The sequence below is a fragment of the Echiichthys vipera genome (genome assembly GCF_963691815.1).
Source record: "Echiichthys vipera genome assembly, chromosome: 3".
NCBI lineage: Eukaryota > Metazoa > Chordata > Actinopteri > Perciformes > Trachinidae > Echiichthys > Echiichthys vipera.
In genome coordinates this window covers 3076511-3138601 of record NC_139828.1, presented here as the reverse complement: position 1 = coordinate 3138601, position 62091 = coordinate 3076511, and the positions used below count along the sequence as shown (strand labels likewise).

Below are 62091 nucleotides of genomic sequence, written 5' to 3'. Positions count from 1 at the left end.
CAGACCAGAGAAGGACTGAGGTCACCAGGATCTGTTTCTGAGATTAGTGCTCATTTGCACGAGGATACACACACACACACACACACACACTCACACACTCACACACACACACACACACACGCGCGCACACACACACCCACACACACCTGTGAGGAGCTCCCAGCTGCTTCGTTTATTGATCAGTGATCAGTGAAAAATGATTGGCTGTTGGAAAGTAAACACAGAAGCACTCAGACGGTCATGAGGGAACCACACGTGTCATTAAATTTACAGGCAGCGTGGTGTCTGTTAGTGCACGCACACACACACACACACACACACACACACACACACACACACACACACACACACACACAGATGAGCGCGTCTCTAGGTGACACTGAGCTGTGGTGGTCGGTGGGAGATAGCTGCAGTGATTCACAGCGCTCAGTGAGGACCAGCTGTTGTGCATATGAAGATGTTCACGCAGCTCTCAGTGAGGGCGTATAGTGACCCCCGGTGGTCTCAGCGTGTCAGGACAACACTCACACATCTGGGGCACATTTGACTGTTGATGTTTGTTCACTTTTATCGCATGTGTTGATGGAAAAATACTCGTTAAATCCCCCAAAAGTATCAGTAGAGACGTTTGTGTCTGGTTTGGGCTACTTAATTAATTCAATTTAATTAAATTGTTATATACAGTGCTAAATCACTGATGCTCATTTTAATATTACATGGCCAAAACATGCATGAGGGCCCAGTGTTGCTCGTCCAGGAGGAAAACACATGAGATTCAAGAATCTTTATTTATCCCGAGGGAAATGATTGAGCAACAGTTTCAATACCAAGATGTGAAAGGATCAGAGTAACAATAAGCATAAAAACATAAATCACATCAAAATAAATCAGACAGTAACTAAATGTGACAGAGTGCAACAGACATTGTGGTTAAACGCAGGTTTATACAATATACAACAATACGCAGCGTGCAGTTTAGCAGCAGATTAAATAAAATAAGTACAAACTAACGACGAAAAGAGAGCTGAGAAAGACAAAGCTCTGGATCTACCGGTCAGTCTTTGTTCCTACCCTCACCTGTGGTCATGAAACCTGGATCAGGACCCAAAGAACCAGGTCGCGGGTCCAAGCATGTGAAGTGTGTTTCCTCAGGAGGGGGGCTGGAGTCTCCCTTAGAGAGAGGGGGAGAAGTTCAGCATCCGTGAGGAACTCGGAGTAGAGCCGCTGCTCCTTTGCGTTGAAAGGAGCCAGTTGAGGTGGTTCAGGATCATCTGGTAAGGATGAACCCTGGGCGCCTCCCTAGGGAGGTGTTCCAGGCACGTCCAGCTGGGAGGAGGCCTCTGGGAAGACCCAGGACCAGGTGGAGAGATTAGATCTCCACACTGGCCTGGGAACGCCTCGGGATCCCCCAGTTAGAGCTGGTTAATGTGGCCCGGGAAAGGGAAGTTTGGGGTCCCCTGCTAAAGCTGCTGCCCCCGCGACCCGACCCCGGATAAGAGGCTGAAGATGAGATGAAAAACTAAATAAGTGATAACAGTGTTAAAATGTAGAGTAAAAGTTATTTTAGGGACTTTTACTGGAGTCAAACTTTGTTAAACCTTTAGTATATTTTTTAAATATATCTGAAACTACTGTAAAACACTGAGAAACCTTTTATCAGATTTTTAATTTAGGGTAAAACCATATTTGCAGTTGACTATGTTTACAATAACGTCTTAATGTTGTGGTCGGAACCAATGTTCGGCCGCCGTTCCCCGCAGGGGCGCTATAGATGTTGCACGGCAGCGATGGAAAGATGGCGGCGGCCCTGCTACAGATGTCATGTTGTTACCGGGGGATGTTAGCGGTCAGGGCCACCGGCATCAGGACGCTGATCCCCGGGCTGGTCCCGGTGCAGTTCCGGGCCTTCTCGGTGCGGAAGGAGCCGGACCTGGAGGAGAACCCGTTCTTCAACAAGTACCAGGACAAGATCCAGAAGCTGCGCAGGTCAGCGGGCTAACGCGGCTAATGTAGCGGCTAATGTAGCGCCCTCTGCGGCACCGGAACCCCCGCTAGAAAAGGGTCATTTTAAGAGGAATTTGCATTTTGGACACGTTTTAATACAATTTAAACCTTTGGAAATGATTTGATAGGAATCCTGATGAGCTATTGGTGAATTCGGCTCATATTTAAACCAAAATGCAGTTAATTATGAATCTATATTTAGCATTTAGCTCAGTTTAGCTGTTATTTTCTCATATTCTCTCACATAAGTCATGGTTACTTTGCAAATGGGGCTTTTTCATTATGACTAAAACTTTAAATTATTTTCATTCTTTAATCATGTTCTGCTGTAAAATGTCATGAAAATTGTGAAATATGAATTTTATTAATTATTTTTTTCTGACAAATATCAGAAATGTCCGAATTTAGAATCACATTCAACTTTATATATTTAAGTGTGTTCACAGATTACACACCAGGCATTTGACCTGGTGATTTTATGTTTAACAGACACAAATATGCATAAAAAGACAGAAAGAATACACCGAATTTAGCAAACACAACTAAATAAAAAGAAAAAATATATATATATTAAAATATAGATATAGAAGAAGAAGAAGAATTATTACTTTATTAATCCTGGAAGGGGAAATTACATTTTTTCACTCTGTTATTATTCAGGTTACACACACACACACACATGCACAAACAGGACCTATACACATGCAAGCAATGGAGAGATGTCAGAGCGAGGGGGCTGCCAATGGATCAGCGCCCCGAGCAGTTGGGGGTTCAATGCCTTGCTCAACAACACCTCTGCAGTGCCCAGGAGATGAACTGGCACCTCTCCAAAAATATTATAGATATATATTAAGAATAAAACAGAACTGGTTCCAAACCAGAGATTTTCAGTGAAAATCTTCACATTTGAGAACACGGTGACAGAAAATGTTTAGGTGTTTTTTTAAAACTTTAAACTTCACTGATTCGATGTTGGCGTGTTTCCAGCTCCAAACCGCAGGAGTACGACACTCGAGTGGAGAAGCGTCATGAAGCCAAGAAGGAGGTGCTGGGACACTCGAGGCAGGCGGAGTTCATCCAGCTCATGGAGCAGGAGGTGGAGTATCAGTAAAGAGCACAAATCCTCTGGAATATGAACACTTTCATGTTGTTTTCTGACACGTTTATCATCCAAAATCCTCTTTTAACAAACACAAACCTGTAAATGGTGACGGTGTGTGCGTTGAAATGTCCTCAACAGCTGGACAAACCCACGTGTTTATGATCTGATCTATGATCCGCACGCTGCACAAAGATTAGAAAACATGTTTTATCTTTTCACGTTTTCTCCGCAGTTGGAGAAAAGAGACAAGATGGCTGCCGGCGAAGCAGCGTCAGGAGGTTTCACAAAGAACAAGGTGAGCAGTTTTTTATTGAGTACAGCATCGCAGATTTAAAACACTATATTACAAATATACTTTGTGGATTTTAAGGTGCAAGATGAAGAGAGAAAGGTGCATTTTTAATTAATTAAAATGATGATGATGATGATGAAGATGATGAGTGTTCCCGTAACGGTGTGTCGTGTTGTACTTCAGACTCTGGGCTCCATCCTGAACCTGGAGATGATCGGGGACAAGTCCGGCGAGGAGATCTCAGAGGTCAGTCCGTCTTTGTTGTTCCACTTTAACCATCGCCGAGTCAAACTGCAGCTGAACCCGCGTCCGACCGTCTGACCTCCTGTCCTTTGTCTCTCAGCTCTGGATGAATTATTACTCCACCAAGGACACGATCAGCGCCGTCATCCCCGTGAGTTTCACCCCAGAGCCTCCGAACATTTCACATTTACTGCTGTCGTTTACACCCTTTTAGCTATTTAGTCATTGTTTATGTCCATGTTTGGATTGAGTGAACCAAACGATGTTGAACACCTCATGAAGAGCAGTTGTGTCTCGTGCTCCTGTTTGTTTCTGTCTCTACGGTTAAAGCACTTCTTCCCTCTCTGGCATTCTGACACTTTTCTTCTGTATTTTAAAAATGCTCCTGATAAACGTACGGCACTAACATGTAACAGACATCCACCGGGTGTTGAAACTCAAAAGTTTTTCTATTCTCATACATTCCTGATAAAAGTCTGACCTTCGCAGAGCTTCCTGCCCGTCATCCGTCGCCATTTCACTTGCGCTGCTCTTGCTGCGTTCAAGTGCCATGAAAAGTCAGAAGTTTCGGACCTAGTCTGAGGTCCGATACTTCGGACTTCCCATGGCACTTAAACGCAGCATTTCTCCCTCACCACATGTGTCGGTGGGAGTACTGTACTGTAAATTTCATTGTACTGCTACAATGACAATAAAGACAATTCAATTCAAGGAGGGAGCGTCAGAGGTCAGGCAGGGGGAAGAGGGAGGGACTTTTAAGGGAAGCGCTGTGAGACATGTTATCCCTCCAAATATTATTTTCTTGAGGTCATGAAAGCTGGGTCAGGACCCCTTAGAGTCTGGAGTCTCCCTTAGAGAGAGGGGGAGAAGTTCAGCATCCGTGAGGAACTCGGAGTAGAGCCGCTGCTCCTTTGCGTTGAATGGAGCCAGTTGAGGTGGTTCAGGATCATCTGGTAAGGATGAACCCTGGGCGCCTCCCTAGGGAGGTGTTCCAGGCACGTCCAGCTGGGAGGAGGCCTCGGGGAAGACCCAGGACCAGGAGGAGAGATTAGATCTCCACACTGGCCTGGGAACGCCTCAGGACCCCCCAGTTAGAGCTGGTTAATGTGGCCCGGGAAAGGGAAGTTTGGGGTCCACTGCTGGAGCTGCTGCCCCCGAGACCCGACCCCGGATAAGAGGCTGAAGATGAGTGTGTGAGCGAGTGTTTGATTATCTGAACCGTGAGGCGTTGAAACCTTTGTTTATAGTTTAAATGAATCACACTCGTTCCCTCCCTGATGGATCCACACTTAGATTTATGTTGTTTCACTCGTGTTTTACCGCTTTAACTCCACGACACACACACAACGAAGCTTGTCAATAGAACGTTTTTGAGAGTTTGATAATATACCAATCCAATAACCTGCCTCCTTCGTATTGCAGACGCAGGTATATGATGTGATTTTGAGCCGATCGAAGTCGTGTCCGATGGTAAGATCACAGCCGCTCACACTGAAATACAATACATACGCTAAGGAAGAGCTGCAGAAACGCAACGTTCTCTCGTTATTATCAGAAACAGCGTTTATTCTGTTATTCTTTAACATCAGCCTCTCTGTGTTCCCTGCTCCTCAGTTCCTCTACGCTCTGCCGCAGAGGGAGGGTTACGAGTTCTTCGTGGCCCAGTGGTCCGGACACGAGCTCCACTTCAGCTCCCTCATCAACGTCCAGGTAAATCACGCCACCCGCCGCCTTCATGCGCGGCTGGGAATGTCCGGCGCTGCCCGGGGGCTTCTAACAGCGCTGCTTTTAATCTGCTAACTTCATCTGCGTTGACGACACTTTCAGCATAATGTGGTGTGTTAATCCGTCGTCCTTTCCCTGTCCGTGTCCAGACGCTGGGCGAGAACGCTCCCAGTCAGCTGATCCTCTACCACTACCCGGACCTGAAGGAGGAGAAGGGCGTGGTCCTCATGACGGCCGAGCTGGACCCCAAGTTCATAGTGAGTCCTTTCACCTGCTGGGTTTACCTGTTTGGCCGTGTAGTGTGACAACAACACGGAGCGATGCGTTCAAAGACTCAAATGTTGGCTCCGTGTTAAACCGTCCGTCCCTCCTCTCCCCAGACGGTCCACCAGGCGCAGTGTTTGGCCAATCAGGTGCAGCTGTTCTACGGCACGCAGAGGCAGGAGACGTTCCGATTGGTGGAGACCTTCAACCACCACCCCGCAGACTTCAAACACATGCTGGTGATCGCCGAGCTGGAGCAGAGCGGCCTGGGGTCGGCGGCTGCCTCAGGGGGGTCGTAGGGAAACCAGAGACGGACTGAAGTCACCAGGAACTGTTGTTGAGATTTGTGCTCATTTGCACGAGGATACACACACACGCACACACACACACGCACACGCACACACACACACACACACACACGCACACGCACACGCACACACACTCTTCACACTGTACATGAAGTTTGCAGCGGCTGGGATTTAAGAAGAAATCGTTGAAAGGATCATCAGTAGATTCTGGGACTTGATCGTCTGCTACACATCTGTTCATTGTGCATTCATTTGCAACCACAGAAGAAGAATGATGTGGTATTAATCAGTCTAATGATGAACAGATCTCACTGTATCCTACCCTCCATATCAGACCTGAACACTGATATGATGTTTAATAAATCACCTGCAAAACCCCTGAAATCTTTGGATGTGTGAAATATTCCACATGATTCACGACCCGACACGAGAAGATGTCAGGTATTACACTGTTGTGTAGTTGTCGGAAGGTATACGCAGATTTGTCAACACTTAAAATGGTCTTTCACTTCTATAGTATCTTTCTAGTCTTCTGACTACTCAAGGCGCTTTCACAGTGTTTGTCACATTCACCCGTTCACACAGACATTCACACTGATGGCAGTGGACATCTACAGACCATCTAATCTGACCATTCACACCACATTTACACACCCATGCGCAGCACGGGGAGCAATTCAGTGTTCAGCGTCTTGCCCAAGGACACTTCGACATGTGGACCAGGGGGTGGTGGGGATCGAACCGCCAACCTCTCGTATGTAGGACGACCCACTCTATAACTGAGCCACACTTGCCCCAAAAAGATAATTTCATTTTTAATGGGTCTTATTTTTATAGTTTGGACTGTCGTTCCTTTCTGTACTAACTGAATGAATCACTAAGTGCATACAGAAGCCCCCCCACAGTCCAAAGACGTGCAGGTGTTCGGTTCATTGATGACTCTAAATCACCCGTAGGTGTGAATGGTTGTCTGTCTCTGTTCGTCTCTATGTGTCCTGTGATAGACTGGCGTCCTGTCCAGGGTGGACCCCGCCTCACGCCCGATGTCAGCTGGGATCGGCTCCAGCCCCCCGAGACCCCGACAGGGACAAGCGGTTAAAGATGAATGAATGGTTGGTTGATTTAAATCTTCTCTCCTGCGTTTATGGCATAAAAACAGGTCAAAATAAGGATTTTTCCATTTTAATTTTATTCCATTTATGAAAACAGATATTTTTGTTTTTAAATTTGGCAGCAGAATTTTGTTTTGTTCATGTTTAGTGTTTGTTGTTGTTGGAGCCTGAACTACCATCATCCCATGACACGCTTTACTCAGAGCGTGGGGCTGTGCTGCGCCCCTGTGGCTGAAATGAGTATCACAACAACAAACACTTAAAAAATGACCTTTTTTCATCCATTTTCACAGATTGTAAAAAAAAACAACAACATACTTTAATCACCTGTTCTTAATTCATAAAGAAAGGAGAGAAACAGTTTAGATCAGACTGAGAAAATGGATCACCAAGGACTAAATTCATCATTTTTGCAACATTAAACTTCTTCTGTAGCGATGTGGCTTCACTGTCACCCACAGTGACCTTGATGCTCCCACTGGGGCAGGGGGTGGGCAACTCCGGTCCTGGAGAGCCACTGTCCTGCATGTTTTAGGTTTCTCCCTACCCTCACACACCTGAGTCTAACACACCTGAGTCTAACACACCTGAGTCTAACACACCTGAGTCTAACACACCTGAGTCTAACACACCTGAGTCTAACACACCTGAGTCTAACACACCTGAGTCTAACAATAATCAAACTGTGACGAGCTTCAGCTGCTTGATAACGAGTAGAGCATTAGACTCAGGTGTGTTAGAGCAGAGAGGAACCTAAAACATGCAGGACAGCGGCCCTCCAGGACCAGAATTGCCCAGCCCTGCACAGGGGGGGGAAACGGTATATCTTTAAACACACAATACACAATAGCAGAAGTGTAAACTGTAGCTGTGCCATGGCGAAGGTGTCAGCTCTCCTCTGAAGTTGATCTGGTAAATTAACTTATATATAAAGCGCCTTTCTAGTCTTCTGACGACTCAAGGCGCTTTCACAGTGTTTTTCACATTCACACTGATGGCAGTGGACATCTACAGACCATCTAATCTAACCATTCACATAACCATGAGCAGCACGGGGAGCAATTCAGGGTTCAGTGTCTTTCCCAAGAACACTTCAACATGTTAACCGGGTAAGCTGGGGTTCGAACCACCGACCTATCGAATGGAGGACAACCCACCCCTCCAATGAGCCACAGCCACCCCTCTCTGGTGCAGGAGGACATCGCCCTCCAGGTACGTATACATTCAACCACACTTGTCCATAAGACGCCATCTCAGTTCCTTTTGCAGCAACGTTCAAACTTCAGAGTTTAGTTTTCACTTCTGTGCGTTTACGTTTCTAACTGCGTTCTGCAGCAGGAGGACGAGCAGGGCGTCATCGACCCGGCGGCAGTGGATGAAACAGTTCTTCTGTGTCAAGAAGAGGGAACCAACAGCCTTCACTCATGAACACGACCCACAGGCTCCACTCACAGGTAAGAGTGCGTTCAAACACACATGAATCACACACACGATCAGATCCAGGTGAGTGTGGAGAACAGAAGCTGCATCAATACAAATAAATAACGTGATAAGTAAATAATATGTTATTACATACACCAGAAATATTCAAAATAAATGCACAATTATTGATAAAATGTGACAAAAATCTTTTTTTAATTTGCTTCTTTACCTTTGTATCAATCCCATTTATTACTTTCCTGTTTAATTTTCCTATTTATGTTTTTATTTTAGAATAATATAGTTTTAAAAATAACATATATACATTTATACTTTAATTAAATTAAGCAAATAAATACGGGAATTAATACTCAGGTAAATAAAAATGAAAGCAGAAATTTCAATTTGTCGTGTTGTCACTTAATTTATGCCTTTAATTTATTTTAAAAGTAGTTTTTGTGCGTGTGATCGCACAGTGATGCAGTTACCAAGTCATTTTTCGTCTGAGTCTGAGTGCGAGAGCAGAGTGAACGCTGTGACGACCCGTCAGGAACAAACCGCCGAGCGTTCATTTTTCACCTTTATTGTGTTTTAACATGAAAAACAGAAACACGGTTCAAATCCCCAAAACTCACTCGTTAAAGGGACGAGATTCAGTCAGAGACACAAACACAGGGACGAAGGTTCCTCTTCACAACAGCCGGGAAAACATTTACACACACACACACACACACACACACACACACACACACACACACACACACACACACACACACACACACACACACACACACACACACACACACACACACACACACACACACACACACACACACACACACACACACACACACACACACACACACACACACACACACACACACACACACACACACACACACACACACACACACACACAGAGTACAGAAGTTGAAGAGGAATGATTGTAACACTTTTTCTTTTACAACAAGACAAAGTTGTTTCCTTCAAATCAAATTCATTTCATGATTTGTGAGAAAAACCGAACGTACGAGAGAAAAAGTGAATGTTCTCATGTGTCCAGGTCGTCGTTATCCCCAAAGCAGTTTCAGTCAAAAGCAACTGGACTTGGACCTGGAGCAGGACCAGGCTGGGACTGGTCCAACTAACTGGTGTGAGATCCAGGTATTTAACCTCTCACCATGCCGATGATGTCACGGGAACCCTTTGTGCTCCAAGTGCCAACGACCGTCCTTAGAGTGACAGTTGTTGGTGGGAAGTGGGTCTGGACTTGGTTAGTGCTCTATTGAGTCTAAACGACAGTCGTTGGAGTCAGAGAAGGACGTTGTGAACAGTTGTTCTTTGAGGTTGGATTGTTGAATGAAGGGATGAAAGGGCAGCATTGTAAACTGGAGAGAAGTGGAGTCTCAGACCTCCTTCTCTGTTTAGCCGAGGCATTGTGAGAGGTTAAATACCATGATCTCACACCAGTTAGTATGACCAGTCCCAGCCTGGTCCTGGTCCTGGTCCTGGTCCAGTCCCAGCCTGGTCCTGGTCCTGGTCCTGGTCCTGGTCCTGGTCCTGGTCAGATGCGTACATGAACTGATGAAGCCTCTTGGATGAGAGGTGAAACGTCTTCCTGACAAAGAACCAAGTCCAGTTGCTTTTGACTGAAGTTGCTTTGAGTCGTACCTACCAGAGTATTTTTGCAACCTCGGTTTAAATCGTCAACACTGTTTTTTGTGTAATCACTTTTCATTATCACAGAAAACAAACAATTATGTTTTTATGTGGAAACAAAACACGAGAAGACGCGTGTTCGTCCCCTCTGGCTCCCTGTACCCTTCACTGTGGACCACCGTGGCACAAACACCGTACAGAGAAACAAAAACACACACGTGGCAAAAAACAACAAAACAACAAAAACCACAGCATTGAACTTTAGCTGGAGCAAACAGCAACGTGCTACTTTTCTAGTTTTATCAAAAATCTTACAAAAAAGTTCAAACAATCTGAATTAAAAGAAACATTTCACCCTCCAACGGTTCCTAATCCTGACTGTGACACACAGCGGCATGGCTGGGCCCGTCTCAGACGCCATAAAGACACAATAGATACAAAACGATCACATTTCAGGTTCGTTATTGAAAGTTATTTACAAGAATGAGTCCTTTTCAATATTCACAGTGCGTTAAAACAACAATCAAACCTACAAAACACTGGATCAAAGCCTGTGAAGTGCTTTTTAATCATCTACAAATGACAAAACTAAACACAAACACCTTTAAGAAGATCCAAAATCAGACTCATGATGATCATAAACAGTGGTGAATGATTCTGTTTTTCCTCAGAAATCACTCATTTATAACATAAGACACGAGAAATATGGAGTTTTTAATTCTGCTTTGCCCTCAAATCTTTTTACGCCCGTCGCGTAAACTTCCACCCAGGTACCAGAGGGTGCCGCGTAACTTTCAATAATCTTCATCTTCAGCCTCTTATCCGGGGTCGGGTCTCGGGGGCAGCAGCTTTAGCAGGGGACCCCAAACTTCCCTTTCCCGGGCCACATTAACCAGCTCTAACTGGGGGATCCTGAGGCGTTCCCAGGCCAGCGTGGAGATCTAATCTCTCCACCTGGTCCTGGGTCTTCCCCGAGGCCTCCTCCCAGCTGGACGTGCCTGGAACACCTCCCTAGGGAGGCGCCCAGGGTTCATCCTTACTAGATGATCCTGAACCACCTCAACTGGCTCCTTTCAACACAAAGGAGCAGCGGCTCTACTCCGAGTTCCTCACGGATGCTGAACTTCTCCCCCTCTCTCTAAGGGAGACTCCAGACCCCCTCCTGAGGAAACACATTTCAGACGCTTGGACCCGCGACCTCGTTCTTTGGGTCCTGACCCAGCTTTCATGACCACAGGTGAGGGTAGGAACCAAGATTGACCGGTAGATCCAGAGCTACGCCACATAGCGTCACATTAGCTGATCCAGGGAGCGACTGTGATGACCCCAGAGTCGTGTCCCGGTCGTGTCGCTCTGGTCCGGTGTACGGGTTTAAACCGGTTTGAAAGCGTTCTGAACATGTTCTGGCAAATTCAAAAGCAGCTGACATCAGCAACATGTGCCGACGGCGTCACAGCGCTAACTCCTATTAGCATTGCTTTAGTTATAAGCAATGTTACAACATGATTAACATTACATTATGTTTGTTCATAAACAGACTAACAAAGCCACTTGTGTGTAGGGATGGGAATCGGAACAGACAAGAATCCTTTTCCTTCGCGTTTATCAATTCCTTTTGTCGATGGCGACATGTTTTTCTGACACTTCATCGCAAAAGGGTGGCGTCCAACTCATCAAGCATCAAGGGGGAGTCATGGCAGAGCGGGAGAAACAGTCCAAAGCGTGCCGTTACATCAGCACAGAGGAGAAGCGCTGCTCCTCACAGGCGGGATCGTTGTCACTCTTTCAAAGTTAAAAAAAAAAAGAAATGGCAGAAAGCTTCCTGTTAGAAGGTGTTGTGCTCGGTGCTTGTGCTTCCACATGTCAGAACCCTTTCACTGGACCTTCTCTCTGCAGCAGCTGCTGGTGGTGTGTGTGGGTCTGAACGTGGTCCCGGTCGTAGCTCGTGCTCCGCTGCTGTGATTCCCTGAGTGGCTCCTCTGCAGTCGTGGCTCAGTACATGGCCTCGGTGTCTCGGATGCTTCCAAAGGACAAACTGAAAGTGCTTCCTAGTCTCTTAGTGACCCCGCCTCCTTCCCTTTTCTTCTTCCTGTTCCAGTTCAACAAGGAGGCGGAGCTCTGGCCCTTGGCTCCGCCCAGCAGACGCTGCCGAGTGTTTTCTTTGTCGCTGCTGTGGGACAGCATGATGGCCCTCCTCTCCACCTGCCAACACACACACACACACACACACACACACACACACACACAGGTGATGACTTGTCCTCGCACAGGTGAGCGCACACACACTGACATCCCAAACACACACACACACACACACACACGTACTCACCTGTGTGTCGTGTGAGTGTAACGTGACCACACTGAGCTCCACTCCTCTGTCGCTGCAGCTCTTCAGCATGTGGACCACCTCGCCGTGTTTGGCCCATTTACAGTTCTGTCCGTCCACGGCCACGATGTAGTCTCCTTCTCTTAGTCCGGCCTCCTGTGACACACAAACATATCCACACTGGTAATCATGATATAGTGAGGGTTATTGCAAAAGGATAAGAAATGAGAAATTCCCTTTGAATTGCACATTCTGCAGCCACTCATCTACTAAACTGCTGCATGTTAAAGTCCCTGTGGAACGGAAGTTGGAGCGTCATTAGCGCTGTTAGCGTCTGCGCTGTGACGGATCGCCCAGTGGAAAAAAAGCGTTATACAGTTACAAGAGGGATCGTACCTTAAATACACATCAGTGACTGAAACTGTTATGATGCAGTTCATAAGGGAGATTCAACCTAAAGGTTAAATATGTAGAATCTTTATTAAAAGCTAAATAAATAAAAATAATAATAATCATACACCCAAGAGTTTTGTATAGAATGAAAGTATTGTTTTTCCATAAAAATAAAAAAAGTAAAAATTTAGTCTGAATTACTATTTATTTTAAAACATTTTGACAGGTCTAACAATGACTTTCTGTCACGTCCTGTTTCCATGGTAGCAGCCAATAGCGTTGGGCGTTGCTGGTAGCCAGGTTTGTCTGTTGTTGCTACAGAAACAAGGAGTTGAGTTGAGAGCGAGCTGACGGATCACACAGCACTCACAGAAAGACTTCCAGTTGAACACTGGCTAACGTTAAATACTGTTGTTAAAAGAATTGATTAGTCCGAATTAGTGGTTCCACTGTTTGATTCATCACTGACACAGCACGCTTTACACACTCGGCAACGAACCTGGCAACCCGACTGCTGGGGTTATATTTTTTGTTGTGACTACGATCTTGAGACACTAGAGGGCGGTGTTCTGCTCGTTCTCCATATTCAACCTTTGAGGCTCATTGTTTCCAGATTTTACAGAGAAAAAGTAGATTTTAATCAGTTTAAACAGACTTTCAGATGGATTTTAAACACGCACAAACCAGAGATTACAGACTTTCCTGTTATCTGTTGCATCGTTATCTGCAGTTTACAGGAAACACAGCACAGCTCAGATATTTATCCAGCAACAGAAGAAGAAAACGCTGAGAAAACTCCAAAATGCTGCAAATTCTGGATCAAAAAAAAAGAATTAAGTGTGTGGATGTTCTTAAAAAATCTGTTCTTAATGAATCCGACCATCTCAGAGTTTTACAGGATGTGGAAAACATGAGCAGTCGTGCTCTAACTGATGCACAGGAGGGTCAGTGGGGTTGGTCTTACCGCTGCACAGCCCCCGGGCACCACTCCAGCGACCAGGACGGGGGAGTCTCCTCTCAGCGTGAGACCCAGTCCGCACTCTCCCCTCTGCAGGCAGATCACACGAACCGGACCCCAGCGGGCCCGCGCACAAAACACCGACAGAGGCCCCTGAAACACAGGGAGGAGTCACCTTCAACTCAGGTACCAGAAGGTGCTGCAGTATTTTTTAATTGGCTATCTTAAGATCAGACTGTTGTTGTAATGAATACGTCTTACCAGCCTTTGGAAGATATCAGTTACTTGGACCGTAGCGAAGTTTGTGGGAGTGATTTCTGGTTTCTGATGAGTTTGAGCTGTGGACAGAACAAACCCACCACTCACGTCACTTCCTGTTATTTAACCGTAGAATCACATTATTGATCCGACTGATACTCACACTGGATCTCTGGAGCCTCTGCGGTTTCATCAAAGTCGTCCTCCCTGTCCAGCTCAGAGTACTTGTCCAGCGAGCGTTTGTGTGTGAGCGACAGCACGTCCTGCAGGATGTCCATCTTCCTCAGGATCTTACACAGACCGTGGACACGCATGGCCTCCTCGTGTCTGATTACTGCGCGCCGCAGGTGAGCTTTACCTGCACGCGTGAAAGCAGACGTTCTCTTTAAACGTGTGAACACCGCCCGCACAAAGTTGACCTTCAGAGAAATGTAATGGAGCTCAACAGTGAGGTTGTGAAAATCCCATCCATCAGAATTACCACGAGCTAGGAGATGAATGAGTGAAACAATGGCGTATGCTCCTGTGAGAGACACACGTCTGTTTGATATCAAGCTTGTTTTAAGAAAAACTTATTTCATTTGCAATCGGATTGAAGTACCGTATTTTCCACACTATAAGGCGCACCGCATTATAAGGCGCATAGAACAGACGCTACAGTGGAGGCTGGGGTTACGTTCTGCATCCATCAGATGGAGCTGCGCTAAAGGGAACGTCAACAAAACAGTCAGGGGAGGTCGTCTTGTTGCTTCCTCCACTTCGGCACCATTGATTGGTTCATGTTAAACTCTCTGGCTGCTGCTCTATTCCCGTGTTCTACTGCGTGACTAATGGCCTTGAGTGTAAACTCTGCGTCGTAAGCGTGTCTCTTAACAGGAGCCATTTTGGGCTCTTTACACAAACACACACATGGAAATGAAACGGCACGCTTCACACAGTCGTATATCTCAACATGCACCGCGCGTTACTTATTCTACGCGGAAAAAAGAGTCGGCGGCTGCTCACCATATTTGCGAGACCTGTTGTGACTCAATATTGGTCCGTATATAAGGAGCACCGGATTATAAGGTGCACTGTCGGCTTTAGAGACATTTGAAGGTTTTTAGGTGCGCCTTATAGTGCGGAAAATACGGTACTTCACTGTCCGTCTGTGTCTTTCTCTCACACACTTGTCCCTGCAGTACATGTGGACTAAACATGAACATGTTCCATGAGCTCACCAAGCTTTCTCCTTTTTTCGGGGTCTTGTAAAACCTGGCTGAGCGGTGGCCCTGCAGGAACGTTGACATAGAACTGGAGAAAAGCCTTCTCTGCTTCATCGTCACCCCCGTCCTCCTCAGCCGACACTACAGAACAAGATTATGATCAGTTTATTAAGGTTATTAAGTTTTTGATCATTTCTGACATACTATACTATGACTTTTTTCCCCAACGTTATTCAGAAAAACTAGTCCATGCATTTGTTACTTCTAGGCTGGACCATTGCAACTCCTTATTATCAGGCTGCTCCAATAAGTCTGTTTAGAGTCTCCAGTTGGTCCAAAATGCTGCAGCTCGTGTACTAACTAAAACAAATCAAAGAGAACATATTTCTCCTGTTTTAGCTTCTTTGCACTGGCTACCTGTAATAGAATTTTAAATCCTTCTCCCTACCTACAAAGCTCTTATTGGTCAGGCTCCATCGTATCTTAAAGAGCTCATTGTACCGTATCACCCGACTAGATCTCTGCGCTCTAAGAATGCAGGGCTACTCGTCGTTCCTAGAGTCTCCAAAAGTAGAATGGGAGGCAGAGCCTTCAGCTACCAACCTCCTCTCCTGTGGAGCCAACTCCCAAGTGTTATTCTGGAGGCAGACACTGTCCCCATATTTAAGAGTAAACTTAAAACTTTTCTCTTTGATAAAGCTTATAATTAGGCCTTACGGGCCCTTAGCAATGTTGTTATTGGCATTCAAGTTCTTTTAGAGCCTGCATGTACGAGGCCTAAGCGGATTTTGTTCTGATAATCCTGCTGCTGTAGGCCGAGTCTGCCGGGGAGAATCCTGTCCCTGATCCTCTGAGCTTCTCTCCTCTCTGTTTGTATCATTCATGTCTCATCATCATGTTACTAATTCACTTCTTCCCCAGAGTTGTTTGTGCTATGTCATCTCTCAGGTCTCTGCTGATGGTGGTGGTGCCTGCTGCCGTGGTCCTGCATGACGCTTCCTGCTTCTATTCACTAGTCACTGTATCACAGCTGCTATTACCACTACTCATCGTTGATCATATTTACCACCATAGTTGTCATATTCTATCACCTTAGCTGTGCTTGTTTCTACTATTCTACTATATTAACTGCTGTAACATATAAGTTATATACACATAACTATAAATAATTATTATAGTGACTGTTACTTTTGTGATTGCTCTCATCTCTGGGACTGTCTCTCTGTCTGTCTTTTTGTCTCTCTCTGTCCATCTGTCTGTCTTCTATCTCTTTCTCTCTCCTTTTCTTCCTCCCCAACCATTCTCAGGTGTGTTAGAGCAGGAGAAACCTAAAACATGCAGGACAATTGCCCTCCAGGAGCAGGGTTGGGAACCTCTGCTCTAGAGTTTACAATTGCGTGAACAACAACTAAAATCATTTAAAGAACTATTGTGCATGGTTTGGTGTAACTTACATGTGTGATCGCAGAGTGCAACAGCAGCGTAGTAGTGCGAGAGCGCGCGGAAGTGTTCGGATTTGACCTGAACCATGGACGCCCAGGAGAATGGCACGTAGTCCTTCATCAGAGGCTGCGTCATGGTCTGCTGCACTAACAAGTAGACATCTGACACCTACAGGACACACGTTAAAAGGGTGAGAATCACAGGATATCAGTGATAACAAAACACGACCACAGATGAGTTGACTCACCCGTGCAGCCTCGTGTGCCAGGCGCAGTTGGGACGTGAAGTGTGTGTCCTGTGTGGTGAGTGTGACGCGCTCAAACACGCACTCCTGCACCTGGGCAACCATCAGCCGTACGAGCATGCAGAGCGATGGACCACTCATGTCCAGACTGGGAGCGTTGGAGAAATTCTCTTTAAGATAATTAAACGCACCTGAAAAGAACAAACACAAGAAAATGGACGTAAAAACACAAAAACGCCAAACATTTACTGGGTCAAGTTTCACATATTTGCTGCTTTTCTCTGTTATTTCATTGTAAACTGTCGGACCTAGAAATATGTTAGGGCAATTACTTATGTAAATAAATGAGTAAAACATGGGTACAAGTTGAACTACAGTATACACAAAGGAGATCAGAACCAAAAAATAAAAGAAACAGCTAACTGTGGAGTCCCCACAACGCAAAACAAGTATGTATGTAAGTATGCACTGGTTCAGTACCTGCAGCTCTCTGAAAGGCATCTATAGCTCGGTCTATGCCAGCAGAAGCAGAGCGGTCCTGCCGCGCTCCAATCTGTGTGTACAGGGCGCCGATGTTGAACAACACACTTCCTTTTTCAAAGGCCAGGGTACGCTGACACGACGGGACGCCAGTAAGTGAGTCGTACCTGAGAGACAGAGAAGTAGGAATAAAGTTACTTAATGGATTATGGTTGTGTGTCGTTTACTGTCTCATCAATCAGACCGTGTGTATATGTGTTTATTTATATGCATATATTTTAAAGTCATAGTGTAGCATGTTGAAATATGCTTAAATCAGTCAAAGGGTGGCCCGTCAAAAGCAGTAATGACACCATTCTACAGTCAGCTTGATTAGTTTCATATCTACAGGTCGGCTGTGTCACAACTTGTTTTGATTGGTAAATATTAATATTTTAATTTTAGAAAGTGAGATAATCTGGAAACGATGCAAACATTTTTCCAAACTCTTAACAGAATAAAAAGTAATAAAAAGTCAGTCTCGTATGTAAAAAAAAGTCATAAGTCAGTCTAGTATGTAAAAAGTCATAAAAAGGTCAGTCTACTTTGTAAAAAAGTCATGAAAAGTCAGTCTAGTATGTAAAAAAAGTCATAAAAAGTCAGTCTAGTATGTGAAAAAAGTCATAAAAAGTCAGTCTTGTATGTAAAAAGTCATAAAAAAGTCAGTCTTGTATGTAAAACAAGTCATAAAAAGTCAGTCTAGTGTGTAAAAAAGTGATAAAAAGTCAGTCTAGTATGTAAAAAAAAGTCATAAAAAGTCAGTCTAGAATGTAAAAAGTCAAAAAAGTCATAAAAAAGTCAGACTAGTATGTAAAAAAAAGTCATAAAAAGTCAGTCTAGGATGTAAAAAAAAGTCAGTCTAGGATGTAAAAAAGTCAAAAAACTCAGTCTCGTATGTAAAAAAGTCATAAAAAGTCAGTCTAGTATGTAAAAAGTCATAAAAAAGTCAGTCTTGTATGTAAAAAAAAGTCATAAAAAGTCAGTCTAGAATGTAAAAAAAGTCAGTCTACAATGTAAAAAAAGTCATAAAAAGTCAGTCTAGGATGTAAAAAAAAAGTCAGTCTAGTATGTAAAAAAGTCATAAAAAGTCAGTCTAGTATGTTAAAAAAAAGTCTTAAAAAGTCAGTCTAGAATGTAAAAAAAGTCATAAAAAGTCAGTCTAGAATGTAAAAAAAGTCATAAAAAGTCAGACTAGGATGTAAAAAAAGTCAGTCTAATATGTAAAAAAGTCATAAAAAGTCAGTCTAGTATGTGAAAAAAAGTCATAAAAAGTCAGTCTAGTATGTAAAAAAAAGTCATAAAAAGTCAGTCTAGTATGTAAAAAGTCATAAAAAAGTCAGTCTTGTATGTAAAACAAGTCATAAAAAGTCAGTCTAGGATGTAAAAAAAAAGTCATAAAAAAGTCATAAAAAGTCAGACTAGTATGTAAAAAAAGTCATAAAAAAGTCATAAAAAGTCAGTCTAGGATGTAAAAAAAGTCAGTCTAGTATGTAAAAAAGTCATAAAAAAGTCAGTCTCGTATGTAAAAAAAGTCATAAAAAGTCAGTCTAGGATGTAAAAAAAAGTCAGTCTAGTATGTAAAAAAGTCATAAAAAAGTCAGTCTCGTATGTAAAAAAAGTCAGAAAAAGTCAGTCTAGTATGTAAAAAGTCATAAAAAAGTCAGTCTTGTATGTAAAACAAGTCATAAAAAGTCAGTCTAGTGTGTAAAAAAGTGATAAAAAGTCAGTCTAGTATGTAAAAAAGTCATAAAATGTCAGTCTAGAATGTAAAAAAAGTCATTAAAAAGTCAGAAAAAGTCAGTCTAGGATGTAAAAAAAAGTCAGTCTAGTATGTAAAAAAGTCATAAAAAGTCAGTCCAGTATGTGAAAAAAGTCATAAAAAGTCAGTCTAGTATGTAAAATAAGTCATAAAAAGTCAGTCTAGTATGTAAAAAGTCATAAAAAAAAGTCAGTCTTGTATGTAAAACAAGTCATAAAAAGTCAGTCTAGTGTGTAAAAAAGTGATAAAAAGTCAGTCTAGTATGTAAAAAAAGTCATAAAAAGTCAGTCTAGAATGTAAAAAAAGTCATAAAAAAAGTCATGAAAAGTCAGTCTAGAATGTAAAAAAAGTCAGAAAAAGTCAGTCTAGAATGTAAAAGAAAGTCATAAAAAGTCAGTCTATGATGTAAAAAAAAGTCAGTCTAGTATGTAAAAAAGTCATAAAAAAGTCAGACTAGTATGTAAAAAAAGTCATAAAAAAGTCATAAAAAGTCAGTCTATGATGTAAAAAAAAGTCAGTCTAGTATGTAAAAAAGTCATAAAAAAGTCAGTCTCGTATGTAAAAAAAGTCATAAAAAGTCAGTCTAGTATGTAAAAAGTCATAAAAAGTCAGTCTATGATGTAAAAAAAAGTCAGTCTAGTATGTAAAAAAGTCATAAAAAAGTCAGTCTCGTATGTAAAAAAGTCATAAAAAGTCAGTCTAGTGTGTAAAAAAGTGATAAAAAAGTCAGTCTAGTACGTAAAGAAAAGTCAGAAAAAGTCAGTCTAGAATGTAAAAAAAGTCATAAAAAAGTCAGAAAAGGTCAGTCTAGAATGTAAAAAAAAGTCATAAAAAAGTCAGAAAAAGTCAGTCTAGGATGTAAAAAAAAGTCATAAAAAAGTCAGACTAGTGTGTTAAAAAAAGTTATAAAAAGTCAGTCTCGTATGTAAAAAAGTCATAAAAATGTCAGTCTCGTATGTAAAAGTCATAAAAAGTCAGTCTAGTATGTAGAAAAGTCATAAAAAAAGTCAGTCTAGTATGTAAAAAAGTCATAAAAATGTCAGTCTCGTATGTAAAAGTCATAAAAAGTCAGTCTAGTATGTAGAAAAGTCATAAAAAGTCAGTATAGTATGTAAAAAAAGTCTTAAAAAGTCAGTATAGTATGTAAAAAAAGTAATAAAAAAGTCAGTCTAGTGTGTAAAAAAAGTAATAAAAAGTCGGTCTAGTATGTAAAAAGTCATAAAAAAGTCAGTCTAGTATGTAAAAAAAAGTCATAAAAAGTCAGTCTAGAATGTAAAAAAAGTCATAAAAAAGTCATAAAAAGTCAGTCTAGAATGTAAAAAAAGTCATAAAAAAGTCATAAAAAGTCAGTCTAGAATGTAAAAAAAGGCATAAAAAGTCAGTCTAGGATGTAAAAAAAAGTCAGTCTAGTATGTAAAAAAGTCATAAAAATGTCAGTCTCGTATGTAAAAGTCATAAAAAGTCAGTCTAGTATGTAGAAAAGTCATAAAAAGTCAGTCTAGTATGTAAAAAAAAGTCATAAAAAGTCAGTCTAGAATGTAAAAAAAGTCATAAAAAAGTCAGAAAAAGTCAGTCTAGAATGTAAAAAAAGTCATAAAAAAGTCATAAAAAGTCAGTCTAGGATGGAAAAAAAGTCAGTCTCGTATGTAAAAAAGTCATAAAAAAGTCAGACTAGTATGTAAAAAAAAGTCATAAAAAGTCAGTCTAGAATGTAAAAAAAGTCATAAAAAAAGTCAGAAAAAGTCAGTCTAGAATGTAAAAAAAGTCATAAAAAAGTCATAAAAAGTCAGTCTAGGATGTAAAAAAAGTCAGTCTCGTATGTAAAAAAGTCATAAAAAAGTCAGACTAGTATGTAAAAAAAGTCTTAAAAAGTCAGTATAGTGTGTAAAAAAAGTAATAAAAAGTCGGTCTAGTATGTAAAAAGTCATAAAAACTCAGTCTAGTATGTAAAAAGTCATAAAAAAAGTCAGTATAGTATGTAAAAAAGTCATAAAAAGTCAGTCTAGTATGTAAAAAAAAGTCATAAAAAGTCAGTCTAGAATGTAAAAAAAGTCATAAAAAAGTCAGAAAAAGTCAGTCTAGAATGTAAAAAAAGTCATAAAAAAGTCATAAAAAGTCAGTCTAGGATGTAAAAAAAGTCAGTCTCGTATGTAAAAAAGTCATAAAAAAGTCAGACTAGTATGTAAAAAAAGTCATAAAAAAGTCAGTCTAGTGTGTAAAAAAGTGATAAAAATTCATATTATAGTATGTAAGAAGTCATAAAAAGTCATATTATAGTACATCACATAAGAAAGTCCTCGTGTCGTACCAGTGGAAGTGCACGCCCAGGTTCCTGTGCAGTGGGAAGAAGCGCTGGTCCAGGTAGTAGAGCTGGTTGTAGTACTCCATCAGGAGCTCCAGGCCGGCCTGGTTACGACTGGGTGTACGCATGGCCTGACCCAAACAACAACAAGACACAGTCATGTGAAGCTAATGTCAGACCTTCAACATACTGTAAAGTAAACCTGTTTATTTTCCCACAGTTCTACAATCCTCCCTAATAAACAACAGATTTAATACTAAACAATAGTTTGAGAGCAGTTATTAACCTGTCTGAGCTCCATAAGCTCTCTGATCTCCTTGTCATAGAGAGAGCTGTCCTCCCCGTAGTGCTCACAGATGAAGTCCTGGGAGGGGAGACAGAGAAATCATGGCAGTCTTAATAATATCTAAACTAATTGCAGAGGACTCGACTGAGCATTAAGGGCGCATTCACGCAGTCCATTTGTACCGTGCCCCGTGCTTTAGGGTGATTGAACCCTCTTCCCTCGCGGCCCAGGCCCGTTTGTACTCACACTACTTTAAAGGATCTGGGCTGCGACTCCAGTGCATCATGTTTATACGTCATCACCCCTCAGAGATTTAGTTTTGTCAGACTGTTTTTGAACGTCTCATCCGTCCAAATCTGCAGTAAACACTCCACCGCCACAGAAAACCAGTGCAAAACCGTTTGCCGGCATCTTTTTAAATGTCCGTCGGGAGGAACAGACGTATATAAATAGACATCAGGATCGCCGTCAATGCTCGTGCACATGCTCGTACATGTGCATCAGCGCTTTTCAAAAGCCCACCTCTCTCAACCGGGCCACAAGCGGCCTGGACGCGGTACAGTTGTACTCACTGGTTAAACGAACTTGACTTTAGCCGTTAAGCGTGCTTGGGCATGGTATGAATGGACAGTGTGAGTGCACCCTAAGACTAAAAAATGGCAAATTTGACATTTTGTCGTTGGCAGTGTCTTTATTGCAAAGTTTTCACGTTAGTTTAAAACGACAACATGCGCGCTGTCCGTCCATACCCCGCCCCGTACTTTAGGGTCCTTGTCCCCCCCTCCAGGCCCGTTTGTACTCACACTACCTGGGCCTCGGAGAATGCTTCTTGCTGCCTATACGTCATCACGGCGTAACATGTCACACGCATTGATGACGTCATGGCGATGCGTGGCTTTGTTTCCAAATCTTCCCGTAGACCTCGGAGTTTTTGTGCGTCTTGTCGACTGTTTTTGAATCTTTTCATCGACCAAATCTGCAGTAAACACTCCACCTCTGCATCACACCAACGTGAACCTTTCGCCGCCATTGTTTTGAATGTCCGCGCATGGCCCCTCCTTCTTTTTTCTACGTCCCAACAGGCGCACAGGAAATGACCTCAGAACCGCCGTAGGCCTCGTGCTCGTACACGTGCGCACGCTCGCGCTCGTACATGTGCAAACGCGCTTCACAAAAGCCCACCTCTCCCAAACGGGCCGTGGCACGGTACGGATGGACAGTGTGACTGCGCCCTAAGTCAGAAAATCAAGCTTTGACATGTTAAAGGCTCCATTTTGTGATGAAATGCAGTTCCTCAAAGGAAAGACATTTTTGGACGTGGGGTTAATTTGGCATGTCACCATAAATAAAACAGGCCACTGGTGCTTTCTGTTTTAAACTAACGTCAAAGCTGCAAAGGAAATGTGAGAATGGGCTGAAACATGAGTCATCTTCACCTGGATAGAAACTGTGAAGTCCACCTCTTTGGTTTCTTTTAATCCGAGTGGGATCATGGGAACGTTGATGGCCTCGCTGCGAAAAAACAAATAAATACAGAGTGTGTGCGGTTGTGTGTGTCTAATCTCTCACAGGTTACACAATGTAAACACCAACATGCAAACACAGCGGCGTGCGGGTTATAGCTACGGTCGAGTCAACACTGCTGAAGACTGCCATCTGCTAGTCTTCGAACCCAGCAGGCTCACTGCTCAGTGCTTCATCCCGCTAATAAGCAAAGCTAAAGCCAAGTATTAACCCTGATGGCCCTGACACCCCCCTCCGTCCCCCCTCACCATTCACAATGAACCGAAACACGCACACACGCCATGGGGCCTTTAATGACACTCTAATCAGAGGATTTATCCCTCTCGTGACCCCAGGCTGCAGAGGGAAAGATCTCCGAGCTGTGAAGGACTGCTCTGTCTCTCACACACACAAACACAAACAGGCATATCTTTGTACTTCGAACCTAATTCTGACCTAAACTAAATCTCCTTACTTTATAAAAATATACTTACGCTGCAGGCCTACAACAAAAATCGGTCCCCACAAAGACAGAAGAACACATGGAGCAGACACGCACAGTGCACAGTGTGAATAGAAAAATGTAACAGAGACTTGTTTTCCCCAATTATAATTCTCATTAGACAAATGAGAGTGACCTGGAATTCACAGGACAAATAATAAATGGGCCTGTGTATGTGTGTGTGCGTGTGCGTGTGTGTGTGTGTGTGTACCTGTCTGTCTGGTAGACCTCCATGTTGCTGTTGAGCTCCTCCAGCTCCTCTTTGAGCAGCTGCAGGTTGGAGTTGACGAAGCTGAGCTCCAGAGCCACCGTCTCTTTCACCTTGTTGTTGGCTGTTGCTCTGCAGGAATTAACACATCAGACAACATCCTTCGTTAACGCAAACATACAGCAGTTTGACTCCGAGTCAACATGCCAATCTGATCTCCCACTGAGCAGGAGAAGGTTCAGGGCCCGTCCACACGGAGACGTGTTCTCCTGTAAACGCACAACTTAAGTCTGGTTTTGGCCGACCATCCACGCGCAGCCGGCGTTAACGGAGCCTGTTGTCGTCTGGACAGTGACAGCGCATACTTTGTTACAATGCATTCACCCCCCCACCTTTTGGCCTCTCACCCCCGCGTCGGCACATAACAACAGCGCTGCTGCGTGGAAAGAGATGGAGAAAGTGCCCGTCTGTGAGTGCTTTGGGATGGGGAAGGGGGTTCCCAGCAGCACCCTCTGCTCAGTGAGGACACTAACTGCAGAGTGATCAGTGCATCAGAGTCCAGAACAGCACCAAAGTCTCCACTAACACCAGAAACAGGGACACGTTTGTCTCTAGGATGGAGGAGGATTTGGGAAGTCTCCAGATTTGGAGGGAAACTCTACGGTGTTTGGATTCTCCACAGCGTCTCCCCGTCTGTTCTCCTTATCTCTGCGGGCAGGTCGTTCCACAGCCGAGGCGCTCGGACAGAGCACGGTCACCTCTGGGACTCAGCCTCGGCCTTGGAACAGTTCAGAGAGACCCCCCCTGCGGATCTTATCATATTTTTATATTCTTTTATTTGATCCCTTTTTACATGATGGCACTCAGCCATTGAGAACCCCTATCAGTCATCCACGACCCTCAGCGCTGAGTGAAGCCAGCTCACACTGCTGACGGGGTCTGAGGTCAACAACACATAGTGTTCCTGGAAGTCTTGAGGCACCGCTGGGTTGCCGTGGTAACTGATAATACACACTTGCCAAGGAAACATCCCTAATTATGCAATCATTAAATTCCCCTGGCTCTGTGTTACGACGAGAACGTGGGTATGCACAGAGAGGACCACACAGCACTGAATTCACAGAATAACTTTCAATAAATAATAAATAAATACAGATGAAGACGCACAATCAAGGCTTTTGGTCGGGCAGCCTGGATAAAACCTACATACTGGACACACAGATGGTCAGTTTCTCAGCTCTCTATGGTTAAAAATTATATTTATTAAAGGTCTCTGTGCTGGATGAGTCATCAGATGCTTCAGCAGGGGGGGAAGTTTCTTTGGGGATGAAAGAAAATGATAAAGCCGTCGAGGCCAAACTGCAAACTGTGACGAATTTAAGGGCGCACTCACACTGTCCTTCTGTGCCGGGCTAAAACAGGTTTTTACAGGTAAAGCCCAGTTCACAAAAACTCTGAGGTCTACGGAAAGATCTGGAAACAAAGCCACGCATCGCCATGACGTCATCAATGCGTGTGACGTGTTACGGCGTGATGACGTATAGGCAGCAAGAAGCATTCACCGAGGCCCAGGTAGTGTGAGTACAAACGGGCCTGGAGGGGGGGACAAGGACCCTAAAGCACGGGGCACGGGACGGAGGCACAGTGGGAGTGCGCCCTAAAAGATCGCCGATGTGTCATGAATAAATAACACACTTAAGCTCATCAAATATCATGTCAAGCCACCTGTCAACTCTGTTTTTATCCTGGACATTTGAAGGTCACGGAAATGAGTTAACACACAAACCATGGACAAACTAAAAATACAGTGTTTTCCTATTTGTATAGAACGTTTTGACACACACACACACACACACACACACACAGGCACGAACACGCACACGCACGCACACACACACCTCTATTTCTAGGATCAAGCCAAGAGCAATCTGATTAGTCAGCTTTAAATGGGCTGCCAAATATCCCCTTCACACACACACTCACACACACACACGACAGACTGACAAGGGTGTAAATAACTCTCTTGCTGTGAAAGAGTGATTGAAAGATGTGAGAAGCTGAAAACAAGTTTTTTTCACTAACTTTTATTAAATTTTAATAACTGAGACAACTGACGACCCGGCTACTGTCCCTCAGCTGAATCCACCCCCTGCAGCACGCAACATGACGTCTTCATCGACCAATCACAAACCCTGATGAGTTACAACTCCCCCTATCCCTCTGTAATTAGCACACACACACACCCACCCACTAACACACACACACATGATCACCTCCCACCCATCCACGAGCCGCTTCCACAACAGTTTCAGAGTGAAAGCGTGAGGCGTTTTGTGTGAGTGGACTATTCCAGTTGACCGGAAAGGGGGGAGGACGGAAAGAAAGAAAGGTCTGACAGTGCCAGACAAATAAGTGGGGGATGAGCTGTGCCGGGGCTGCGTTTGGGAATCTCTGCATGAGAACAGGACAGGAGGCGGACACAAAGCCAGCTGATTACAGGCCGGCAGGCTGCGTGGGGTCCGGGGGGGGGGGGGGGCGGGGTTCGTCTTTGTCTCTGTGACCCATCGTCCCAATAGAAAGGCCAGGAGCGCTTGTTTTATTTCCCCTAAACTGAGTCATCAACTTTTAGGATAACAGCCTGAATCCAGTCCAGAGTGGAGTAGGGGGGAAAGAACCTGTTAAAGACTGACCCTGAATTCAAAAGCTCTGAATTTTTGGGCTTAGTCATGAATTCAAAAGCTCTGATTCATTGTTTTAATCATTTATGAAACTTAAATGCCGAATATTCACTGCCCGGATTTAGGGCGCACTCACACTGTCCCCCTGTACCGTGCCCAAACATGTTTAAAAGGCTAGTTCCTTTGAACAGTGTGAGTGCAACCGTACCGCGCCTAGCTGCAGCACACTTGCCGGCTGTGGCCCGTTTGGGAGAGGTGGGCTTTTGTAAAGCACGTTTGCTCATGTACGAGCACGAGCGTGCGCACAAGCACGAGGCCTACGGCGGTTCTGAGGTCATTTCCTGTGCGCCTGTTGGGACGTAGAAAAAAGAAGGAGGGACCATGCGCGGACATTCAAAACAATGGCGGCGAAACGTCTTCCTAGACAAATAACCAAGTCCAGTTGCTTTTGACTGAAACTGCTTTTAGGAGAACGACGACCTGGACACATGAGAACATTCACAGGTTTATTAAAGATTATAAAGCTGTTGAGGAGGAAATGTGTACGATGTATTTAATTAAGTAATATATTCATTAAAACTGCTGCATTCCTGAAATCAGTCACGATGCCCGAGAGGTTTAAAGTCGTATTCAATAAGAATGTTGATATGATGTTTGTAGCGGCGTCTTTAGCGAGATGTACTTGAGGCGAGCGTGTTCGTTCGGGGCCCTCCATCTTGTTTTTTTGCTCTTTTCTAAAATGTATTGAAACACATTTCGCCTCTCTACTTCCAGTCCGTCCCCTTGTTTACATTCAGCAAGGAAATGTCTCCACAGTCACGCGTACTGGAATACTTCAACATCTTACAGAGTACATCTCTAAATCTTGTTCATTATTTAAACCTATTTTATTGAAAAAACACAGAGAAAATAACAAAAACAAGCATGTTCAGTATCAGAAAGCACACACGCAGATACAGATCGATCCTGCTTCTCTCTGTGATCGGCCAGGTACTCGATATATCGATACATTATATATCTTTTTAAATCAATCCCTTAAAAAGATCTCTTCATGAAATTGAATTAGTTGTAGCCAAACACGCCCAGGGGTAATAACAAGTGGTGCCCTTGGCTGTCATTCAATTAGAGACTTTGTTGTTTTCGACGCTGATCTTATTAGATTCTGACACGGCAACACGGAGGAGGAAGAAAGTAGCTGCTTGCTTTAATTAAGTGGCTCCTCCTCCTCCTCCTCCTCCTCCTCCTCCTCCTCCTCCTCCTCCTCCTCCTCCTCCTCCTCCTCCTCCTCCTCCTCCTCCTCCTCCTCCTCCTCTTCCTCCTCTTCCTCCTCCTCCTCCTCCTCCTCCTCCTCCCCCTCCTCCTCCTCCTCCTCCTCCTCCTCCTCCTCCTCCACCCCTCCTCCTCCTCCTAACTTTAATCTTCACAAGTTTACAGAGAGCTTTGCACAGTGGCCTATTCATGCTGTAAATGTCCTCAAAACTACCACAACAAAAGCGTAGGCCAAATATATGCACATATATTAAACGTGTACTGAAGAGCGTCTGTAGTGAGCGTCCTCCACGCAGAGCCTGGGAGACAGTCAAAGCAGAGGCAGCGAGACACGGGGCAGAAGCTGGAGGGGATAAAGATGACGCTAATGTTCTCAGAGAGCACGCTTTGATGTTGTGCCACCGTTTCTTTTTTCATTCCTTCACCGGTAAAACTCTGGTGTGCTGTGTGAATGACAGCAAAGTGCTTGGAAAACACAAAGGCAGCTCGGTTCAGCCAGGTGATTTTTACCCCTGATGGTGTTCGTGCCGAAAAGTCTGCAGTGCTCAATTTATCGTAGCGTATGGTAGCTAAACAACAAAAACAAAAGGATGCACGACATGATTAGAGAAGAGACGCACGCAGAACGGGAACGCGAACGGATCCATAAAACAGGGTGGTGGTGCTGTGTGTGTTGGGTGTGTGTGTGTTGGGTGTGTGTGTGTGTGTGTGTATGTGTGCCCTGAAAGGGGGATGATCTCTGACCTTTTCCCGTCACAGGACACCAGCACAAACGTGACAGAGCCAACAAGCTATGCTTCTTGCTGCCTATACGTCATCACGCCGTAACACGTCACACGCATTGATGACGTCATGGCGATGCGTGGCTTTGTTTCCAGATCTTTCCGTAGACCTCAGAGTTTTTGTGCGTCTTGTCGACTGTTTTTGAATCTTTTCATCGACCAAATCTGCAGTAAACACTCCACCTCCGCATCACACCAACGTGAACCTTTCGCCGCCATTGTTTTAAATGTCCGCGCATGGTCCCTCCTTCTTTTTTCTATGTCCCAACAGGCGCACAGGAAATGATGTCAGAGCCTCCGTAGGCCTCGTGCTCGTACATGTGTGCATGCTCGTGCTCGTACATGTGCAAACGTGCTTTACCAAAGCCCACCTCTCGCTTCATTAACTCGCTAGAAAACACCAGTAACACACACACCGGACGCAAGACACACGCTCCGTGTGTGACTCCGACACATGCTGCAGTGATTCGAGATTCAAGAAGTTTATTGCCAACAAGTTGATAGGAATGTGTCTTCATACGCCCTCAGACAGATGCAATAGAGGACGATCAAACCACCACCACAAATAATACGAAAGAAAGTGGAAAAGACCATATCTACAGGAAGGACAGTACCCAGCAGCGCCATGTTCATCGTAAATGCAAGGCTAGGGGAAGTGCAAAGTAAATGAATAAATGTCGGTTTGCGCCTTCTTCAGGGTGGCTTTTACCTTTCAAACCCACCTGAGTGCCTGGACTTTTTTCTTTCTGATATATATATATACATAAACACACACACACACACATTATTATTATTTTTTCAGAAAGTGTGCTATATTGTGATCGTTATCGGGATATGAAATAAGATTTTGGGGATATCACCCAGCCCTACACAGACTCCTACGTCAGTCTGCAGTATTTTCACCTCATACATCCATGATTTTTAACCACAGATTGACATTTATCCGCTTACATCGACACATGTACACGCCCAGTGTACGTGAAAGGTCACGTGATATGTGATATGAGATCGTTTTATCCTGAGCTTTGAAAACGTTTAAAGCTTTGACCTCACCTGAACAGGTTCTCTGCTCCGGCTCTCATGCGCATCTCCTTGTTGATCTGCTGGTTGATGCGAGCTCGCCGGTGCTGCAGTTTACTGCGCTGAGTCTGGGCCAGAGGATCACACCCCTGCAGAGGAAATACAAAGACAGAGGAGTCAGAAGAAGTTCATTCATTCATCTTCAACTGCCGCCTCGCAACAAGAGTGTTCCTGGTTCGAAACTCGGCTGGGGTCCTTCTGTGTGGAGTTTGCATGTTCTCCCCGTGTCTGCGTGGGTTTGCTCCGGGTTCTCCGGTTTCCTTCCACAGTCCAAAGACGTGCAGGTGTTCGGTTCATGGATGACTCTAAATCACCCGTAGGTGTGAATGGTTGTCTGTCTCTGTTCGTCTCTATGTGTCCTGTGATAGACTGGCGTCCTGTCCAGGGTGGACCCCGCCTCACGCCCAAAACTCTCACAGTGGACGACATTCACCACCAGCTCAAAGTCTCAAATAACCAAGTCGAGCCTTCCTGGTGGATTCAACGTGGCCTCAATTAACATTAACTTCAACTACCAGTTCCATCTCATCTCATCTCATCTCATCTTCAGCCTCTTATCCGGGGTCGGGTCTCGGGGGCAGCAGCTCCAGCAGGGGACCCCAAACGTCCCTTTCCCGGGCCACATTAACCAGCTCTAACTGGGGGATCCTGAGGCGTTCCCAGGCCAGTGTGGAGATCTAATCTCTCCACCTGGTCCTGGGTCTTCCCCGAGGCCTCCTCCCAGCTGGACGTGCCTGGAACACCTCCCTAGGGAGGCGCCCAGGGTTCATCCTTACCAGATGATCCTGAACCACCTCAACTGGCTCCTTTCAACACAAAGGAGCAGCGGCTCTACTCCGAGTTCCTCACGGATGCTGAACTTCTCCCCCTCTCTCTAAGGGAGACTCCAGCCCCCCTCCTGAGGAAACACATTTCAGCCGCTTGTACCCGCGACCTGGTTCTTTCGGTCATAATCAACGTATGTAAAGCTTATGGGGGGGGGCATACAGCCTGGACAGAAAGCTGACTGACAGGTCATCTTCTTCGACCTGTCAGTCAGCGATGAGGGAGCTCAGGAGGGAGGAGCCTTGTGGGTGCTAAACATGGTACAATAATAACACGTCATGTTACAGCAGGAGAAACTTCTCCTCGAAAGGATGATGTGTTTAACAGCAGAAGCATCTGTTGATGTGTCAGAGCTGTGTATCCGAAGGTTTAAGGGCCTCTCAAATCTCCCTTCGGCAGGCGTTTTGCCAACAACACCAGCTGATGGTTAAATGTCTGCTCACTAAAATAGCAATCTGTCATCCAAAGCACCACTGTTTCACACTTAAAGGTAAACAGATGTATAGTAATTTGACAGATGGTGCAGCTGTACTGTAAACAACAGTAAACACTCCCCTCCCTTATCCTTTACGGCTCCTTCCATCATCTTCTGTATCCCTCTCACCGCCGACCACGCTACGGTGTATTTCTCATTTTCTCACACTCTCTCCCCCTTTATCTTTCCTGTTCCCTCTCACCCAGTTAAGGTGTTTGTTTAGCATGCGCGCGTCAAGTAATCCTCAGAGTGCCTGTGTGGATTAGGATTCTGGCCGAGCTCCCACCTCTGCTCAACCAGCTGGGCAGCGGGAGGATGGAGGCCGCTCGGCATCGGTGCGTCTCAACGTCTGTCGAAAACCTCCGATGTCCAGGCGACTTTTCTCTAAGCACAACTTTGTTTGTTCAGCAACACAGATACAAGCATGTCAACTTGTATGTTGTTGCTACGATCACAGTCTACTACGCACTTAAGCTGCACAAGTGCCTTGCTTAAGGGTCCTTCATTTTCAAGTTTTCCCCATTCAAACCAGGGATTCAAACCAGGTATTCAAACCAAAAATATTCATACAGGCATAATGCGAGCAGATACCATTCTTACTGCTTGTAAGGCTGTCCTCAATTAAAGTCGACTGACGCTTTTTTTACTAATTAATAAGATAGATTTCATCGACAGAGCTGTAAAACAGAGCTCCTCCACCGAGAATTAGGCAAAAACACCACTTTTAAATCCTGTGTTCGACAGAGATGTGCTCCTTATTTCTTGGAAATACGTCATTAAGCATAAAAAAGGAGTTATGACGACAGAAATCTCAGTCAACTAAGATCATTTGGCCGATAACTGGACTAATCGACTAAAGGGGGCAGCCCTAATTGCCTGATAGACTGTATGCTTATACATGATATCAGTGTTAGGGTTCACTTTTCAAACACAACACAGTATCTCAAGGTAGTGAAAGGGTCACAGAAATAACCAAATACAAATAAAGCCTCAGTGTTGTTTTATCCAGAGGTGATTAGTTCTGTTTCCAGATCTCCTCCTCTGCAGTTTCTGCTGCCAAATTAAAACAAAGGAGGAGATTCAATTATAATGTTGCTGGGGCTGAAATCACTGTATTGAGATCGAGAGGCCGCTATCTCAAAACTAATGATATCAGCATGATGAGATAATGAGTAAATGTTTTAATAATGGAGGTGAAGTGGTTTTAAAGACTGGGATACTTGTAGCATGGTTGTTGCTAACAGAGACGCAGATATCGGCTCTGATATCGACTAATTAGTCATTTCTTTTTTATTAATATCATACAGCAAGTTAATTAAGCCATTGTTGGTTGGGTTTCAGGCAGCTGCTATATTTTATATTACCTTTTATAATATCTGTTTGCAGTGCCAATCTTCGTTCCTACCCTCACCTGTGGTCATGAAAGCAGTGGTGTGTCTCGCTGTATCGTAGCTGCTATTGCCTCTACTCATCATTGATCATGTTTGTCATAATTATTATCATTGTCATATTCTATCATCTTAGATGTGCTTGTTCCTACTATTCTGCTGTATTAACTGTCATAACATATGAGTTATATTCACATTATTATAGATATTGTTATGGTTGCTGTTGCTCTTTGGCTGCTTGCATCTCTGGAAGTGTGTCTCTCTCTGTCTATTGTCTGTCTCTGTCTGTCTATGTCTTTCTCTCTCTCTCTCTCTCTCTGGTGCAGACAGATGTCCGTCCTCCACAGAGCTGGGTCTGTCTGACGTTCCTGTCTGTTATAGTGAAGGTTTTCAACGCCACTGTACTCTACGGGGGAATTGTTGGGTCTCTGTAAATCATGAATAAGTCATAGAGTGTGGTCTTTACCTTCTCTGTAAAGTGTCCTGAGATAACTGTTGTTATGATTTGGCACTGTAAATAAAATTGAATTGAATTAAACTATTCTTGGACATAATGGCCACAGTGTAGTCCCCTTAGTCTTGATTTTATGGAGCCACCAAGGGGCTCTGGTTGATCCCCAGACCCCTATCAGACCCTTACCCCTTGTTTAACACACACCCCCATGTTGTGACTGAGTGTGTGCATGTGTGTGTGTGTGTGTGTGTGTGTGTGTGTGTGTGTGTGTGTGTGTGTGTGTGTGTGTCCAGGTGTCTCACCTTCCGGATGCTCCCACCGTGGTTCCCCTCTGTGGGCACCGTTGAGGGCATGTCGTCGTCCGAGGCACCGTCTGACAGGGACATCTCCGACTCTCTGTGGAGAGTGATGCCAATATCATTTCACTCACTGTTTAAACACACATGTCATATACCAGTCTACATTTTAAACACTCGGCTCTTTAAGGGACTGAAACGCAGCCGTTACGCCGATGATACGGACCTAAAAACGGTTAACTTTAAGCTAACAAGCCTCGGTTTCACCACTTGCCTTGTCGCAGGTTCCTCCATCGCGAGGTGACGACAAAAGCGGCTAAAAAGTGCCTACATTTCTCCCAATTTAGTATAATCCCGAGTAAACACGAAGCTCCAGGGGTCAGCGGAAAGAAAAAGTGAAATAAACAACTTCTTTACTCCTCAAAACTACAGTTTCAGCTCTTTCTCCGCTGGCGCCTCCTCCGCTTGCTTTTTCCCCACTTGTGTGAAGCTGCGAGAGCTTATTCACGGAGGCGGGACCCGAGTGTAGAAACTAGCCAATCACGTTGCAGCATGTAGGAGCGACAGTGGATGTAGCGAATCAGAGGGAGGATTAGAGCCGAACGACAGCCCGATGTGACCAATCAGAAGTCGCTAAAGGCGTCCCCCTCTACTCCGCGGGCCGTTGCTACGGCAACGTGAGGGCTGTGGTTTGTGTGGAAGCTCCGCCCCCCCCTCTCCTGAAAACATGGATTTAATTATTTAGTTTAATAAAATGTTGATTTATTTCTATTTAAAACACATTAAACTGTTATTTATTTAATTTATGTCATCCAAAAAAAATATGTAATTTATGTAAAACGTCTTTAATAGAAAATAAGCTTTATCTTATTTAGTTTTCAGTACATTTTATTTGTGTTATATTCTCAATAATCTCATTTTACTGACATTAATTATATTTACTTTTACTTGTTTTACAATCTTTTTATTTTATTAAATTTTCTTTCACTTGTTTCACAATCTTACTATCGTATTAAAGGTATTAACTTTATTTATTTATCTATTATTTTTACATATTTATTTACTTGTTTATTTATTTTACTTATTAATTTAAGGCTTTTATATTCATTTAATTTTAACATATTTATTAGTCTCCTAGTCTTTTTAATCACTGCTATATACTTTGTATTTGTATTTTACTGGTAGGGGGGTCGTCTTATATTATTTTAACTGTATTTATTTATCTATTATTGTTTATTTTACTTATTAATTTAAGGCTTTTATATTAATTTATTTTTAACGTATTCATTAGTCTCCTAGTCTTCTTAAACTACGCTTTATCTTATTTAGTTTTCAGTACATGTTATTTGTGTTATATTCTCAATAATCTCATTTTACTGAGCTTAATTATATTTACTTTTACCTGTTTTACAATCTTTTTATTTTATTACATTTTCTTTAACTTGTTTCACAATCTTACTACCGTATTACATGCATTGACTTTATTTATTTATCTATTATTTCTACTTATTTATTTATTTATTTTAACTATTAATTTAAGGCTTTTATATTTATTTATTTTTAACATATTTATTAGTCTCCTTGTCTTCTTAATTACTGCTATTTTTCACAATCTTACTATCGTATTGCATGCATTAACTTTATTTATCTATCTGTTATTTCTACTTATTTATTTATTTTAATTATTAATTTAAGGCTTTTATATTTATTCATTTTTAACATATTTATTAGTCTCCTAATCTTCTTAATCACTGCTATATACTTTGTATTTGTATTTTACTGCTAGGGGGGTCGTCTTATATTAATAAACTTTATTTATTTATCTATTATTGTTTAATTTACCTATTTATTTGGATTACTTATTAATTTAAGGCTTTTATATTCATTCATTTTTAACATATTTATTAGTCTCCTAGTCTTCTTAATTACTGCTATATACTTTGTATTTGTATTTTACTGGTATTGGGGGGTTGTTTCACAATCTTACTATCGTCTTATATTTATTAACTTTATTTATTAATCTATTATTGTTTATTTGACTTATTTATTTAAATGTATTTATTTTAACATATTGATTAGTCTCCTAGTCTTCTTAATTACTGCTTTAGACTTTTGCAGTCATAACAGAGACCAAACAGGGCTGAGTTTGGGGTGGTTGAGATGGCCCGAGGTAAAAGATAATGGGAAATAATAGTGACAAAAACAAGCAAAAAATATCCCAGGGGGTGGCTCCCGGCCATTCACAATGGCACCATTTACTCAGCTGTCTTTAGCAGACTCACACACACACACACACACACACACACACACACACACACACACACACACACACACACATACACTGCATTCTTCTCTATAATTCATCCTGATCCAGTTTACTGTAGACTCATGCATTTGGACAAAGCTAGATTGTTTCATGGTGGTATATGGACATAATGGAGCGACCTGACCTCATTCAGTCTCGCTGTCTGAGGTGTTTCCCATCTCATCCGGCCACATCTCCATCTCCATATGGCAGGTTCTCCCGTCCTGGTCCCTGGCCAGTCAGCTAATTAGAGCCTCTTTCCAGAAACTCACAACTTCCTGTCCACGCAGGCAGCTGGGCAGCTCTGAGACGCAGCCTTCCACCAATGAAACTCAGACCACCCACCTACAGGGATGCTGCGGGGACAGGGATCCTACCGTATACGGGGAGATTAATTAGCAGCGAGTTCTGGATGATGGATGAGTCGGTGTCCCTGGATTTCAGCAGAAGAAAATGGGAATTGAATGAGTTTCGGTGCCTTTGGTTCAGAGAGAATAGATGGAGGATAGCAGCATGATTTCGTCACTACTTCTCTGTTTGTTTCAAATGACGTAAAATGTAAAAACCTCAAAACTACCACTGAGGTCCAGTCAGCGAGTAATCAAACTTACTACAGTCGTGTTTGCTGATGTCACGGCAAAAACTGAGGCTGAGAAATGTCAAAGAATTTCAACGATGTGCTTTTGAGTGTGACACATGTTGAACATCCAGTTCCTCTCTGCAGGTATTCTTTTGTTTGGCCACTTGAGGGCACCTTCACCTTTTCAATAACCGGGTATCACCGTTGAGACAGTGTTTAAACACAACAAATCATTTGTGGACACACACTTTGAGTGCATGTTTAACATTTTGCAGTAACGATGATAGATGTTATTAGGTTTAAGAATACTCATTTATGAGGACTAGTTGAGAAATCATTAATTAATTCATTCATTCATCATCAACCGCTTGTCCTTGTCCGATCCCATCTGACATCGGGCGTGAGGCGGGGCCCACCCTGGACAGGACGCCAGTCTATCACAGGACACATAGAGACGAACAGAGACAGACAACCATTCACACCTACGGGTGATTTAGAGTCATCAATGAACCGAACACCTGCACGTCTTTGGACTGTGGGAGGAAACCGGAGAACCCGGAGAAAACCCACGCAGACACGGGGACAACATGCAAACTCGAACCAGGAACCCTCTCGCTGTGAGGCGAAACCAAACCACCGTGCTGCAGAATTTATTAATGAGTGAGAAGTAGTGATAGACCGATATATCGGCAGATATTTGGGGTTTTACATGTATCGTATCGGCTGATTCGGGCTGCTGCGTTTGGCGATAGACTTTTCTCTGCATTATTTACACACAGGCGTCCGCAGGCAGCTCCGTGTTGCTGAAGACGCCTTTTTTAAGTTCAATAAATGCTCCTTTTTATTAAATTGGACAACAACTCTCACCCTCTCCACCAGCTGCTGACCTTGAGAAGAAGCACCTTCAGCCACAGACTCATTCTCCCCCGGTGTAACACTGAACCAGGCACCCTGTCGTTGTGAGGTGACAGTGCTAACCACCACACCACCGTGTCGCCCTAGTTGAGAAATCATCAGTTACTAAATCTCAACTGCAGCATGAATAAAGTCATCATGATTTTGCGTCCTTTGCACTTAGTGGAATAACTGCGTTTGAATGTGTCCACACTAACCACTGTGATGAAGCACACTCACGCAAACCTTTGTCCTGCAGCGGAAACCAACATCGAACAAAGTTACGACATTAACGTCATTTGAATCTCTGTAGAATCAAACGTTCTGCTGCTCACACTGACGCACTGCCCCGCTAGTATCTGACATTTTCAAATGATCAATAACTCAGTGTGCTTTGTTCTGTTTCCGCGCAAACAATTAGGAGGAGCCGCTGTCACGGTGAGACACGTCTGTTTGGTCGAAGCTCTCCTCAAAGTCAAGTGAGCAGAATGAACTTTGCATGGGGCTGTAAGGGATCAGAAGAAAGGAGAATAGATCTTCTGGATCATTTGGTGATATGATAAAGTGGATGCCATGCTAAGTACGCCTGTACAGGAGGATCAGGGGTCCCGTCTGGTGACTGCAGAGGCTGCGGGCTCTCAGTGAGTAGCAGGACTAGTCAAGCGAGCTGACATCTCACTGAGCGAACGAGGGGGAAGCAGATGGTTACCTGGGTGGGGAGGGTCACTGCCAGTCCTTACTGCTCTTTCATTAGAAGAAGAATTACTTTATTAATCCTGCGACGGGAAATTCAATATTTTCACTCTTTTATTATTCATGTTACACACACACACACACACACACAGGCCCAAAATACACACAAACAGGACCTATATACATGCAATTAATGGAGAGATGTCAGAGCGAGGGGGCTGCCAGTGGGCCGGCGCCCCGAGCAGTTGGGGGTTCGGTGCCTCGCTCAACAGCACCTTTTCCAGCCACCAGTCCACGTCCTAGCTCCTGTGCCATGAGCCTCTTTAAAGGAAAGGGCAGCTGACAGGTAGTGTGGGCAACACGCTGGAGTTGGTCCTCAGGATGTAGTGTAGGAAGACAGAAAGGTGCTTTAAGGTGGTGAAACGTTTATAAAAGGGTTGGTTGTAACACGCGTGCGGTCAAATTAAATACATCGTCTTCTGCTCATTTTCCTTTTTGCAGGTTTCATGTTTTTATCCTCCTCGGTTTTGTAACGCAGAGGTGGATTAATCCAGATCTGAGCCTAATTATTCCAGTTTTAAGAGTTTTTTCAAAAGCTGTGGAGTCGAGTGATAAATCATGACGTTACAACAACCATAAAAGTTTGTGTTGTGTTGCTTTTCAAATCAAACATAAGAGTCTAAAGTCATAGAGCTGGATGGATTCTTAAAATGAAGTCAAATAGAGCTGCGTAACAACACTTGCATTGCGGCACAAACAGTCTTCGTACATGCACAAGCATCAGTGGCGTGCACAGATTTTTTAAAGGGCAGGGAGTAAAAGGAAAAAAAAGGGCACATGTATCACATGTATCACATGTAGCGCGTCCTCGCCACTGAAGAGGTCACTTAAGCACGCGTTTTTCATCAATTTGTAATAAGCATTAGCTTTGCTTTTAGAATTTCACCATGTTATAGCCATGAAGACTTTTTTAACTGGAGACCTTTCTTCTTTTTAGAATCAGCTTTATTGGTCAAGTGTGTGTTTTTGTACACACACTCTACGTACATACAAGCAGTGGTGGAAGAAGTAGTCAGAGCTTTTACACATTGAAAGAATAGTGCGATACCAGTAAAACGATGCATTCAAAAGACCGTACTATCAGGGCGCACTCACACTGTCCATCCGTACCGTGCCCCAGGACGTTTCACGGCTAAAGTCTGGTTCGTTTGACCAGTGCGAGTGCAACCGTACCGCGTCTAGGTGCGGCACGCTTGCCGTCCTCGGCCCATTTGGGAGAGGTGGGCTTTTGAAAAGCGCGTTTGCACATGTACGAGCAAGAGCGTGCGCACGTATACGAGCACGAGGCCTACGGCGGTTCTGAGGTAATTTCCTGTGCGCCTGTTGGGACGTAGAAAAAAGAAGGAGGGACCATGCACGGACATTTCAAACAATGGCGGTGAAAGGTTCACGTTGGTGTGATGCGGAGGTGGAGTGTTTACTGCAGATTTGGTCGATGAAAAGATGCAAAAACAGTCGACAAGACGCACAAAAACTCTGAGGTCTACGGAAAGATTTGGAAACAAAGCCACGCATCGCCATGACGTCATCAATGCGTGTGACGTGTTACGGCGTGATGACGTATAGGCAGCAAGAAGCATTCTCCGAGGCCCAGGTAGTGTGAGTACAAACGGGCCTGGAGGGGGGGACAAGTACCCTAAAGCACGGGGCGGTGCTAATTCATCCTTATTTCACAGGAATCGATCCAAGAGTTGATGATATATTTGAGTCTGGTCCGACCAACAGACCAATGTCACGCCACTATAAACACTATACATTAGAGGACTCCCACCAGCTGGACCAGGATGCTCTGGAGCCCAAAGTAGAATTTAATGCCACAGATGTCCTTTCATCCACACTGATATCATGTAACACGTGTGAACCGTGTGCAGGGCTCATTAGTATTTCCCCTGCATCCTCACAGCAGTTGGTCGCTGCGTACAAGAAGAACCTCTGAGGAGTGAAGTCGTTGAAACAAACGGCAGCGTGCATCTTCAAGGTCATGTTACACGAGTTCCACCTATGGATTTTACCTTTTTTTGGTTTAATGCTAACACATGCATCAGTGACTTTCTCCTCAGTTCTGTGATTGAATGAAATGTTATTTGAATGCTTTGTGCTTCAGCAGGAAACAACTGAAATAACGTGTTTTTAGTCTTTGACCTTACAGAGACATTTCACACTGCCCTTCACTGTGACTGCGAATTTGAATTCAAGTGAAGAAAAGAGGAAGGAACAGCAAATGAATGCATCCTGGGCTGAGATACTTACATTAATGGTAACTGTTCAATACAGAGTTTTCAGTTTGTCAGTTTGTTTCACTGCTTTCAATTAAAAACGCTTTGAGTCACGGATCAATCTGCAAACAGGGTGACACGGTGAAGTGGTGGTTAGTGCTGTCGCCTCACAGCGAGAGGGTTCCTGGTTCGAATCGAGTTTGCATGTTGTCCCCGTGTCTGCGTGGGTTTTCTCCGGGTTCTCCGGTTTCCTCCCACAGTCCAAAGACGTGCAGGTGTTCGGTTCATTGATGACTCTAAATCACCCGTAGGTGTGAATGGTTGTCTGTCTCTGTTCGTCTCTATGTGTCCTGTGATAGACTGGCGTCCTGTCCAGGGTGGACCCCGCCTCACGCCAGATGTCAGCTGGGATCGGCTCCAGCCCCCCCCCCCCAGCAACCCCGACAGAGACAAGTGGTTGAAGATGAATGAATGAATCACTCTGCAAACAAACATATGCCGAGGTGCTACATAGAAGATACTGAGATTTTCAGTGGAAGTAACGAGGATGGACGGGATTAAGAATAAGTACATGAGAGGGACGGCTCAGGTTGGTCTGGAGACAAAGCGTGCGAGGTGAGGTTGATATGGTTTGGAGATGTGCAATTGAGGAGATGCCCGGTGTATCGGGAAAGGATGCTGAAGATGGAGCTGCCAGGCAAGAGGGATCAAAGGAAGGCCTCAGAGGTTTATAGGTGTCGTGAAGGAGGACATGCAGGTGGTCGGCGTGACAGAGGGAGACGCAGAGATGAGTCAGAGATGGAGACAGATGATCCGCTGTTGTGACCTCTAATGTGAGATGCTGAAAAAGGAAGATTATGTTATACTTCAGGCTGTCCTCATTCACTGTTCGTACCTACAAGAAGTAATGCAGTGTAATTGAAATGCAATACACTTCTGTTACTGCAAGGATTAAGTCCAGAGCAAATAAGGAAACCAGGTCACATTTGTTGCCTACACTTAACCGTCACTGTACTCATTTCATTCATCTTCAACCGCTTGTCCCTGTTGGGGTCACGGGGGGCTGGAGCCGATCCCAGCTGACATCGGGCGTAAGGCGGGGTCCACCCTGGACAGGACGCCAGTCTATCACAGGACAACCAGAGACGAACAGAGACAGACAACCATTCACACCTACGGGTGATTTAGAGTCATCAATGAACCGAACACCTGCACGTCTTTGGACTGTGGGAGGAAACCGGAGAACCCGGAGAAAACCCACGCAGACACGGGGACAACATGCAAACTCCACACAGAAGGGCCCCAGCTATTTTTTCAGTTTACAAGGTCAACAATGAACTTCCATGTCCACTTCCTATCAGTAATGGAGATAATGAAAAAATAAACAAGTAATTACCAATAAAACTTTTGCATTGAGTATTTATTAGGTGACTTGAAAGCGATTGATGAGGAAGTGAAAAAAGGAGCTTTTTTTTCCAGATTCTGAGCGTTTACACATAAAACAGTAGTTCAGATATTTTGAAGGTGATATTTTGCGGTTGCATGAGGTTCTTATCCATAGTCAGTGTGTAACCGACAGTAGATGGCGGTCAGCAGCAGCGGAGCAGCTCAACTAATTTGAAAAATGTTTAAATTATGATTTGATTATCAGCTTAAACATCTCCATGTTGCAGTTATGTAACAGTGTGAGAAAGCGTGTTAACGAACTAGTGCAAAATGTAAACAGATAGCTAAAGTAATAAGAAATAAATATCTAAAAGTAACAGATAAACAGTTGACATAATTAGCTAAAAGTAGGCTAACGGATAAACAGTTGAAAGAGCTAGCTTTAAGTAGGTAAGTAACAGGTAAAATTAGCTAAAAGCAACAGATAAATGGGTGAAATAGTTATTTAAATGTGGGCTAATGGATAAACAGTTGAAAAGGCTAGCTTAAAGTAGGCTAATGGTTACAATTGGTTAAAAGCAACAGACAAATGGTTGAAATAATTTGCTAAAAGTAGGCTATGGATAAACAGTTGAAAAAGCTAGCTTAAATTAGGTAAGTAACGAGTAAAATTAGCTAAAAGCAACAGACAAATGGTTGAAACAGTTAGCTAAAGGTAAAATAACAGATAAACCGTATAATTAGCTAAAGTGGAAGTGGAAGTGGCTATCCGTCCAACCAGCCTACCAGTTGGGTTTTGCTGGTCCAGCTAGCTGGTGCCAGCTAACACCAGCTTAGCCTTTCAGAGTGACTAGCCATACCAAGCTCGCCAGCTGACACACCAGCCTGACCAGCTTAGTAAACTATCCAAACCAGCCTGAGACCAGCAAAAGCAGCTCAAACCATCAAGCAGCTCAAGCTGGTCTAAGCTGTTTTTTTCAGCAGGGAAAGGATAAACGGTTGAAAAAGCTAGCTAAAAGTAGGCTAACGGATAAACTGTTAGAATAGTTAGCTAAAGTGGAAGTGGAAGTGGCTAGCCGTCCAACCAGCCTACCAGTTGGGTTTTGCTGGTCCAGCCAGAAGGTGCCAACTAACACCAGCTTCGCCTGACAGGGTGACCAGCCATACCAAGCGGGACAGCTACTGACACACCAGCCTGACCAGCTTGGTAAACTATCTAAAACAGCCTGAGACCAGCAAAAGGATAATCGGTTGAAAAAGCTAGCTAAAAGTAGGCTAACGGATAAAATTAGCTAAAAGCAACAGACAGATGGTTGAAATAGGACTTAGGTCCAAGTATTAGTAAACCAACCTAAATAGTGACGGTTCAATTGTATGAAAAAATCAACAATATCCACTTTTATACAGCCTAATGAATCGCCACCACTGCCATCTACTGTGGGTAACACACTGATTATGGATAAGTACCTCATACAATCCAAACTATCCTTTAACATCTAGGAAATGATCGTTTCTGCAGAGTTAAAGAGCGTTTTATTATATTGCCCTTAACTTAAGCACCCTCATCTGTATTCAAGTAGCACATGACTCTGTAGTTTCACCCCAAATATGTTCACGTGTAAAACTGAAATGTAGTTTATCCATCAATAACAAATGTTGTGATTCATGCACAGACAAATAAGCCCCATTAGGTTCAACTTAGACGCCGCAGCATAGCCCTTAACAGTGAGGTAAGAAAGGTAAACAAAGGCTCTGACATTAAGCCATCTCACATGACGTATGAAACATTACAAAGATGAGCGAGCCATGGACACGTTTTGCTTCATAGTGACGTCATGTTTAGACATTTAACCAGAAAAGGTAAAGAAATGATAAATGACTCAATACGTTTCTTTGTCTTTACGTAACAACAGTGACTTCGATGCGTAGCGAGGTGTAACCAGAGCTCTTAAAGGTGATTTAGCACGTGTTCACATTGAGCTAATAACATGAAACTACAAAATACGTTTATTTTATCCTTGTGTAGTGAGTTTTTTTGTGGTTGCTCTCGGTAAATACAGCGTAACCGCACAAAAAGCCTCATTTGAGGTGTTTGATACAAATTTTACAATTACAAAAAAACATCTCGTAAGTGCCTCACAGCCTCTATGAAAACAAAACGTGGTCGGTGGGATTGTTTCCATGATGGTGAAGTGTTTGACCGTGCTAGCAGCAGCTTTACAATAAGCACCGACCAGAGTGTATTGTGTATTTCCAGTGGTTACGTGCGGTTTGTGGTTATTGTGACCCGCGTGTGTCACGTTAACAGAGTGGTATTTTCACAGGACGTCACTTGAAAAAAGGTTGCAGCACGATGACGACAAAAACAAAACAGAAAAACACTTGTTTCCTTGCCTGCTTGTCCAAAATAAGCTGTGGCCATCCTCCCCAGTCACCTCCGCATAAAGGAGTCCGCGGATACAAACACCAGCATCTGAGTGCCCGACCATTCAAAGTCCCCTCTGACCCAATGTTACACAGGTATGACTGCCGCTCCTGCAGGTGATAAAACAGTGGATAGAGCTTCAGTTCAGGACAGACTTGTAAATCCACTTCAACAAGAAACGCAAGCAAACGCGCTGCTCTAATTCTCTCCGGGGGAAGGTCAGAAGGTCACAGGTTAGGTCCCGGAGTGAGTGTCCGGAGGTCGCTGCTGTAACGTCTCGTCTATGGTGACCACCGTCTCCTCCGGTCTGTCGGAGCTCAGGCAGTTGGTGTGGCTCAGGGGTACGTGGCTCATTTCCAGCAGCCGGGGCCTCTCGCCCAGCTCGCTCAGCTCGCTCATGTTGTTGGTGATGCAGTTTATCTCGGTCTTGTTGCGGCTGGTGACCCGACGAGAGCCGAAGACCCAGTCTGAAGAGAGACAACAGGAAGAGTAATAATAATATTAATAATGATAATAATTTGTGGTGTTACTCTGAGCCCTGTGATAGACTGATAGTTGATTTAGTGTAATGTGGGGAGTTCAATCTCATCTCATCTTCAGCCTCTTGTCCGGGGTCGGGTCGCGGGGGCAGCAGCTCCAGCAGCTTTAGCAGGGGACCCCAAACTTCCCTTTCCCGGGCCACATTAACCAGCTCTAACTGGGGGATCCTGAGGCGTTCCCAGGCCGGTGTGGAGATCTAATCTCTCCACCTGGTCCTGGGTCTTCCCCGAGGCCTCCTCCCAGCTGGACGTGCCTGGAACACCTCCCTAGGGAGGCGCCCAGGGTTCATCCTTACCAGATGATCCTGAACCACCTCAACTGGCTCCTTTCAACGCAAAGGAGCAGCGGCTCTACTCCGAGTTCCTCACGGATGCTGAACTTCTCCCCCTCTCTCTAAGGGAGACTCCAGCCCCCCTCCTGAGGAAACGCATTTCGGCCGCTTGTACCCGCGACCTCGTTCTTTCGGTCATGACAAGTGTGGAGATTTGTAAACAAAGCGACGCATCGCCATGACGTCATCAATATGTGTGACGTGTTACGGCGTGATGACGTATAGGCAGCAGGAAGCATTCTCCGAGGCCCAGGTAGTGTGAGTACAAACGGGCCTGGAGGGGGGACAAGGACCCTAAAGCCCGGGGCACAGGACGGACGCACAGTGTGAGTGCGTCCTAAGTACAAGTCCATTTACCATCCTTTACAGGGCGAAACCTAACCTACCCTGATGAATGACGCCAAAGTGCGGTGATCAAGACTCTGTATGTGACGAGTTTAAAGAGTGAGAATGTGTTGCAGCAACTTGGATGTCCCAACTTTTCTGTGAATAAAGGAATTGAACGTGTCCGCCGTGTTTATGACCAGCCTTCACAGATGCAGCCTCGGATTAATGTTGAGTTACAAAGCTGGAACATTCACGGACGGTGCAAAAAACAAGCAAGCGGGGTATTTAGGACGTGCACAGAACGAGGCTGCAAACTTCATCTGCCAGAAAGTTATGATGGGTTCAGCCTCTGTAATTCCATCAGAGGCAAAGCACCATAAAATTGTTTCCGTGGGAGATGTCTGCCGCGCAGCCACCCCGTCAGGAGCGGTGGAGCCTGTTTGAATTGGGACACATCAATCATTGTTCTGTCGGCTGAGGAGCTGAGATTAAGGCCAACAGCCGTGAGTGTGAAGAACAGACACGAGGCAGAACGGGGGTCCTCACACCCACAGAACTGATACCTGAACCAGAAGGGGCCACAGGTTTTTCCAAAATCTTATTTATGTTCCCTCTCAGGTTCAGGTTGAAGGCTGATTTTTCTATGACATCTACTGCTTTTACTTGTAGGTGACAACTACTCAGTGGTTGCATGTAACTAAGGTCGCACTCACACTGTCCTTCCGTACCGTGCCCAAACAGGTTCCACTGGTAAAGCCTAGTTCCTTTGACCAGTGTGAGTGCAACCGCACCGCGCCTAGCTGCGGCCACGAGCGTGCGCACGTGTACGAGCATGAGGCCTACAGCGGTTCCGAGGTCGTTTCCTGTGCGCCTGTTGGGACGTAGAAAAAAGAAGGAGGGACCATGCGCTGACATTTCAAACAATGGCGGTGAAAGGTTCACGTTGGTGTGATGCGGAGGTGGAGTGTTTACTGCAGATTTGGTCGATGAAAAGATTCAAAAACAGTCGACAAGACGCACAAAAACTCAGAGGTCTGCGGAAAAATCTGGAAACAAAGCCACGCATCGCCATGACGTCATCAATGCGTGTGACGTGTTACGGCGTGATGACGTATAGGCAGCAAGAAGCATTCTCCGAGGCCCAGGTAGTGTGAGTACAAACGGGCCTGGAGGGGGGGACAAGGACCCTAAAGCACAGGGCTCACTCTGATCCAGAAATCTGCGGTGCGGCCTCACTCCCAGACACAACATACCAATCTATATTCTGAAGTTTGTTTTTTTACAGAGGGCTCTGTTCATATATCATTCATAACCTGATTTATAAAACATCTTATTCCTAAAAACATGGGGAAAATAGATTTTTTTTAACGCTTGGTGCCAGTATTTTCTGATTTATGGAGAGATAAAAAGAGATATCTGTAAACCTAATATGAAACAAGAATAAGGCTATGCCTCATTTACATATTTAAATGTTTGTTTGTTTTTACCTTATACACCTGTGTCACTGCAAAAATCATTTTCTATTGTATTTTGTGCCATTGTTTTCTTTATAAGTGGACTCTAACTTGTCTGGAACAAACTGTTTTGCTTCCCTGGTGTTGAACCGTAACAAAAGAGTGACGCATCTCACTGTGAAGGACGCTTGTTGGTGTCTTTTCAAGCTTCCTCTGCTGAGAAAGAAAACCGCAGTGAAGAACACATCCTCCAAATTTACACCTCAGCGAAAAGCCCGGGAGTCTCAACACCGTGTTTGTGTTTGTGTGAGTTTTCATATGGAGGTCAGGAGAGGTGCGGGCAGCCAGACAGATGAGCTTTTACCGCTCGCCAGCTGAAAGGGGGTCAGCGTGTCTCTGTGGCAAAGCTAAGTGCTGCCGGCTGTGGCCCGCGTGAGCTTTGTTTTTTACCTGGTTCACTGGCTTCACCGCCCTCGCCTTCAGCAACGATCGACCTGCCTCCACCTACACGCAGAGAGCAAGAGAACAGACATGTTAGCGACTCTGCACTCAGACTCTGTCCGCGTCTTGTGAAATGGTAAAGATGAAGAAGGATGGCTTTTTTACATGTATGTGCACAGCTGCAAAGCCAGTTCATCGACCAGTTTAACGCACCTCCAAACCGCCATAATGTCCCTAAAAGTTGTTATTTCTCATAAATCGAAATAACATTTGTGGTGTCTTGAATCCCCAAATGTGGTATAATCCCACTAAATTGTTGTCGTAACACAACAATTCATTATAGATCCCTTAAATAATAAATATATCCATGGTAACATCTGCCATTTGTTTTGTCATAATCCCAAAATGCAACACAGTCTCAGACCCAACACATCAAAAACTGACGCTCACTCAGCTGCTGGGACAAAGAAGCAGCTGAGTGAGGTGCCCCCTGGCGGTTAAGGTGCCCCCTGGTGGTTAAGGCGCCCCCTGGTTGTAAAGGTGCCCCCTGGTGGTTAAGGCGCACCCTGGTGGTTAAGGTGCCCCCTGGTGGTTAAGGCGCCCCCTGGTGGTTTCAGGTGCCCCCTGGTGGTTAAGGTGCCCCCTGGTGGTTTCAGGTGCCCCCTGGTGGTTAAGGCGCCCCCTGGTGGTTAAGGCACCCCCTGGTGGTTAAGGCGCCCCCTGGTGGTTAAGGTGCCCTCTGGTGGTTTCAGGTGCCCCCTGGTGGTTAAGGCGCCACCTGGTTGTTAAGGTGCCCCCTGGTGTTTCAGGTGCCCCCTGGTGGTTCAGGTGCCCCCTGGTGGTTAAGATGCCCCCTGGTGGTTAAGGTGCCCCCTGGTGGTTAAATGCCCCCTGGTGGTTTCAGGTGTCCCCTGGTGGTTTCAGGTGCTCCCTTGTGGTTAAGGTGCCCCCTGGTGGTTAAGGTGCCCCCTGGTGGTTAAGGCGCCCCCTGGTGGTTAAGGTGCCCCCTGGTGGTTTCAGGTGCCCCCTGGTGGTTAAGGTGCCCCCTGGTGGTTAAGGCGCCCCCTGGTGGTTAAGGTGCCCCCTGCAGCTGCCTATTAAAGTCCCCCTGTCCTGATCTGCCCCCGCTGATTGAAATCTTCTTCTTATAGCTGACCATCAGGTCATGTCAGCACTATGAAACCTAAAAATAGACTCAATACTTTCATTCATTATTAAGACGCTCTTCAGGAAAGAGAGACAGCAGACCTCTCCATGTCTTGTACAGACACTGATAACATAGTTTGTCAAGGTCATCGGCTGAGAACAGAGCTACGGTACAAGGATTTGACATTGTTTTGGGGAGGGATAACGAAATACCCTCTGATGTTGTTGCAATTTGACCAAAAATAACTGTAAATATTCAATTAATGAAGAATCTGCGTGTCCCCAAATCTCCTCAGTCATCTGTTAATGAAGATGTTTGTATTCTGTGCTGTCAGCTGTTCTGATGAGCCTCTTCCTTCAGTGTGGGGGGGCAGAGGTCCATTTGACTAATGTCTCACCCTGTAAAAGTGTGTGTGTGTGTGTGTGTGTGTGTGTGTGTGTGTGTGTGTGTGTGTGTGTGTGTGTGTGTGTGTGTGTGTGTGTGTGTGTGTGTGTGTCTGTGCGCGTGCAGGTGTGTGTGTGCGCGTGCATTTGTGTGTGTGTGTGTGTGTGTGTGTGTGTGTGTGTGTGTGCGTGTGGTGCTCCCACTGGGATTACTAACAGGAATATGGTGATAATTGGAGTTACTGTGATGAAAAGACAGTTAATACACACACACACACACACATACACACACACACACACACACACACACACACACACACACACACACACACACACACACACACACACACACACACACACGCGCGCGGGGTCACATACCGACAAACTCGTTAACCACGTCCTTAACCAGGTGTCCAACTATCGCGTACGCCACCGCCACCACCACCAGCGCAGCCATGACCAGGTAGAGGACCGCTTTGGGCAGCGGGATGGGGTCTCGCGCAGGTGTCCGGTAGTCCGTGTACAGCAGGTCACTCTCGGAATAAGAGTACTGAAAGACGTGCTCCATGCCCGAGGTGTGGTTGGAGTTGAGAGGCGGGTTGCTCGCGCTCATGGGGCTGTCCGGCTGCAGAGCCGTCACCATGGTGGTCGTCACATCCTCCGCTTTGTCCATGTTCACCAAACCTGTGGTTTTATTAATCAGGGGCAAGATCTGAGACAGGAAGTAGCTCCAGTCCTTTATGGCACTCGTGTTGCATAAATACATTGTGTCTACCGTGCAGTCACCGCAGGAATGACCCGGAAAAATCCGCCCAGGACGCACTAGACAGAACGAAAGACGGCAGCCTCTCCAAACTTGTCGCCTTGAAAAGTAACAGATTTGGGTTTTTTTTAGGTTCCCTCAGACACCAAAGAGTCCGTCTGCCAGGAGCTCGTCCGTGCCTCTGAAAACTTACCCAGCTTTCACTGACCAAAGGCACAACGCGTCATTCCTTGACGGGCGGCGCGGCTTTTACGCACGAATAAAGAAGTCGTTTTGTGCGCCCACTCTTTCATTTATCTTCCATAGGTGGAATAAAAACAATACAGGAGCAGAGTCAAACACCCTACAAGGTCACCCAAGGGAAGAAACGTGCCAAAAACGTGTCAGCAATCTCCTCTCGACCTTAAAACAGCGGAGACGTTGAATGAAGGAGCCGAGGCTGTAGACCCGGCGTCCCCGCGGCTGTCACATCCACTGATGATGATGATCACACATGAAACCCCGCAGGAGTCCCGGCGCCTCCTCCGCTCCTCTCAGAGGTGTCCGGGGCTGAAATGTGCGGCTGCTGGGACACCGCTGGACACCGGGGACCATTGGTTCGCCCTCACCGTGGACCCGGGACGATGTTCGTCCGACTCTGCAGCCTGAGGTGAGTTCGTGTCTTTTCTGCCCCAGGCTGGTGGTTCACGTGTCACTGGGTTGTTTGTGTGCCCATGGATGAACACATCCAACGATGCTGTGATTGGAAATGAGCCCCAGAGGACTGAGGTGAGAGAGAAGGCGCTCTGAAGTCTGACAGGAGGTTTTCTTTCAATGCAGCTCAGAGGGAAACAGATGCAGTCTCATTAGAAATGAGCACTATGGGAAAGAAAAAGGTGGAAAACGTTCTTTATTGTTAAAACAAATAAAATAGTTTACCTCTGAATGAAGCCAAATCATAAAAAAAACACAAATTTAAATTCAGCTTTGATGAAAAAGTCTTTTAGTCAAATCAATAAAGCAGAAGAGCAGCTCATAAACAGACTGTTTGGCAGGTAAAAAGTAAAAAAGTCGTCATTTGATTGATCGTAAACGTAAAACACAGGCTTTTGATTAATGCAGTTGTTTAATCATATAAAACATACTGGCACTGTGTCCTGAGGGACTTCTCCAATCCTTAACCCAAGCAAAGATGGCAACTTAAAACAACACCTGTGTCACGCCATGGATTTATCAATACGCAGAGCCATGGTCGGGGCCATATCTTCTGTTACAAACCTCAGTGGATCAGTGAGTCATGGAGACTAGACTAACATATTCAACTCAACAACCCCTCTACCCCTTTACTCTTCCTGCCACTAGAGGATGGAGGATCTTCAGCACCACGGACAGCGTCATGGATTTATCAATACGCAGAGCCATGGTCGGGACCATATCTTCTGTTACAAACCTCAGTGGATCAGTGAGTCATGCAGACTACCCCTCTACCCCTGTACTCTTTCTGCCACTCGAGGATGGAGAAGGGGCTGGCCGGTCCACAGTGTTACGTGTATGTACGTAATCTATTCAGCACCACGGACAGCGTCGTGGATTTATCAATACGCAGAGCCATGGTCGGGGCCATAGCTTCTGTTACAAACCTCATTGGATCAGTGAGTAATGGAGACTAGACTAACATATTCAACTCAACAACCCCTCTACCCCTGTACTCTTCCTGCCACTAGAGGATGGAGAAGGGTCCTGGCCGGTCCACAGTGTTATGTGTATGTACGTAATCATTTTTAACAGACATAGTTGATTACTTCTGCGTGGCTGTGGGGTAAAATTTGGATTTAGTACTTGTTTGTCATCTCACAACGAAAGGACAATGTTGTTTTCCAATCAAAATAAAAGGAAAGTGTACTTTGAACAGAGATTGGTGTAAAACTGTGTGAACACACTTGTGTTGGCGTTGTCGGTTATCGCTGTGCAGCATATTCGTATGATATCTTACGAAATGTGACGTTCTACTTAACACTGTGAAACGACGACTGGTACATGACTGTTACTGTTAGAGTGAAATCCCAGGTTAAAATCCTCCCAGGGTCTTTTTCGGCAAATACACTCATCAAATAAACCATCAAGACAATTTTTTTCACGTAACAACTATAAACGGGGAAATCCAGGACAATCACTAACTGTCGCTAACAGTAATTAATGTAATGTAATGCTGATTAGCTCGGGGCATTCAAAGGTCTTTTTTAACCACTAATGCTGCTGAAAATAACAGCAAACCTCTGCAGCAGCATGAGAAGAGTCCCTACACACACAACAAAGCACCAACACCGTAGTTAGTGAAGCCAGAGTTTATTAAAGAGTGTTTTAAAGACTTACCTACTGGCCCCTGTACCAGCTCCTCTCATAGTAAAGTCCATTCAAGTGGATTACCAAAGTCAATCCCAAAGGAAGGAGCCCATTGGTGCTTTGTGTTGTGTGTAGGGACTCATGGATCCCAGGGTCTTTTACCCACTGAGCCACCGAGACAACTTTCTTTGTGTAACAACTATTAACGGAGATATACGGGAGAGTGGCTAACAGTCAATAACAGCCAAATGTGGCTAACACTGATTAGCTCGGGGCAGTACTACATATAAAACAAAGCACCACTAAAGACTCTTTTAATAAACTCTGGCTTCACTAACTACGTTGTTGCTGCTTTGATTTGTGTGTAGGGACTCTTCTCATGCTGCTGCAGAGGTTTGCTGTTATTTTCAGCAGCATTAGTGGTTAAAAAAGACCTTTGAATGCCTTCCCCGTATAAGCTAATCAGTGTTAGCCACGTCTGGCTGTTAGCGACCGTACCGGATTTCTCCGTTAATAGTTTATACATTAAAAAAAATGATCTCAATGGCTTATTTGAGTGCATTTGCCAAAAAAGACCCTTGGACTTGGACTATTTTACGCCAGAATTTCACTATTTTTAAGTTAAGACAAAAAAACAACCTGTTTAAGATTAAAATGAAAGGTTGTGGTTAGGTTTGGTACTTCTGGGACACAAACCCGGTCCACTGGGTGAAAGACCCTCTTGCCTACGCAGATCTAAGCACCTGCACGTAAATTCTACAGTAATGAATACGTAGATTACATCCAGATTACAGTGCATTACCTTCCGTAGTCATATGTGCGAACAGAGACTGAGGACGACCTGCTCTGGGTCATTCTCTGCCTCTCCGCGGACCTGAACCCTGAATGTTTCTCCCTTCCTTCCCTTTCCCCGAGACGACGAACTAGACTCAATTAAGATCACATCAGCCGCTCAAAGATCGGCTCGGAGGAAATGTATTGGACTCACTGACCCAAAATCAATCATGGCATCCAGTGAGTCACTGCGGACGCCACTGTGGCCTTCAGAGGTTCGGCTGTCACAACTGGAGGACATTTAAGATTTTCTTTAACTTTGTCTCGTCTCTGTGCAGCTTTGCTTGTTCAGTGGTGAATTTATGAAATGAGATAAAGGTGCAAAATAGAATAAATGACTGATCGAGGTGCGTCACCCGCTGTGATGGATTGAAGCATGTCACACTCTACATGTCAAACCCATGGAAAAAGAATAAAAATGGACAGTGGACCCAAAAATAGTGCCTACTCATTCCTATGGAAAGCTGCTCAGTGGCGCAGGTTCCCTCAAGGACGCCGCCATTTCTGCATCTCGTGAACAAAGGAGGACTTAGCGAATGTAGAAATCTTTGCGTTCCAAGTCCACGCCCGAGCATCACGCACGAAACAACACGAAAAACAATAGAAAAAACACAATTCACAAACAGTTTGAGCAGAGTTGTGTCTCTGCCGGAGCCTCTGGGCTCTACGGAGACGGGACCTAAGCTGCTCATTTTCTCAACTTATCTCATCTTCAGCCTCTTATCCGGGGTCGTGTCGAGGGGGCAGCAGCTTTAGCAGGGGACCCCAAACTTCCCTTTCCCGGGCCACATTAACCAGCTCTAACTGGGGGATCCTGAGGCGTTCCCAGGCCAGTGTGGAGATCTAATCTCTCCACCTGGTCCTGGGTCTTCCCCGAGGCCTCCTCCCAGCTGGAGGAAAGGTGCCAGCAGTTTGGGGTCCCCTGCTAAAGCTGCTGCCCCCGAGACCCGACCCGGGATAAGAGGCTGAAGATGAAATGAGATGAAGTGAGAAATTCAAGGGTACAAATGAGTAAATTGAGAGAAGAACGAAGCTGCACTGAGCTCACAAATCAATTTAAGGGAATTAATCTCAGTTTGAAGGAACTATTTATCAAAAGTCCCCTCCCCCCCCAACACCTGCGGGTCTCTGTACGATGAAGAGAGACACAGGCGAGACTGAAAGGGAAAGGTGGTGGTGGTGTGTGCGTGTGTGAGTGTGTGAGTGTGTGTGTGGGGGGGGGGGGGGGGTCGCAGGAACAGAGCATCCTCTCTGTTAATCAGCAGGGATTGTGATGGCAGCGGAGGACACGCGCCCGTGATCGAGTCCTGCTGAATGACAAAGAATCTGTGTCTGTGCGGCTCAGGCTTATCTGGCTGCCTGATGAAAATTACCCCTCATACCGGACTCATATACTTTAATCAGATATGACCCGAGCCAGACAAATGCTCAATTCCACCTCTTCACTCATCCATTCTCCGGATCCTCCGACCCCCTCCCCCTCTCGGGCTGAATTAAGCTCTCTCTCTCTCGTGTCACTCGTCGTCGCTCCTCATCCTCGCAGCCTGCCGTGGATGTAAAGTCATTTTCTCTCCCTAAACCATCAAGGTCGCACCCCCCCCCCCCCCCCCACACACACACACACACACACACACGTACACCCTCTCGTGTAAGATCCTGATCCTCAGAAACCTTTAATGCAGGTGAGCCGAGTCTCAGGAAGTGGATTCACCTTCGCTACACACTCGCTCCGTGATCCTTATCCTCAACCCTTCACCCTTTTCAATGACGTCTTCCATTAAATCTCATTCTCTGTTCGTACATTGTCCTCACGCACACGTGGCGCCGGTTTCATCATTTACACCTGGTGTGAATTAAACCTTGAGCAGCCTTGAATAGTGGCTTTATAGAATGATTTGCTTCTCGACTGCGCGGCCTTGCACAGTTCATTAATTTCACGTGATGACCTGTGCTCGTCTTAATTATAACGAGCGTGAAATGTTCTCTCTTTGTCCTGAAATGGTCGTAAATCGACACTAGAGCGCTTCCTGGTTATATGAATAAAAGTGGTGCACGAGTTGAAGCAGCTGTGAGAATGTAAGTTTGACCGGTAAATGAATAGATACTGTACACGACTTATCATAGAAAGACTGCTAACGTTAGGTTTCTTCCTTGGATTCATAGATAGAGCCGCTGTGTTGACGTTGTATGAACTTCATTTGATGGGGAAATTCATCCCAGTTGCATGTTTGTGAGTGTTTGATCGATGACGGACATCACTTCAAGCATCATTGGGGGGTAAAATAGAGCTTAAAGTGAAATTCAAGTCAAATCCGAGGGTCTTATTCGGCGAATACACATTAAATAAGCCATCGAGACAATTATTTTGTGTAACAACTATTAATGCATACGGAAATAAACTATATATAGTATCTAGATATCTGGGAGAGTCGCTAACAGTCGGACGTGGCTAACACTGATTAGCTCGGGGCAGTACGGCGAAGGCATTCAAAGGTCTTTTTTAACCACTAATGCTGCCGAAAATAACAGCAAACCTCTGCAGCAGCATGAGAAGAGTCTCTACACACAAAAACAAAGCAGCAACAGCGTAGTTAGTGAACCCAGAGTTTATTAAAAGAGTGTTTTAAAGACTTACCTACTGAGCGTGGAAGTTCATTTTGAGCGTTGAAAAAATCCTCCCGCGGCACTTACGTGCATCAAATAAGCCGTCAAGACAGGTTTTTTTGTGTAACAACTATTAACAGAGAAATCCAGGAGAGTCGCTAACAGTCAGATGTGGCTAACTGTGATTAGCTCGGGGCAGCACGGTGAAGGCATTCAAAGGTCTTTTTTAACCACTAATGCTGCTGAAAATAACAGCAAACCTCTGCAGCAGCATGAGAAGAGTCCCTACACACAAAACAAAGCACCAATGGGCTCCTTCCTTTGGGATTGACTTTGGTAATCCACTGTAATGACTTTACTATGAGAGGAGCTGGTACAGGGGCCAGTAGGTAAGTCTCTAAAACACTCTTTTAATAAACTCTGGCTTCACTAACTACGCTGTTGCTGCTTTGTTTTCTGTGTGTAGGGACTCTTCTCATGCTGCTGCTGCAGAGGTTTGCTGTTATTTTCAGCAGCATTAGTGGTTAAAAAAGACCTTTGAATGCCTTCACCCTGCTATGTAAAGTATATAAGTGCTGAAAAAGACCATGGGATGATTTTGAGCCAGAATTCCATTTTAAATCACAAATACTTGAGGTCATGTGATTTACTTGAGTCTTTGCTTTTCAGGTACTTGAGTAAAGGGATGTTCTTAGGGCGACCTCCCACTGTGCCTCCGTCCCGTGCCCCGTGCTTTAGGGTCCTTGTCCCCCCCTCCAGGCCCGTTTGTACTCACACTACCTGGGCCTCGGCGAATGCTTCTTGCTGCCTTTACGTCATCACGCCGTAACACGTCACACGCATTGATGACGTCATCGCGATGCGTCGCTTTGTTTACAAATCTTTCCGTTAGTGGTTAGAAAAGACCTCTGAATGCCTTTGACCATACTGCCCTGAGCTAATCACCGTTATTCTGCTGTTAGAGACTCTCCAGGATTTCTCCGTTAATAGTTTTTACACAAAGACAATTGTCTCGTTGGCCTATTTGATGACTGTATTTGCCGAAAAACACCCTGGAATGATTTTACACCTTTAATTCAGACCCTGGTCCCTGCAGTCGACATGCAACGACTTCCTCAAAAGGCTCCTAGTTGTTGGAAAAAGAGACTCCAGACGTGGACGAACATGAAAGTCTGGATCAGTCTGGATGGAGCGTCTTCACTTACAGTAAATATAAGAATATAATCCAAATCAAATACAGTTGTCCAACCAGACTTGTTGTTAATAGCTCTCAATTTGAAATGAGCTTTCCCTTTAAAACGCAGCCTTGTAGCCTCCTGAGTCCTGCGGAGGATATCTGTGTAATGGTGTCAGGAGCGGGTCAACCTTCATCTCCTCCTCCACTCTTTGCCGGGACAGTCTGCAGGTAAATAGGACACTGGGAGGTATTGATTTTCCACCAATGAAATGAAATTGGCTTGATATATTTTGAGGCTCTCGATATCAAATCTGCAGCATCGTCTTCAAACCACAGGTCAAAGAGACTTTTGTCTCCCAACAGTGTTCCCTACGTTTACGCTCCCATTCAGTCCCCATTATGTAAAGGCAAAAACCACCTAAAGTTAGTTTGAGGTGAAGTTTCATTGCATTTTCCATGAAGCTTTGCTAAAGCACATTAAAATAGGCTTATGGAAATTACAGTCAGGGAGCCATGAATGTCTGAACCACCAATTCATCGTGTAGAAATGGAGATATTTCACCGGATGAGTGAAAGCTTTGACCTGCGATTGGTGCTTGAGGAAAGGTCAGAGGATCACCAAAGTCATGAGGATCCATCATCCGCTTCATGCTCTCCATAGACGAAAACACGTTATGGAAATATTGTGAAGATGCACACAGGAGACAGCTGATCAGTCCATGTAGCATCAACCTCTTGTCCCTAATGGGTTGTGGGGGGGCTGGAGCTGATCCCAGCTGTCGTTGGGTGTGAGGCGGGGTACATCCTGGACAGGACGCCAGTCGATCACAGGACACATAGAGACGAACAGAGACAGACAACCATTCACACTCACATTCACACCTACAGGCAATATAGAGTCATCAGTTAAAGGTTGAATTAGCATTTTTGGAGATCACATCCTCTAAATCCTTCAAAATACATTTGATTATATTGGGGAACTTTAAGGGTCTCATAACAAATTCAGGAATACATCAAATTTAAAGGTTGAATATGGAGAATGAGCAGAACAGCGCCATCTAGTGTCTCAATATTGTCGTCGCAACAACAAAAAATAATCCCAGCAGTCTTGTTGCCAGGTTGGTCAGACCCGTCCCAGTAGCCTACAGGAGACAGGAGTCAGTTTGAGCCTGTTTGAACCCGTCCCCTCCAGAAAATCACACCATAAAAACAAGGATGAGAGGAGTTTGACTGACAGTTAGCGTTAGCCGTTAGCGTTAGCCGTTCCAGCTAAGTGCAGATGAAAGTGATTAGTTAGCATCAAGGAGAAGCGTAGCCATGTGGGCGTGCGTTTGAATGGCGTTCCTCTCCTTTCTCTCAGTCCATGGAGTGAATGCTCGGCCTATAGTGACTCTGGTTGTTGCCCGTCTCCGCTCACTCAGCTGCTGGGACAAAGAAGCAGCTGCAGGATCGGCTAACTCCATTTCACCCAGTGCCAGCCTACAGTAGCTGCACCCAACAACAGACAACCCTGGCAACCAGCAACGCCCAACGCTATTGGCTGCTACCATGGAAAGTAAAACATGTCTTTTAAATATAGATGAAATATATTTCTTTATGGAAAAGCAATACTTACATTCTGTACCCCTCAAAATGCCCCATGGGTGTATTCTTTTTTTTTTTAAATATAGCTTTTAATAAAAATTCTACATATTAAACCTTTAACCGAACACCTGCACGTCTTTGGACTGTGGGAGGAACCCGGACAACGCGGAGAAAACCCACGCAGACACGGGGAGAACATGCAAACTCCACACAGAAGGGATGCACATCAACATAGGGGAATGGGAACACGGCTGATAACACACTCGAAAAAGAATAAACTGCACAGTAAATAAAGAGCAAAATCCATCTAAGGCTCACTAACAAACGTGTGCCGTCAGTCCTTGAGGTGAAATGAGGTCTGCATCACTTAAGTGGAAATTGGAAGATGTCGTCAGAGACAGGAGACATGATTACTGAGGCACTGATGTCCTTCTCTCTCTCTCTCTCTCTCTCTCTCTCTCTCTCTCTCTCTCTCTCTCTCTCACTGCAGCCTAATACCTCACTGAAATGAATGTAAATCCATTTATATCCAGATCTATATTCTGATATACAGTATTTCTGTGAGCGTATCCATGATGACAGCCCGTATTCGTGCCTCTGACGGCACATGTCAGGTCCGAACGGCTACAGGTGACACAAAATCTGGATTTAACTCTGATGATCCGCCGACACGACGACCAGCCGCGGTTTCTGCTGCGTTAATCACACGGAAGAGATCCTTTCCCCCTTTCAATAGATTAATCTCCTCACTGGTTGTATCATGATCGCAATGCTTCAAATGGACAGAGAAAAGTTTTTTTAGTGGATTGTTTTTATCAGTCACATCAGGTCACGCTGCCTTTCCTGTTGCAGCAGTATATTCAGTGTTCACTGTCCTGCTTTCACTTCTACTGCCAGGTGCTGTTTCTATGCGGCGGACCAGCTGACATTTGGCGAAGACTAACTTCCTCTTCACCTTCGCACTTTTGTATCACCGCGAGCACCTTCGACCTCACGCCAGCTGCAGCGGCTGCACACTGAGGGAGTCGACTGGGCCCGTTAACTGAGCCTGACACTGTTTTCATATTCCAGTTATTAAACGTTTGCTATCTGTGAGGTGAGGTGTGATACATGAAACACTGATTCAATTCAGGACACGTCTTAATAATCGAGGGTATCTCATTTGCATGCTTGAATCTTCTGAGCCAGGATGTGGTTAAAAAAAGATATCAAATGGAGGAAAACCGTAACTTGTAGGCATGAATAACATTATCCTCAAAGCAGTTTCAGTCCAAAGCAACTGGACTTGGTTATTTGTCCAGAAAGACGTTTCACCTCTCACCCAAGAGACTTCATCAGTTCATGTACGCATCTGACCAGGACCAGGACCAGGACCAGGACCAGGACCAGGACCAGGACCAGGACAAGGACCAGGACCAGGCTGGGACTGGTCCAATTAACTGGTGTGAGATCCAGGTATTTAACCTCTCACAAGGCCGATGATGTCACTGAAACCTTTTGTGCTCCAAGTGCCAACGACCGTCGTTAGATTGGCAGTCGTTGGTGGGAAGTTGGTTTCGACTAACCCGTCCCAGCCTGGTCCTGGTCCTGGTCCTGGTCCTGGTCCAGTTAGTCAAATTCAAATTCTTCCGTGTAAAAGCGCAGGAGGCCCAACCACAACTCTGCCACCGACTCCATGTTCGGCTGCCGCTCTGAGAGATGCCGTCGCTGTGCAGACAGAAGAAACACACTCAGTGCTCACACGCTGAAATCTCATCCGAGAGGCTTCATCAGCTCATGTACGCATCTGACCGAACCAGTCCCAGCCTGGTCCTGTTCCTGGTCCTGGTCCTGGTCCTGGTCCAGCCTGGTCCTGGTCCTGGTCCAGTCCCAGCCTGGTCAACATCCTCAGGCTTATGAATAACATTACTGCTTGTATGCATGTTCTTCTTCTTTCTCTCAACCTTTTATTACGTCAATCTTTTCTCTGAGTTGTCCCTCAGTGTCATTAAATCCTTATATATATTAAACTTTAGTGGGGATTCACCCTCTCTCCTAAATGAGGTCCCAGAGGGTTTTTCCAGGATGGCAGAACTAATTACTCTCAGTGATGTGCAATAAAGAGACGTTGTCAGTGAGTGATTTAACGTTTGGGACGCGTGTGTCCCACAGCTGAACCGGAGGCTCGGCACATCTGGCACATGGAGTCCCCTCCAGCACGCTAATGACCCAAACCACTTCTGTTTAATAACTGATCAGTAGCACCAACAGTTTGTGTTTCCTCCGGTGGACGAGTGATTCATGAGGCTCACAGGCGCGGACGAGACGAGCCTTTATGTCTTTCCAGCCCGACAGCGGGAATCAAGAGAAGCACAAGACTCTACAGACTCCATTCGAATCAATGATTCCTCAAAAAGTACAACGCAAGGTCAAGATGTAATCGCAAGGTCTTTTAGACGAGACAGAGCCCGCGGGATAAGAGGAGCATCCGACCCTGTTGTATCGAGCGATCCTGGAAAAATAGCATCAGCTCACTCTGTGCATTGCAACTTCAGTGTGTTGACGGCTTTGTTTTCACCTCCAAATAAGTTAAAACACTGCCCTTCCCTTCTATCGTTAAGGTGGTTTTAGTCTTTGTGGAAAAAGAGTTGATGCTAAATTCATTCATCTTCAACCGCTTATCACGAGGTCGGGGGGGGGGGGGGGGCTGGAGCTGACATCGGGCGTGAGGCGGGGTCCACCCTGGACAGGACGCCAGTCTATCACAGGACACATAGAGACGAACAGAGACAGACAACCATTCACACCTACGGGTGATTTAGAGTCATCAATGAACCGAACACCTGCACGTCTTTGGACTGTGGGAGGAAACCGGAGAACCCGGAGAAAACCCACGCAGACACGGGGAGAACATGCAAACTCCACACAGAAGGGCCCCAGCCAGGATTCGAACCTGTAACCTTCACGCTGTGAGGCGACAGTGCTATGTGATATGGAAACACCTCTGGACAAAAACATCGGTCCAGATGTTCCCATAATGTTTCTTCACCTCCTGACAGCATGAAACATGGACAATACTAGCCGACATGAAAGAACAATTAAAGCTTAAAGACCTCTCTCCATTTAGATGGTTAGTTGACTGAAGCAACTTGTTTTGTTTCCTGTTATCAACTTCTACCTGTTTACTGGAGGAATTCATCAATGCATCGCCTATAGTGGATTGCCTACCCCAGGACGGGAATGAGTCCTTACCCCAAGTGAAGGAGGTCAAGTACCTCGGGGTCTTGTTCATAAGTGAGGGGACGATGGAGCGTGAGTTTGGCTGGAAGGAAAAGCTCTTGATCTTTCGCTCAATCTTCATTCCTACCCTCGCCTGTGGTCAGGAAAGCTGGGTGAAGACCGAGAGTACAAGGCCACGAGTACTATCGGCTGGAATTTCCCTTAGAAAGAGGGGGAGAAGTTCAGCATCTGTGAGGAACTCGGAGTAGAGCCGCTGCTCCTTTGCGTTGAAAGGAGCCAGTTGAGGTGGTTCAGGATCATCTGGTAAGGATGAACCCTGGGCGCCTCCCTAGGGAGGTGTTCCAGGCACGTCCAGCTGGGAGGAGGCCTCGGGGAAGACCCAGGACCAGGTGGAGAGATTAGATCTCCACACTGGCCTGGGAACGCCTCAAGATCCCCCAGTTAGAGCTGGTTAATCTGGCCCGGGAAAGGGAAGTTTGGGGTCTCCTGCAGGAGCTGCTGCCCCCGAGACCTGACCCCGGATAAGAGGTTTAAGATGATCGCCTATATACTCTGATAAAACAACATAAATCATCCAGTTTTAGAAAAAAAGATGCGCCTCTACATGCACCTAGAGCTCCACTGCCTCCGTATCTTCCTGTCCACTCAGCACAGTTCACAGTTTGTGCACATGCCACAGATCCCCCTCCCCCTTTGCGCATGTTACAATATCACAGGCACACGCCTCAAGCTAACATACGCTAAATGACGTTAGCAGTTGCTATCTATTAGTAAGTTAGCCAGCCTACCTCCATGTAGCATGTACTCCATGCTGTTTATTGATGAGCATAGACACGGCCATATTCACAGGAATCTGGTGCACGCGCACTGACGAGCACTTGATGTGAGGGACCTGAAGGACCTCGGTGATAGAAGGGGAGGGGCATGAGAGTTGTAAACATTCAAAATTTGAATTTCAACTCGATCTGTCGGACTTGCCGACTGCATCTTTAACTAACTTGGTGATCGGCCAGTGATGTAAACACACAGCTTGACATTAACGTTGTCAGTCCCGACCATGGCGCTGAACTGCAGTTTCATGTCACGATGCTGTCGAATCAGTCGACTCTGTGGAGCAGACGGATT

The 62091-nt window shown here is 44.9% G+C and overlaps 2 protein-coding genes across 2 annotated transcripts; one reads left to right on the top strand and one right to left on the bottom strand.

Annotated features, from left to right (window-relative positions):
• Positions 1–1771: 1771 nt before the first annotated feature.
• On the top strand, positions 1772–6311 carry atpaf1 (ATP synthase mitochondrial F1 complex assembly factor 1; the record flags this gene model as incomplete). Its single annotated transcript, XM_083940512.1, has 9 exons — positions 1772–1986; positions 2992–3100; positions 3339–3401; positions 3582–3644; positions 3742–3792; positions 5064–5111; positions 5256–5351; positions 5516–5623; positions 5747–6311. 9 exons carry the CDS (start codon positions 1772–1774, stop codon positions 5927–5929), a joined length of 936 nt encoding a protein of 311 aa, XP_083796638.1. The 3' UTR covers positions 5930–6311.
• A 5062-nt stretch (positions 6312–11373) lies between these two features.
• rhpn1 (rhophilin, Rho GTPase binding protein 1) lies at positions 11374–33690 on the bottom strand. Its single transcript, XM_083940216.1, has 16 exons — positions 33552–33690; positions 33288–33377; positions 29817–29932; positions 24038–24166; positions 23258–23333; positions 21822–21899; positions 21542–21666; positions 17436–17602; positions 16959–17146; positions 16723–16879; positions 15284–15409; positions 14227–14421; positions 14067–14143; positions 13812–13958; positions 12458–12610; positions 11374–12330 (listed from the first exon to the last, which is right to left on the bottom strand). The coding sequence occupies exons 1-16, from the start codon at positions 33573–33575 to the stop codon at positions 12121–12123; spliced, it is 2058 nt and encodes a 685-aa protein (XP_083796342.1). The 5' UTR covers positions 33576–33690; the 3' UTR covers positions 11374–12120.
• Between the last annotated feature and the right edge of the window lie 28401 nt (positions 33691–62091).

Bases quoted from the DNA above. Each gene is read 5' to 3' on its own strand.
- rhpn1 (XM_083940216.1), bottom strand. From the start codon at position 33,575: ATGGAGGAACCTGCGACAAGGCAA. The intron at 17,603-21,541 runs GTACGACACGAG...TCTGTCTCTCAG, and splicing joins CTGGGCGTGCACTTCCACTG to GTACGACTCACTTACTGGCG. The intron at 13,959-14,066 runs GTAAGACGTATT...CCTGTGTTTCAG, and splicing joins CTGATATCTTCCAAAGGCTG to GGGCCTCTGTCGGTGTTTTG.